At 28.1% G+C, this 72,089-nt stretch overlaps 2 protein-coding genes across 4 annotated transcripts; one reads left to right on the top strand and one right to left on the bottom strand.

Annotated features, from left to right (window-relative positions):
- Positions 1-20,024: 20,024 nt before the first annotated feature.
- Positions 20,025-54,887, top strand: LOC135928087 (erbin-like). The gene is made up of 15 exons (XM_065464420.1): positions 20,025-20,181; positions 37,727-38,200; positions 39,056-39,224; positions 39,681-39,801; positions 40,536-40,610; positions 41,028-41,172; positions 42,418-42,809; positions 45,213-45,341; positions 46,898-46,964; positions 47,137-47,265; positions 47,589-47,752; positions 47,968-48,903; positions 49,484-49,617; positions 49,994-50,046; positions 53,705-54,887. Exons 2-15 carry the CDS (start codon positions 37,891-37,893, stop codon positions 54,619-54,621), a joined length of 3,741 nt encoding a protein of 1,246 aa, XP_065320492.1. The 5' UTR covers positions 20,025-20,181; positions 37,727-37,890; the 3' UTR covers positions 54,622-54,887.
- Positions 54,888-59,514: 4,627 nt separating this feature from the next.
- LOC135928100 (probable serine/threonine-protein kinase DDB_G0282963) lies at positions 59,515-66,914 on the bottom strand. 3 transcript variants are annotated; one of them, XM_065464448.1, is made up of 9 exons: positions 66,839-66,914; positions 66,726-66,797; positions 66,617-66,682; positions 66,216-66,243; positions 65,707-65,799; positions 65,136-65,305; positions 63,866-64,178; positions 61,030-61,332; positions 59,515-60,942 (listed from the first exon to the last, which is right to left on the bottom strand). In XM_065464448.1, exons 1-9 carry the CDS (start codon positions 66,881-66,883, stop codon positions 59,678-59,680), a joined length of 2,355 nt encoding a protein of 784 aa, XP_065320520.1. In that variant the 5' UTR covers positions 66,884-66,914; the 3' UTR covers positions 59,515-59,677. The 3 variants fall into 3 exon arrangements, with proteins under 3 accessions (XP_065320520.1, XP_065320521.1, XP_065320522.1); XM_065464449.1 differs by lacking the exons at positions 66,216-66,243; positions 66,726-66,797; positions 66,839-66,914 and having other exon boundaries at positions 59,516-60,942; positions 66,617-66,661; XM_065464450.1 differs by lacking the exons at positions 66,216-66,243; positions 66,617-66,682; positions 66,726-66,797; positions 66,839-66,914 and having other exon boundaries at positions 59,517-60,942; positions 65,136-65,665; positions 65,707-65,796.
- Positions 66,915-72,089: the final 5,175 nt, after the last annotated feature.

Genomic DNA, 72,089 nt, shown 5'->3' with positions numbered 1-72,089 from the left:
TTTTGAACAATAGACGTGAGCCGCATAAAGAAGAAAAGAAATCGATATTGTATTTTTATTTAAAGAACAGATGTTTTCAAGGATTAATAAACGTAATAAAAAAGTAACATTACAAGAAAACAAGATTTTTGGATAAAAATTTAGAACTAAGATTTTTTTTTTTAGATATTCAAGAGAATTATAGATTTAAATTCAGCTGTAGACATGTTTGTCAAAGGATGTGGATGGATAACTAAAGGACGATTACCTGCAAATGGCTCAAGAAAGATATGGATCTGGACTTCATTGAGGGTAAAGGGGTGATGGAATTTGACATAATGATTATTTTTGGTAGATGTATTAAATGCGATTACCCGAGACCTTAAAATAAAGATCAAATGAGAATAAAGATATTTTAAGACAAAGTCGATATCCTAGAAGTGTAAACTGTCATAGAAGACTCGGAAGTCTAAAAGATATGTACAATAATTAGATGCCTAGAACTAATTAATAATAAGAGAACGTTAAAAACAAGATACTAGATAGAATAAATGATCAAGACGTTCATGCTGCAATCGTTAATGGCTGACCAACATAGCCAAGTGTTTACTGAAATTCAAGTCTAGGATATGAAAGTCGACGATCATAGAGACAAGAATTCGTGGAGACAATAGTTAATAGCAGACGAGTTATCGTCAAACCTTTACAGAGATAAAGAGTCAATCGGTTAATACAAAAGAAGGTTTGAAATAGGCGACTAGCAAGAACAACTGGTCAATACTTTCAAGCTACAATCGTTAACAAAAGTCATCAATCGGTTACAAAAATAAAGCGCTAATCCTTCACTACCAGAGAACGTTAGAAACAATCAAATACTAGACTAGAATAATTTATCTAGAGATTTCAAAACTCTTTAGAAGAAGCAAAGATGGTTAAGAAAGAATAGTATCAATCGATAATCGTTGACTAGCCATCGTGGATCGTTTAAAAGAAAGAGTTAATTTCGTCAATTACTGATATCAAGAACTAGAAGATAGGATCCCAGAATTTCAAGCTGTTATCGGATACAAACAATCCTTAGAAGTGAAGAATACTAGGCAATGGATAACCATCGTTAGAACATTAAAGACTAAGCAAATAGATTTGGTGGAGATACAAGATCAGTAAAGTCAAAATCGAAAGAAGGTGGTCATTCGCTAAGTGGTGTGTCTGACTTAAGTGGAAAGGTGTTGTGATTGTATTATTTTGATTAAAGATCTTGTGTATATAAATTTGAATATTTACGGAAAATAGTTTTTTTCTATAAAGTTGAATATTTAGAGTTCATGTAAAATTTGAATATGTATATTGTTAATAATACGACGTTATGTAAATAATGATACTATATATATTATATGGTTTTATATAGAAAGAGAAGATATTCTTTCTTTTTACTTTTTTTTATATTTTTTTTACATATAATTTTAATTTTTACTTTTATTTTATATTAATTTTATTTTCCTTTTATTTTGATTATGTTTTCAAATTTAATTTAATTATAGTTAATTATTAGTATCTAATAAAGATTTAGTATCAGATTTTAGTATTTAATTATTATTTTATTTTTTTAAGTTACAACTTTTCTCAATATGACAACATTTCATTGGTTGACAATATATATATATCTTTATAATATAAATCGTATAGGTACTATATGGTAAATGCGATTAGATATCTCGGTTAAACTAATATTATCCCAGTATTAAGAATTTTGTGGTCTAGTCTAAAATTGAAAACAATATCATATCTGATGGCATGTCTTTACTACTATAGAGAATAAAACTTTTTACATATAAATACCGTTATTATACAATTTTAATCTGTAAGAATTAATCCCAAAGGTAAATTAACTATAATTCCATAAATATTCGAGTTCCCATCCCAAATACCATGATCACTTAAATGGTTTAATAAAACGTTTAAATGATGTTAAATTTCTAGATTTTTTGAAATTAAACAAATAACCTATCATATAAATTATGAATAAAACATTGATTACCCAATTTATATTATATAAATATACGATTTTATAGATTCAAAAAAAAAGAAATAAAAAATTCCCCCAAAAATATTTTTTTTATATGATTCTTCGTTTTGGTTTCTTCGTTCAAACTAGACTTTAATACAATAAATATAAAATATTAGTATTATGAATTGCATCTCTTGTTACAAGTCAGCTGCTAACTAATTGTGGCGGGAAATCCCTCATATCACAAATTTGCATCTTCTTGTAAATATCAGTTCAAGCCAATAAAACTTTTCCACCCCCCTCCCCCCCCCCCCATAAAAAATTGCCCTAAAAAATCAATTTAAACAAGTTTGCTTGTTTTTGGGAGGCAAATAATTATCGATTTTTTAAATTATTATTTGCTAAAAATTCCAGTCCAAGAAAAGAAAAGAAAAGAAAAGAAAAGAAAAGAAAAGAAAAGAAAAGAAAAGAAAAGAAAAGAAAAGAAAAGAAAAGAAAAGAAAAGAAAAGAAAAGAAAAGAAAAGAAAAGAAAAGAAAAGAAAAGAAAAGAAAAGAAAAGAAAAGAAAAGAAAAGAAAAGAAAAGAAAAGAAAAGAAAAGAAAAGAAAAGAAAAGAAAAGAAAAGAAAAGAAAAGAAAAGAAAAGAAAAGAAAGAAAAGAAAAGAAAAGAAAAGAAAAGAAAAGAAAAGAAAAGAAAAGAAAAGAAAAGAAAAGAAAAGAAAAGAAAGAAAGAAAAGAAAAGAAAAGAAAAGAAAAGAAAAGAAAAGAAAAGAAAAGAAAAGAAAAGAAAAGAAAAGAAAAGAAAAGAAAAGAAAAGAAAAGAAAAGAAAAGAAAAGAAAAGAAAAGAAAAGAAAAGAAAAGAAAAGAAAAGAAAAGAAAAGAAAAGAAAAGAAAAGAAAAGAAAAGAAAAGAAAAGAAAAGAAAAGAAAAGAAAAGAAAAGAAAAGAAAGAAAAGAAAAGAAAAGAAAAGAAAAGAAAAGAAAAGAAAAGAAAAGAAAAGAAAAGAAAAGAAAAGAAAAGAAAAGAAAAGAAAAGAAAAGAAAAGAAAAGAAAAGAAAAGAAAAGAAAAGAAAAGAAAAGAAAAGAAAAGAAAAGAAAAGAAAAGAAAAGAAAAGAAAAGAAAAGAAAAGAAAAGAAAAGAAAAGAAAAGAAAAGAAAAGAAAAGAAGACTGGCGATAGGAAGCGGTTCTAATATATTTCTCTAAGGTTCATCTTAGGTATACACCTGATTCCGAAAATTAAATCTTATATTTTTAATCCCAATTGTATTAACTGGTCTTGAGGTTTTAGTCAAAACTGAATCAACCTTGAGGAAAGCCTAAAATCACCAGCTGATTTTGTTTCTTTTCCGTTGATCAAGTAGATTTTTAAATTTTCAACATTAAGGATAAAATGCAAAAAAGGGTGTTCATTTAAATTTATACTAATTTTGAGCGTTTAGTGTTACATTTGAATATTTATTATTGTAAGATATATTTTAAAAGGTCACGTTATATATTTTACATGTATTATTATATTATCGAGGTTAATCAAATTGCATATTATTAGTAGTTAAATTGGATAATTATATAAATGTATATATAAAAAAGAATTACAAATAAAATTCATAATCGATTTAATATTTGGTGACGAGGTAAAAGGTCGCGCGGTTTTTGGTCTTCGGTCAAGTTAAATATTATATAGAATTATAATTGATTTAGCAATTATGGATAAAAGATGAACGAGATAAATGGGCTACTGACGACTATAGACACATAAAATATCCTCAAAATTTTCTATAGATAGAGGAGCATTGAATTAGATTAAGTCGCGGCCCTACTGAATCCATAATAAAGAACTAAGAATTCGCGATCAATTAATCGCCGGAGAACTATGTTTACTACCCAGATACTAAAGACGAGACCAACCGTTAAAACTTAAACAAAATTAGAGAATTTATGATAAGGGCACTATCAAAAGGATAGCCTATTTAGATTCCTTGGATTATAGAATTTATATAAAAAAGGGCACAATCAAAATGATTGATGCAGCCTATTTAGGTTTCCAATTATAGAATTTATAATGATAAAGGGCACTATCAAAATGATTGATACAGCCTATTTAGATTTCCATGGATTATAGAATTTATAATGATGAAGGGCACTATCAAAATGATTGATTAGATTTCCATGGATTATTGAATTTATGATAATGATAAAGGGCACTATCAAAGGGATAGATGCAGCCTATTTAGATTCCATAGATTATAAAATTTATAATAATGATAAAGGGCACTATCAAAAGGATAGATGCAGCCTATTTAGATTTCCATGGATTATAGAATTTATGATAATGATAAAGGGCACTATCAAAACGATTGATACAGCTGGATTTCCGTGAATTATAAAATTTGACACAGCCTATTTGGATTTCCAGGGATTATAGAATTTGACTTATCCTTACCAACATATGTAGAAATTACATGATCAACAATATAATGATAATGGTAACGTGAATATTGACAAACTATATAGAGTAACCTGGAGTACTCCAATGGTAGTGGTACGTAAAACTTCAGGTGAACTACGATTGAGAATAATTCTACCAACGAATGGCAAAAATCGCTATAGATCTACAGATAAGTGATGATAAAATAACAAGCGAAGAGTGATGGTGGGAACAATTGGTCGAAAAACTAAAATCGCTATCACAATCCTGGAAAAGGGAAGAAGAAAAAGAAGAAGAAAATACACGTACAAAACCGTATTAAAACATCCCGACCAACTACGAATAAGGGAAGAACCAGTCGTAATCAAATCAATAATAACAATTGAAGTCAAAAAGGAAGGCAAACGGGTTATCCAACAAGGGAACTAAAGCCAACAAAAAGATTAATAGATGAACTTGAACTTGGTAAATAAAAAGATTGGTAGACGATCTTAACTTGGTGGGAAAGAAGATATGTTACATTTGAATATTTATTATTGTAAGATTTATTTTAAAAGGTCACGTTATATATTTTATATGTAATAATATTATCGAGGTTAATCAAATTGCATATTATTTGAAGTTAAATTGGATAATTATATAAATGTATATATACAAAAGAATTACAAATTCATTATCGTTTTTTAAACTTTAATCGATTTAATATTTAGGTTTTTTTAAAAGTTAGCTAAATTATCCCTAAAATATATAAATTATTTACTGCATGTTCCTTTACTACAGTATTTGTTACTTGTACAGTTACACCCTATATTATAAAAAATATATATATAATACATTTTTATTTTTGCTGAGTTAAGTTAATAATATATATGGGGAGTAGGAGGGGGTTTAACTAGATTATTCTAAAGGTTTAGAGTCGAGATCTTCAAACTTCAATATATCTCCTGACTAGATCATGCATAATCAAAAAATTAATTAAACCTAGGGTCTGAGACTCTCTCTGGATCTTTAGAGATGAATATACTTTCACCAAAAAATTATAACTCATTCTAGAAGTATGTCCGCAAATAACATGTCATATAAAATACAGTATTTAAAAAATGGGCATAATATATTCAAAAAATTGTTCAAGTTTTATCAAAATATTTATGAGCTTTCGAATAATAAAATATTTAAATATGTTTTTTAAACTGTGTTCGCAATTCGATCCGTAATAATCTAAGCACCAACATTCACCATTACTCTTGCATAGATTGTGCCACAAGGAATTTCTGCAATTCTTACATTCTTTGATAATATTCGAAAAATAAATATTTTTTTAAATTTTTTTCGTATGCGTTATAAAAATCAAATGACACTATCAGAGTTGTTGAAAGATCATTTTTAAAAATGGATATCTAGATACAGATACATCGTTTTAAAAAGTATATAAAAACTGAAACACAATTTAACAAATGTATCTGTGTACTGTGTCTGTAAAGATACAACTTTTCTGTTCTTCTAAACAAGAGACTCTCATTACGAGAGCACAATAAATGTAAACAATATTTATTTTATTTTTTTTCTCATTCAATTCGAACACCATATAAAAGAATAGTAAAAAAAAACATGTAATTATCCCTATTTTTATCGTTCCTTCTTTCTTTCTTTCTTTCTTTCTTCCTTCCTTCCTTCCTTCCTTCCTTCCTTCCTTCCTTCCTTCCTTCCTTCCTTCCTTCCTTCCTTCCTTCCTTCCTTCCTTCCTTCCTTCCTTCCTTCCTTCCTTCCTTCCTTCCTTCCTTCCTTCCTTCTTTATATATTTAAAAATGCATTTATATTTAAAACGTTTTTTTTTACATTAAACTTATGATTTATTCATTAAAAAGTCAGAGGAATATATATATAAATTTTAAAAAAAAATTCTAAATTAATTTATTTGCTTAAAATAATTTTCCGTATCAATTGGTCAGTAAATATTCCTTTATATGATAAAAATATCCTTAACATTCTTGAAACTATCTATAAATTTAAATGGGGAGGGGGAAATATTTTAGTTTAAATATTTTATATAAAAATTTCAATATTTTTTTTTATATAAGTTTTAAATATTTTATTTTTAAATTATATATTCGTTCAAATATTTTTATTTTTAAATATTGAAAATGAGTTAAATAAAATTATATTAAAATGTATCATTATAAGTATCTAAAACAGAAACTGATAGATACAAATAGTTGTTATAAAAGTGTATTTAGATAACAGTTATCATATTTTTGTATCTAGATTACTCTAACAACTCTGGATATTATGGAAAATCAGTTTAAATTTTATGTGGAAATAATTAATTTTTTTCACAATAAATCAAGTGGGATATGTCCTGGCTTGTCTTAGTTCTATAAACCATCTTCTAAACAGTCCTAAAAAGAAAGAGAGGCTAATATTTATTTATAATGTACAAAACTTAATAAAGAAAAAGAAAAGAATAGAATAAAATAGAAAAGAAAAGAAAGAAAAGAAAAGAAAAGAAAAGAAAAGAAAAGAAAAGAAAAGAAAAGAAAAGAAAAGAAAAGAAAAGAAAAGAAAAGAAAAGAGAAAGAAAAGAAAAGAAAAGAAAAGAAAAGAAAAGAAAGAAAAGAAAAGAAAAGAAAAGAAAAGAAAAGAAAAGAAAAGAAAAGAAAAGAAAAGAAAAGAAAAGAAAAGAAAAGAAAAGAAAAGAAAAGAAAAGAAAAGAAAAGAAAAGAAAAGAAAAGAAAAGAAAAGAAAAAGAAAAGAAAAGAAAAGAAAAGAAAAGAAAAGAAAAGAAAAGAAAAGAAAAGAAAAGAAAAGAAAAGAAAAGAAAAGAAAAGAAAAGAAAAGAAAAGAAAAGAAAAGAAAAGAAAAGAAAAGAAAAGAAAAGAAAAGAAAAGAAAAGAAAAGAAAAGAAAAGAAAAGAAAAGAAAAGAAAAGAAAAGAAAAGAAAAGAAAAGAAAAGAAAAGAAAAGAAAAGAAGAGAAAAGAAAAGAAAAGAAGAGAAGAGAAAAGAAGAGAAAAGAAGAAGAAGAAGAAGAAGAAGAGAAAAGAAGAAGAAGAAGAAGAAGAAGAAGAAGAGAAGAGAAGAGAAGAGAAGAGAAGAGAAGAGAAGAGAAGAGAAGAGAAGAGAAGAGAAGAGAAGAGAAGAGAAGAGAAGAGAAGAGAAGAGAAGAGAAGAGAAGAGAAGAGAAGAAATATACCTAACAATTCCTGCCATAATAACCCAATTTACAGTAACAACCTCCTGTGTAATGCGGTGAAATCGTGTTACTTTTGATACAAGTGGGCTCTAAATATAAATGATCAAAAGTTTAAAAGAATTATAAATTAAAAATTATCATAATTTTTTGGGGGGATAAAAAAAAACCTTGGTCACAATCTTCTCCATATTTCCAGCCCTTGCAAACGCATTGTCTATCTTTACAAAACTTATTGTCGGGACAAGAACTTTTATCTATTAAATATTATTTTTGTAGATACACCAATTATATTTTTAAATATTCTATTTATTGTATGGATGGCAGAATTCGTAAAATATTACATACTTACAAAATAAGTTTTTATAAATATATCTAGGATATCTAAAATTAGTGTTATTAAACAGCTACTCCAACATTTTAAAGGTTTGGACATCTATTAAAAAAATTTTTGAGATATATTATAATTTTGGCTAAAATCGAGTCGTTTAGCTACACACTCTCTGAAATAAACTAAATTATCTGGGTTTCGGTTATAAAAATTATATATATATATATTTGTTTTTAACATTAATTGATTTAATTAATAACTTGACGAAATTTCAAGCAAAATTTGTTTTTAAAATCTATTTAATAAACTGATATTTGGATGAGCTCCTAAATTTTTAAAGTTCTATCCGTTCAAAATAACTCCTGAAATGCTAAATTCTATTTATATTATTTATATAAAGTTTAAAAAACCCAACAAATAGAAATGTAACTTTAAACATGTGATTGGACATTGCCAGATAAATTAGAGTTATAAGTTATACATAGATAATATTAAGTTATGATTAATTATTTGAGCTATAGAAGGGTTGAGTAGATGAGGAAAATTATGATTAAGACAACAAAAAATTGATAATATTATAAAAATTTTAGTTCGATCTGTTTCAGAATTGGAAAATATGATAAAGCCAACTCAATCTTTTTTTTAAATAATAAATCATGTAATAAACACTTAAATACTTAGAGTTGTGGTATCCGACTCACTTTTGCAGTAACAGTTACCCAATTCATTATAACCACCATGTATCCTAGGATCACACGTGCAATCTTTTAAATGGTAGGAAAAAAAATATTTGTTTTAATAAATTATAAACGAATATTTCTTGAATTATTTGTTTTGATGGGAGTATTTTTTTTAAAAAAAACAATTAAAGGATTTAAAATCCAGCTGAGATTTAGTAATGCCAATAATAAAGATGGAGGGCAAATAGTATATCCAGAATTTATTTGGCATAGTATCGGAGATATAGATTTGAATGCATTCACTTAATAATATTATATAGATTGATTGCTCTAAAATTCGTGAGATGTAAAAGTATGAACCCTTTCTTATAAACATATTGGCATTCAGCACAATCAGATCTTCAAATTTTTATTTCGTTAGTTCCTAACCAAAAGTTCTATCTGTTTTAAGTTAAATCCCTTTTTTAAAAATTTGATAAGGATATTTTTTCCGGAAATAGGATTCAAAATGGATAAGACCCATCCTCATTAAGTTCGGACATTTTTTTAAATAAGATTATCACGGGCACGTAATCATTAACAACATGTATTTGCCAGTATCATAAAATATGCACAAATTTGTATCTTTGAAATAAAATAATTATTAATTATTTTCTGGCGCTAACCTGGTAATCCGATAATTTAATAATAATTCCTTTTTAATAGAACTCCGATTGGAGTCTTTTTCACGAATCAAATTTTAATTTGAATCTCATCTAAATAATCTTGAAAATTTACAGACGTTTTACGTACCCCTGATGATTTTTTTAGGGATATAGATTAAATTTTTCTTAGAGGTTTTTTTCAGCCTTAATTCTAAATCTAATCAATTCTAATATATCGATAGTGGAATAGTTACAATTTTTAGCATTCACTAGATTAGTACTTACTGACTGTAGATTACTTATTTAGGTGAATCTATTTTTATTAATATCTCAAGCTCATCATCCTTAAGACAAAAAAAAGCACCTTTGTTATATTGATCTTCTTAGCTATTTCAAAGCACCATATCTGCCATAATAGATATTACTTCGTTTTCAACACTGGGTGGTGATGTATATATGAAATATTAATTTCACAATTTTTACAGGATCTTTTTTGGGTGGTGTACAAAACATTGCTATAAATAATCCAGCAGAAGAATAAATTATGATTTACATCATTTCCATGAAATTCGTAGTTTTGTGCTGAACCAATCCACTAGAAAAGATAGCCATCTGTATGCTAATAAATGGCATCAAATCAAATATCGATTTAAGAATTAGTAACTACGGTTAATTTTGTTGGCTTACCAAAATTGTTGTCATCTCAGTATTTTCTTCATAATTCTAAGATATTCACCGCTGTTTTAAATAATTGGTTTATATTATTATAATGATAATATTGTGATTCTACAATAATAAATAAAATAATTATCATTTGAAACAAGTACAATTTTAACGTGGTAAATTAAGCGCCTATATGATGTTATCAGACACAACGCGAAAATGATAAAATACGAATGAACGATGATTTCTTATTGGATAAAAATAAAAAAGGATCGGAAGAAATTTACAAAACTTAAACATGTTTTTTTGAATAAGTATTTAAAAAATTTTATTTTTAAAAAAATTTTTTATTGGAGGGGACCCGAAAAATTTATGGAGGTCATTTGGGAGGTGGGGCGCATCCCCCTTCTATACTAACGAAGAACTAAAGAATGATATATATTTTATAGTTAGTGTTTTCAATTGACTTTTAAGCGTTTGACACAAGTTTTTGCTTATTAAAATATATAGATATCTTTAAATCAATAATCCAGAAATCAAAATAAAGTCAAATAAAATTTTATAAAATAAAATACGAGAAATCTTACAAACATAAGAATACATATCTGTCTTATAAATCAGAGGCGTCGCTAACCTTTACAATCTCATGGGCTCAACTGAAAAAAAATTATGGGAGACTAAGCCCCCATACCCCTCTAATTTGTGGGAATTCGGCAGGGGTTTATATAAATATATTCTTTTTTAAATTTACATACTCTGAACAATTATTCTGAATTTGACATTTTGTCATTTATTATATTATGCATATAAAATAAACTGGCATATAAATACTTAAATCAATACATATAATATATTTTCAATTACTGGTATAAAATTTTAGCATATAGAGGATTACAAGTAATAAAAAGGTTAATTAATTTATACATATGCCTCAATTGATCATGGTTTTTAAAAAATACATAATATAATATAATATAATTCTTAGCAACTAACGAATATAACTCTCTGTTAACATTTTAGACAATGTTTTATAGAAGAGATTGATAAGGAAAAGTTTATAGGCTTAACTAAATCAACAAATCTGAAAGAAAAGAATATAAACGACCAATCCAAATCATAAAACTATATGGTGGATGGAGCTTCCTATTAGATGGCATGATGTAAGCTAGATAAGTAATTGAGTAAATTAGTGTGAGATATTAAATCTATAAAAGATTATCTTCCATTTTTAATGATATATAAACGACAACACAGTTGACTTATTGCTTATCTAATTTGCAATCATATGCTCTAAGCAGTTGTAGTAATAATCTTAAATTACATAACCACACAATTAATAGATGCTGGTTAATTTTCAGTCATAGCCATGACACTCACGATTTAAACCCATGGAATTTATTATGTTAAATAAATTGATAAAACAAAAAACACTAAAAATCTTTAGAAAAAATAATGCAAATATATTGAAGCCTTGAGTTATTTACATGGCAAGGATGCCATATTAGAAATGAAACATTTTATAATTATAAAATAAGAAAAAGTGTGATATGATAAAAGCTCCTATTAAAAATTTAACTCAAAACTGTTTTTCAAATAAGAAAAAATAGCTTTCCTAAACACGTAAAAAATAGAACAAAAGTTATCTAATTTATTACATACATTGTGGGATGAATAATAAGATGTTTACATATTTTTAAATCTATAGATGGCGTTAAAGATTCAACGTAAATTAATATTTATATTTATTATCAAAAGCATTTATTAGTAAAATTTACTAAAATATTAACTGTAATATATTATATAACTAATACCTGTAAAAGTGGCATTTTACCTAATATTTTACAACCAATTATATATAATAGAGGATTATATACTATATGTCTACTTAATTTTTATAAAGAAATCTCTTATACTTATTTGGACCTTGAATAATATTTTTAGGAAGAGGCATGGTAATTAAATTTAAAAATTAATAATTTAGTTGATTAGTGATTTATAACTCATCAATATTAAATATTTGTTAATTTTCATTTAATAAATAATTACATTTATTTAATTAGGGTTATATAATAACAATTATTTAATTAGGGTTATATAATAATTTAAATAATAAAAGTCAATTAAGCTTCAACTCTTAATGCTAAATTAATATTTAGTGAGTGATATTGATATTCTATTTTTAACACAGATTTTGATTGCAAGCTACATAATGAAAATATAATTTTTATATATTACTCTAATCTAAGTATTAAAATAGAATTCATTTAATAAAAATTTAGATAGTCTTATTAAGTTTTAAATAATAAAATTAAACCTATATATTACTTAATTTGTAAAAGAAGTTCAGGGGGCAATCAATGAAATTTATTTTTAGTTTAAGGGGATATTAAGGAGCCATTAAAAAACAAATTTTTTCAGGGGGCTATTCAAAATTTTTAGGAAGCTCGAGCCCCTGCACGCCCCTCCCCCTAGTAACGCCACTGCTATAAAGTGAAAAATACAACAATTATAACCTTTTAAAAATATAAAAAATGCCAAAAGGTAATAAAAAATGAATTAAATTAGAAAATAAAGTTAAAGACGGAATGAACAGTATTGATGTAAACAGAGAAAATAAATCAAGTAAAATAGATTTCGAAAAAAAACCCATAGACGAAATTACATCTGATGAGGATATAGGACCTCGATACCAAAAGGTAATTAATATAATTTTTTTTCATTTCGAAATTAAAACACGGTCCGGCTTGTGTACCCGGGTGGGGCTTAAGACTGGGCCGGCAGATTAAAAACCATCAATTGATGGTTACTATATCAAGGTCATAATATCTATATATTTGTAAATAAAGTTATTTAAAATAAAATTTTGATTACAAATACTCTAAAATTGTCTTAATAAAAATATTTGCTTCATTTAAAAATACATTAGAGTAATATTTTAATATGATATTTTTGGCAATAGTGCCATAAAATTTATTGTGAATTTTTAACTGTAAAGATAAACACAGCTGCAGAATAAATTTGTGATTATTATTAAAAAAGATTCTTCTGATTACAACTGCATATTAAGAACATGTAGTAGATTTCTTACATGTAAATCATTCCTAAATATGCCTTTGTCATTTCATTCTCGAAAAAATTTTCATAATATTATGACAGCTTTTATAATTTTTATTTAAGAAATATTTTTTTAATGGCTAATTTTAAAATTCTATCGATGGCGGGTATTAATGATAACCACATGATTGGGACATGTCGCAGAACCACATCTCCAAGTCAAAACCACTTCACCAACTCTTTTAATTCATTAACTCTTTATTTGATGAATTAAATTCGTTAAAACATTTGATTACAATTATTTTGACATACACAGATAATACATTCATTACCTTCTTGCAAGAATTATTTAGTATATGGCATATACAGCCAATTGGTATTAAGATTATGCTGCCTCAATTCAGTAAATAAGCCAATTGGTATTAAGATTATGCTGCCTCAATTCAGTAAATACCCTCTAGTTTTTTCCAAAATTTACTGAGGCATTATAAGCGCAGATAGCTGACATGCAACTCATTGATAATTCCGAATCCGCTATATTTACCATTATATGGTTAGCTACGTCTTTGAATTTTTCACTATCTGAGGTAAAAAAAAATAATTTTATTAAAACGCCATAATTTTTTGAAATAGAGGAGGATGGAAATGTTTTAATATTTCCCTTATTAGATGCATATGTTAGAATTGCATATGGATGTCCATCTTTAAAATGTCAAGAATTAATCTCCTGGATTCAGGCCTTGTTCATTTTTTTTCTACCACAAGTAAAGTTTTCATTTATCTTGGATTCGTTATGGAGAAAGGATTGCTCTGTGAATGTTGAACTACATGAAAAGTTTAATACCTTTTCCTCAACTGTAGTTGCCTCTGTATTATTTATTATTTTGGAGCATATTTTTGTATTGCAATAGATGTAGATACACTCCCCTGCAATAATTATAAAAATAATCTGATTGAACTATAATAAATTAAATAATTATCATTGAAATAAGTGCAATATTACCTTATGTATTTAAACGTGATATTTGATAATTAAGCGCCTAGCCCTACAATTTTATACACAAACACACATGAAAATGTTAAAATATGAATGAATGATGTTGATTTATTTATTAGATAAAAATAAAACATAAAGAAAAGTACAAACTCGACATGTTTTTAAATAAGTATTCAAAATTCATTTTAAAAATATAAAAATAATCAACTATTTCACAAAATTATTATTTATAAATTAAAAACGTTAAAATGCTATGAAAGTACGGGAGAAATTTAAAAATTGCAGTAGATTTTCAATTAAGGTAGTTTTGCAGGAGTGAGATGTCTGCGTGTACTAAAAAATTGCGGGAGAGACCTGGCAACCCTGGACATATAGCGTTAGGTAACAGAGAAACGCTTGGTTCTCTCATGAAAAGCCTATCAAACTGAGATGAAAGGATGGGAAATAATTAAGAGGACCATCCACGTTATTTGGGCAGACCGCAGTTACTTGTGAGCGCCAAGAGGCAAAGTCTCTTACTTAAGTACTTTTTGGAAATAAGAGGAGATGTAATTATGGAAGGGTGACATTGGGCTATATTAATTTTACAGTAATTAGTGTTATATTCGCTTGTGATCGACGATTGCTAAGTATTAATTTGAATATAAATTATATTTTTATATAATTTGTTAGTTTGTGAATATATGATCGACGATTGTAAAATATTAATTTGAATATGTAGTCTAGGAATATATTTTTTTTATGAACTTGAATAGACTTGTAATTTTAATTATTTTTATGAATACTTGTAATTTTTATTATTTTTATGAATTTTTAATATACTTGTAGTTTTGTTTTGCATATTAAAAAAAATGTATATAAATGGGATAAAATTTCCAAATAAAATAGTTGTCTTGTTTTATGATTTTAAAAAGCTTTAGTACTATTGTGCAAAATTCAGGATAATAATAGCGTGGTCTCTAAGAATTTGTAACATTCGTAAGATTATTAACCGAAATTATTAAATATTTATATATTAATTTTATTTAATACTAGGTTCCTTAATTGTATTAAGTCTCTCCCACTAGCTTCGATAAATAAATTACAATCCTATATAAGGAGTGGTAACAATTAGTATTGCGAAAAAACCTAAAAATGAATATGATTAAATAAAATAAATACCAGTATATACACAATACTATCATTTGTTATTATCTCATTATCTCTCCTTAAAATCTCTCAAGATAAAGAAAACAAAATTAAGTGTACATAAGATAAGACTTATCACTTATTTACTTACACTTATTTATATCTCTACTTAAAATCTCTCTTAAAAGATAGAGATAAAAAAATCAAGTGTGCATAAGACTGGCTACGAGAATATATGGACTCGGCCCATGTAAATGAATAACGTTTGATAAGAATAATAGGAAATTTGTATTCATTAATATATATTCAAAAACTTTAGTAGAGGAATATAAAATTTAATTACCATCTAAACGAGTATAAAAGGTTTGGTTTAGGTGCAAATAGTATATGTTGCAAACTCTGAAAATTGAAAATTGAAATAATAGAAGAGGAGAAATAGAATGATTAAACCACCAAAAGGAAGAAATATTTATGTAAGGAAACCATCCGGACCCAATAATATAATCGGTTTTCATTTTAAATAATTTATTAATGGAGCCTTTCTTATTATTTAAGTGAGTGAACTGAGTTAGGCTTATTTTCATGTTTAGAATGTCTAATATAGTTCTGTTTAGCCAGCAAGTCTTTTAGATATAGCATCTTTTCTTCTTATATATTGGAAGCCAACTAAGGCCTTCATACGCCAGGTTATTTTCCGAATTCCTCAATATATGCGCGAATAACTGAATTCTTCTTTTCTTTAGTTGCACTGATTCTGGAGTATGTTTTGATAATCTCCATAAACCAACTTTTGATATAGGGTATATATGCAGCCGTTTATAAGCCTCAGACATCTATTAACAAAAACCTGAAGTTTTAGTGTGTGTTTTATTAATATCCCAATAACTTCTGTACAGAAGAATGGGGATGATCATTGAATTAAACATCTGATTTCTACTCTTTGCCGATAATTCTCTAGCCGTTCATAGTTTGAGATATTTGTAGAAACAGTCTTTACGTGCTTCAATCTCATTTCTACCTCATTTTTTATGTGACCTTTATTATCAAGATTAACCCCAAGGTATTTGATACCAATCTTATTCCTAACAATTCTATGGAGTAAATTGAACCTATCTCCGCCCATAGAGAAGGCATAATAACAGTCTTACTTAAGTTGAAGCCCAATTTCCACACTATATGATTTCAGTATATCTAAGATTTTTGAGGTTTCTTCCATAGATTTAGTGATAATTACTGTGTCATCAGAATAGAAAATTATGCTATAGGTCATCTTGTCAGGATAAGCTTAATATATTTTAAGCCCCAAGCGTATCTGTAATAATTTTGTTAATAATTATATTAAATACGGCGAAGAATAAGTAAACCAATTTGCAAAAGAAAAAAAACAAAATAACACTCTCCCAAGGTGTCTAGGAAATGTGATAAGTAACACTAATAAAATTAGATTATATTTGTCCTATAAAATATCCTTAAAATAAGCTAAATTTGAAAAATAAAATTTAGGCCCAAGCCCGACCCAAGCCATATTGCAAAAAATTTCCAAAGAACTCAAGCCCGGTTCAGGCCCGCTAGAAAATAAATCATAAGGACCATACCCGGCCTGCCCTATGAAGGTCTCTGGGGCTGGACAAAAATTTACCTGACTTCATAGGGCATACTCGGCAGTCATTAAAAGTGTCTAAATGACTTATGATAAAAAAGTATCGATAATAATAAGGATAATTTGCCAAATATATCGTTTTATAAAGCATCCAACCATAACTAACATTTTTAATTACTCATTTCTTTTTAATATAAAAGTATATCGTTTTGAGAATGAAAAAAATATTTTAGCATGATTGCCAGATTGATAGTCCATCATATTATAATTTTGACAATTTGATTTCTATTTATTTGAATATATAAAATCAAGATTTGAAATATATGACTAAAATAAAACCCTATGCTTAAATATATTCATATGATTCCAATTTAGCCCTAAATTATTAAATATTATCTTATAAAATTCAAATTTTGATTATAATAAAACGTATAGTAGGGAAAACTGGTGCTAGTCAAACCGATTATTGCAAAATCGGCTATAGCCCTATGCTTTTTTAGATATTGTGAAGAACAATATATGAATTGATAATTATTATAAAGGTGTCTTATAAAAAAAATTTAAGAATATAATCATATTCTTGAAATTTAATTTCCTTTTTAATTGAAAGACCATAAAAAAATTTGGCTAGCTTGGATGAGATCATTATCTTCTTCATATGGGAATATTCTCTTTTTATTATTTCGGCCTACACCAGTAAGCAAGTGTGACAATTTCTTGATAACTCTTGTAATATCTCGTAAAATTTAATCTATGAATACCTAAAAATGCCAAATAAAATATGACTTAAATACTAATTCAATAATATTATAATTCATCATAATTTTAATCAATTAAAATATAAAAACATGTAAAATTTTACAAATATTATTTAAAAATAATATAAAAATATTATTAAAATTTCTTTATTCATTACCATTTATATAGATTTTTATTTACAAATCTCTATTATTAAAGGTTGCTAACATTTGATTATATTGTTTAAAAATTACATAGTGATTATATCAGACAGATATACCCATAAGTTGGCTAGTGATCTTTGTTTTATTTGCAAGCCTCATTAGTATACCTAAATAGTCAATTACATTATAATTTTAGTATACATATCATTAATACAAGATGATTGGCCTTTTGTAATATTGGATTTGTATTTGTATTAGCACCATATCGAATTATGTAATAATTACTAAAAACAAAAATTATTCATATGGATTGACTTGTTCAGTTTAGCAAACCCCACTAGCTCTAAATTTACCAAACACGATTTCTAGGGTATAATAAATATTCATAAACATAAACTTTCTCAAATTATGAAAGAGTGTTAGAACTTTTATAAAAATTTAATTTTTTTTTTAGTTTTTTTTCATCATAAAAAACTTTGACAAAAGGATTAAACACAAATTACGAACAATATTGAATTAAAAATTATATTTTAAATAAAAAAAACAAATAAAGATGTAATAAAAATTAAATATATATTCTATAGAGAAAAACATTAAAAAAGAATTTTTTAAAAAAAATAATAATATTAAAAAGAGGTACATATCACCCTAGAAAAGAGTAAATACTTAATAAAAGGTAAAAACCCTTCATTGGTATCCCCTGAGATCTGTCTCATTTTTTTCCCTATGGTTTTAATGAAGTTGAGAAAGTCACTTCCGAACATGCCTAAAGTATTGGTAACGATTGGGATGAACACAGTGTTGGTGAGGCAAGCTTATATTTATTTATTTTTTAAGGATTTCTGCCCTTTTGATTGCAGAAGTTGAGTGGTTGGACTTTGTTGCAAAATCTTCACAAGTATAGTTGCAAGTAGGGAGACCATTAGTCCAGGGAGGGGAGGCCAAGATTGGAATTTAGGATGGCTTCCAGCCACTCATAACCTGAGTTTGCATTTAATATTATCGGGATTGCCTTCAAAGGGCCCGTTCGAAATTAGGTATTTAACAAAACGGGCGATCCTCTTAATGACATGCTAAATTTTCTCCAAGGGACACTACATATTTGACTCCTAATCAATCTTGAGTAGGATTGTAATTACGTTCTTTTTGCCCCAAACTACAATACTGATTTGATTCTTTGTGGCCAATCTGGATTTTGCTTCAAATAAAGGCTTTGCTGGTTAGGCTCTTGATAAGAAATTCAGCTCTAATTAACTCGGCTCAAATTGAGCCCTTTTAAAGATACTACTTCTCTACTTTATTTTTATTCTTGTTAAAGAAGGAAATCTATCGATGGTTAGGTAGAGTCGCCATAAATATATAATAATTTATATATATTAGGGAAAGTAATCTAAAATAAGTTTAAAATTATGAGACGCATCTATAGCAGCCTCTTATACCATAGTTTGTTGCATTCAGCTAGTAATGCATCATCGATAACTCTAACCTCTTCACAACAAAAACCTGCGAAATCTTTCAAGATTTGAAATAGATTCGAAGTATTCTTGAAGATTTTTAAAATGGCGCCTGATTCATCAAGAATCTATCATTCATTCAAGTTATAAAAATTTATCCAAGAGAGATTAAGTAATTTATTATATAGTATTCTTAGATTGGCCCTTTGATTAATATTGGAACGATGGACTTGCCCTGCTGAAAGTCGAGTTAGCAGCCCTATTAAATTCCTATTGATCTGCTTTTGACTCAACAATGACATGTAATTTATGGAATTCGTTATCTACATTTGCCATAATTTACCTAAGTTTCAATATAATGCTTATTGGTGGTGGGAATAAGTAATATATTTTTCTAAAAATATTTGAGACTACATCTGTAATTTTTTTAAACTTTACGGAGAGTTTTTTTCCCCCTCTTCTCCATCCAAGCACCTAAAACAACACACTTGAGGAACTCCCGATAATTTAGACTTTAGGGACTTTTGCTGCTTGGTGGATTAAATGGATAACAGCCAATAACCTCAAAAGTGTCAAACTATTTATTTCGTGATTTATTTTTGATTTAGGACAACACAATATCGTTAGCATCTTAAAAAAAAAATATATTTGTTTATTGTTGATTATTTATTATCATCATTATTTATCTTCACAAGTTGTTGTTGTTTTTTTTAGTAGTAAAAATAAAAACAATTAAATTGGGAAAATAAGTTTTTAAAAATATCTTTTAAATTTTTTTTTGTATCGTAATTATTTTATAAAAAATTTTTTAAAAAATACCAAAAATTAAACAATTTATACGAAATATCCATTTTTTAAAAAATAAATCTTTTTTTAACCAACAATATTGATTTTAAAATAAAATATTTGTCACAAAATTCTTAGAGAATATTTAGAAATTTTCTGATTTTTTTAAAAAAAAATTTCTATTATGATATCAAAAAAAATGTAAATTTTTTTTTCTTTTTCGCTAATTTATTGTAAGATATTAGTGTCAAAATCGTTCAGATTTTTATTCGAAATCAATAATTCTTTGGAGATTCGATTAGAAATTCATGTCGTTCAAACGTCATCTTCGATCAACCATAGGTATACCGATTATTCAATTTTAATTTATTTTTTGATATTATTAAAATGACTTTTTTAAAAATATAACTTTAAATTGAAATTTGCCGTTTTTGCAGAAAATCTTTAAATATATCTTTCTTAAAGTTTTTAAATTTAAAAACTGGCCAATCATAACTATTCAAATTTAATGTTTTCTGATTAGCTCTTTTTTGAAACCAAATTGGAATGCAATTTTCACTTATTAACACTCTTTGCGCTAAATTCAAATTTTTATTTTGAATTTTTAAATAATTTTAATAATTTTTATTCGTTTTATTTAAATAAAGAAATGAGTATTTCATTTTTAAATCTCTCAGTTCTCTCGAAAATTGTTGTTCCTATATGAAAAAATGGGAAACTTAAACATGTTAAAAGAGGGTATTAATTTTAAATTATATATTTATCAATAATAATATGATATAATTTTAAAACAAATTCGAAGATTCATATCACATTTTTTGCATGACTTCCGTGTATTTTTTGTATATAATTTAAATTGATTCGGTTCTCTGAAACTAATAATCCAATGATTCATCCAGTCGTATCTTACATTCTTTGACACTCTATGCTCTAATACATTTGAAGATTTTAGCAACCCCTTGGTACTTTCAATATATCAAGAAGTAAAATATAATTGAGTAGTATATTATACCATATAAGATACATTTATTGTTTCTGAGAGAATTGGCGATATTGTTGGAATTAAACAATCTGTATTAGTAGAGTTTGTATATAGAGGAAACCATGGTAGGATAAAAAGGCAAACGTATATAAATTTTTTATCTATAGGGTTAATTGTTTCAAATTTGGTCGGGAAATGAATTTCTATGCACACTATCTACTACTATCTACCATATGTTTATTTAGTACTTGGAGTTGCGCCTTCAATAAATATTGATTAAAAACAAAATTTTTTTGGCCCTTTTTCACTTTTTTTTTATTTGGTTTTAATTGTTTCGAGATAAAATTAGTCATTTGAACTTTATAAAATTTATATTACCTCAATGTCTGGCTGTAAACTCAATCCGGAGTTTCTAGCCTAAGCTAACTCACTACCACTGGCAGCAAGGGGTAAGACGATAATTATAAAACCAAAATTTTACTCGGCTAACTACTCGGCGAAATATTTTGAGTGAGTAGTTATCTGCCTGGTAAATCTATTCACTGAGCCTTGATATTTTTAGTTATATTTGTAATGATCGTTCTTCGGTTAAAACCATTTAGAAGTAGGTTATTCTAGGTGTAACCCCAAACCCTGATGTATGTTTCTAAACCAGACATGAAGGGGTGAGAATCCCCCCATAGCAAATTTGAATGTTCTTATAAATAACATTTTAAACTAATAATAAAAAAATCCAAGCACACCCTCCACTTCCCTTAGCCCCAAAAATGTATACAATATTTCACTATAGAAAAGAATTTTCGTAAAAATCAGCTATATTACTCCTAAAAAAAACTCTGGATAGGCCTATGCTCAGTACAATCATGAGTCTATAGCCATCTCGCTATCTAATCAAGATAATAGTTGGTTACTTAAAGGATCATCATTTAGATATATCAGGAATAGAGGTAAGATAGGAGGAAATGTGGAGGGAGAAGGTAGGATATGATGGTATCACGGTCTGTGAAAGGCAGATTATATGGATTTGGAATACTTTTGGGTGAAATGAGCAGACTGGATTTATATATTTTTTTTAATTATTTGTTTATTTCATTATATTGCGTATTTTATAATTGTAAAAATATAATACATTATTGAGCAGTGACCTAAATATCAAAAATATAATTAATTAACTTTAACGAAAAAAATTAATAAAATAAGCTGTTTTTAATGTAAAAATAAGATAGTGGTCACTTTATTAATTTTTTTATAATTCTAGAAATTCATAAAATTTATAAAGTTGTGAAATTTTTTACGAATAATAAAGACTAAGTAATGTTGATTTAAATTTTTCAAATTATAGAAAAAAAATGGACAGAAATATTAAAAGGAATTTGGTGATATTTCATAATTTTACGAAAGTTAGGAAATTTTATAAATTTTGAAATTTTTGTAAAAATATACTTAGGTCGCCACCTCGAAATAAATAAATAATTTTTAAACTTTGGGAGGACGGAAGCTAGATTTCCATTTTTTTTCGTGGGGGGGGGGGGGTGTTAAATTATTTTTGGGAGTTAGTATAATAATTCAGTAAAAGCGCGAAGATTCGATATAATGCACTAATTGCCCTGAATGGGTATGTGTTGTTAAAAGGCTCGATCTGAGCCGATTTTTCAAGACGGCCACTGAAGATTTTGGCTCCTGGAAGGCACAAAGGTCTATACATCTAGTAGCGAAATCTCTAGCCTTAGAGCAATATTTTTCTAAGCTAAGATATTGAATTAGCCCTATTTATGGATCTGCTCAAAACGAGTAGTTTAACGAGAATAGGTACATTCCATTTGCGACAGGAATTATCTATGTTATACGTAATCTTTATTCTGAAGACATTGGTAATTTTTTTTAAAATTATTTATTGATATGAATAAATTTGTGTGTTATGTTGGTTAAATTTCGAATTTGCCATCTACCTCGAGAGGTTTTATAGCATACCCATGGCCATTGGCAAATAGTAAAAAGGCGAATTTGTCTTAATCCTAAGTAGCGCTCACAGTGTAGAAAGCTGAAAGCCCCATATTTTATTTTAAAATGTCTAATGATGGCTATCCAATTATATAATTAGTTTAATTTAAAAAAAAATAAAGAGCAAATTATGTTGCAAAAAGGACAAAACACCAGCCATATAACCCCGGTCTCCCCTTGGTGGTTTTATTTTATTTTTAGATTATATTGTCTATTTCATTCTTTCTCTCCGGGGATTCAAGCTCCATGGTTGACTGGTTTTCACTGACTTCCACTAAGTTTATTTATTATACTACCTCGATTTTCATCTCCACTAGCCTTCTCACTAGGATTTCAATGACTAGATATATCGTTTGATAATCTTTATTCTCAAATATTACTAACAATTCTTCAATACTGTAATAGTTAAATAAATGTCGTATTTTAAATATAGAATATATTATTTTTTAAATTAATTATCTGATTAAAATTTAAAAAAAATATTATGAACTTAATAATTTTCTTTTCATTCCTATAGTTACATGATATCCATTATCAGCTCTTTTTGCTAATAACATTTAATTTTTTTTAAAAATAAGTGGCGAAATTCAAGATTTTACCAAGCAATCCAATGAATTTTTATACATTATTCAAAAAATTCGAATCAAAATTTTTCGATATATTTAAGTTCCTTTTTGGGAACATATTATTAAATCTTTAATTAAATATACTTTCTTTTTAGGTGTCTTAATTTATTAGTGTTTTTTTTATATATGTCATTTCATAAATAGTTTTAATTTTAAAAAAAAAGAAATTAAATTTAAAAAGAAAAACTTACATTTAAAATTAGACAATATTGTATATAAGAAATTTTAAAAATAATTAATATCCGCAGAGATTTCCCAGTATACCAACCAACAAGGGAACATAAAATATTAAATCAGTTATTTTGAAGCTCATCTTTTTATATTTCATGATTAAAAAGTACTTTCTTTCTTTCTTTCTTTCTTTCTTTCTTTCTTTCTTTCTTTCTTTCTTTCTTTCTTTCTTTCTTTCTTTCTTTCTTTCTTTCTTTCTTTCTTTCTTTCTTTCTTTCTTTTCTTTCCTTTCTTTCTTTCTTTCTTTCCTTTCTTTCTTTCCTTCCTTCTCTATAAAACGTTTATTTTAATATTAATTTGGCATTATATAAATAATATCTATAATTTATAAATTATAACAAATAAACATCATTTATCAAGTGCAATATTGAACAATATTTAATCTTTAAAAAATGGTAATGAGTAAGTCTGCGTCCGCGTCCGCCTATAGTTTTTCAATTTACCCGCCTGTTCATTTGCCCGAAAATTGTGCCTAACCTGCCCCCACCATTTAAAAATTATTTTATTGGTTTGGTTTGGTTGGCTCTTTATTTTATTTTAATGGTATTTAAAATATTTCCCAATATTTGCTTCAATAATTTACATCTATATATAGAGAAAATTATAAATTTTATTGTTGAAAAATATCTCTTCGCACACTCACTCGAAGTAGCCGACACTGCAATTAGGGAACTAGAGATTATTCTGATTTAATCAATAGTTTAAAAAATATTCGTTTTAATTAACTATAATATGTCCAATATTGACTGAAGTTTCTAATTAGTGGTTAAACTACTCGATTTGAATCGATTTTTAAAAAGGGTTAATCAGAAAAAATATTATGCAAACCTAATTGCTCGTAGATAACACAAAGGTTTTTTAAAGAAAGAAAGAAAGAAAGCGAAAATCTCGAAGAAAATTTCTAAGAAACCATCTTCAGATGAAGATTCTAATGTTATGCCCGTATTTTTATTAGTATCGCATCGCAACAATCTTAAACTTTGCATTTTAAACTATCATTTATACTATATCTATTGTTATTCTCTGAACAAATCATTTCTAAATTTCCTATTTTTATTGTTCATTCATTATTTAATTTGGATTTTTTTAAAAATATTATTAAAAAAAGAGGCATATAAATATTTATTAGCATTAAAAAAAATAGCTCTTCCTTTTATGTATGTATAACCATCTAATTATTATTTTAGTTACACCAGGGATTTAAATATTTTAATATTCATTTTTTATATAACTATTAAAATTAAAATAAAAATAATATAATATGTAACAAATTATGTATATTTTTTTTTAAAAAAAATCTGATATTAAAATGATTTATATATTATAAAATTATATCGTATTAGCTTATTATGCCGATGTTATGTAATATAAAATATTTTTTATAATATCCAATATTTATACAATCAATGAATGCTAGTTGGGGAAGATACGACATTTTTTTCAATATTTGAAAAAAATTTTGTCATATAATTTTTTTTATTGATTAATTTGTCAGGATTTATTTGTGTACACTCTACAAAAATAATACATTGTAATAATTTATATTTTGCTTAAAAACTAACGAGGAAGATATATTTTTTTTAAATCATTTTAATTCGATTTTCCGAAATTCCGGTTTATAATATTGCATTCAGGACTTAGAAACGGCGAGTTTTTTTGGCCACATGTTGGGTTCGGGTTTAACTATATCGAAATCGTATAAACTCAGTTCGGTTTTGGGGTTCAGAAACGTCAATCAAATTTGTCGAATATTTTCATTTTTAATCTTCATCAAAAAAAAAAACATTATTATTCGAGAATAATATTTTATTCCAACTAGAGATCTGTGATTGGCGGATTTTAGCCTGGCCGCTCACGCCTATTTTTAACATTGGACTGGTGGCGGGCATGTAAGCGTGGGCGGATAATTTTTTAATATTTTTCAGGAGAAGTGAGCACAGTTTATTTGAAATATTATTGCATATTATATATGTTTAAATTATAAAAAAAATATACGTTAAAATAAATAAATGAAGAGACAAAACCAGCCATTAAAATAATTTTTAAATATTAGGGAAGGAAGGTGGTTTAAACAAAATTTATAGATAGGATAAAATTTTTAAAAATTATAATTGGGCTTTTAAAATCAACGGGTTGGCGGTCTTTTTGGCTAAAGACAGTCCCATTACTGACCTTTAATTCAAACCATACCAAAAAAAAAATTAGATTTTAATGTCATAAATATCGATTATCTATTTAATATGTATTATATTTTATTTCGATATAATATTTATTATATTATATCGAAATCACTGGCGCCATTAGGAAGCAGCTGGTAACCATGGCTCGGAGAGCTTTAGCCCCACACAACCCCCATTTTTGTAGTTTCCTCCGACCGTCAGGGTTATTTTTTTTAAAATATCTTGTATTCTTTTTTATATTGAGATCGGCAAACCATTAATTCGGATTTTAATATGTCACATTTTGCCTGTCACATTGCGATATCGAACTCATAGTGATTTGAAATCTCTCAACGTCAAATTATTAACTGAAGATGATTTTTTATTAAATTTGAAAATCTGATTCCAGCATGTCCATGCTCTGACTTTTCTAGCACATACGCCGTCTACTCTGTTAATTTATCTTAATTTTTTATATAAAATCTTGAAAATTAGAAAAAAATGAACGATTTCCACCTTGGAAAATGTCCAAGTATTTTAAAAAAAAATAAGAGTACGATCACTCCCAATGCTGGATGGGGAGTGACAACATTTAGGACCAGTAGAGATTATATATTTAAAAAAAAATACCTGAAAGTTCACCATGAAATTGTGTTAAATTTATAGGGTAGGTGTTGTGCTCTACGCCATGATGGATTATAAATCTTGTAAGGAATATGAAGATCCCCTTGAAATATATTTAAATAAAAAAAACATTTTATGCCAGGGTAGTTGTATTATAACACAGAATAACTTATATTCTTTAGGTAATGGAGTGTTAGATATTTTTCTATTGTGGTTCAACAAGGATTTTGAATATATATTTGAAATGGTTATAAAATATTAAATTATTTGACTGGCTGACAAGTTCCCTATGCCTTGTTGGTCATTTTAGCGTCATCTTCTATCGTAAAATAATTAAAATGTTATTTATGATTCTTTTTTTCCAATGCTTCAATAAATAGAGGGCAACAAATCAATTCTGTCCCATTGCTAATCGAACGCATGTTGTTTTAATGCCTAAATCTATCATTCACCCTCTGCACGGATTAAAGTGTATAGCTAATGCAATTTTAAGCATTCGTACATGCTGGAAATATATAAATCGGATACTAATTTTAGAAAATCTATTAATGGCACGCGAGTCGGTTTTGGTTGTAGTGCCTGTAAGTTTAAAATATGAATCCTTAAAATTGCGTATTCTCCCATTCAGAAAGATTATATGTAGGTTTAGTTCCGCCTTCCTGGCAAAATTCTTTTTTTGATTTCTTTTTAATATCCAAAATTGGAGACGAGACCTGACACTTTTAAAAATTTTGAGTTCAGAAACAACGCAATCTATATGGATATGGTCATTCAAGATGGTGGAAGGTAATTTGGTTCTTTTTCGACGATTTTTAATATTATATAATTCATAAAATTTATTTTCTTCGGTAAATAATAATAAAGAAAAAATAAAAATTTCTCAATTCTTCTAACCGAGAAAGGACAGGGATTTATGATATTTCTGAATTGGATTCTTGAAAAGAAATGAAAAATATTTCGACTAATTGATAATAATTTTTGAAAATATAAATTCACGGATTGTATAAATTGCGAAATAATATAGACTTCCCTTATTTGTGAAGCTGTGCGATATTAGATTCCGATGCTGAGAACATTAGTGATTTAAGCCAGCAGATAACGTGGATTCATAATGAATAATTCTTTCGAGGAATTTATTATTGCAGATATCACTATCATCATGCCTTCTAAAAGGAGGCTCTAACTTACCTAATATTATTTATAATTCTGATTAGTTGCTTCATAAATTTTATTGTGGCTATAAAAAAAAATTTTTTTTACTAAATTGTCCCTTTTATCAGAAAATGTGTAAAATGGTTCCAGAGAATTACAAGATGTTAAGAATTTGCGAAAATTTTTGAAAACTGTTAAATTTGGAGTAATATCATTAATTAGTATGAGACGTAGTGAGAACGAGGGTAGTCCTAAGATTTAGAGCGCCGGTTAGGTTTGGATTAGGATTTGAAGAAGTAGCTTTGACCATCGTCAATAGATGGAGGAATCCCTAACAATAGGAACCACTGGCGTAGCTAATTTTCCTTAGAGGGGGTCCATACATATAAAATCCTGGCTTAGGCCTTTTGCCCGGCCTTCGGCTGAGTTTATCTTAAAAATCCTAACCATATCTTCGACAATATATAATAAATATATTTTTTAAATGCATCAATAATATGTTATCATAATTTAATCGTTTATTCTCAATGACTTTATAATAATACTATCCAGAATAATTTCAATAGTAATCAAATATCCTTCCACCCGTAGCTACTCCACTGGTAGGAACACCTAAATACTAGAGGTGACACATGTCAATATAGAATCTTGCCCAAAATATAGCGCGTTACTATGCAATGGTAAACCTGGTTGAAATTAATCAAACATACAAATTTATTGTGAAAGATTAAATATAAAATAATTGTTATTAAATAAAGTTATCATAAATCAGAGACCTGCAGACCCGGTCGCTAAACCCGGCCCGTATTTAAATTTTTTAAATATACGCGGGCCTGGCCAGACCTAAAATATTTTTATTTTTAAACATCGGGCCCGGACCGGTTAGTATATTTTGAAACCAAATATTTTAAATTACCCATATTAATTTTAAGAATTATCCGGACCCGGTTTTGAAAGAAAAAATAATCCTAGCCTGGCCGGGCAGTTGCAAATGATACCCTGCAGGTATCTGCCGTAAATAAAGTGGAAGGAAAGTCTTATCCACAAACAATAACGTCTTTTTTATAAATTTTTTTTATCGATTATGTGTGTTAATATCTTAGCCAATCATAACATTGAGAAAAAAAAAGGTGGATCGTTTTGTATCCTTTTCAGCGCCCAATCCGGTGTCTTAGAAGTGGCGCAGTCCCCTTACCTAACCACAAATATTAATGTGGTAGGGAAATATGGTTATAAAAAATAACAACTTTGGTTCGAAAAAGCTTGTATTATAATCTATTATGAGTAGAAACAAAAAATCAAGTTTTGTTTTACCGATAAATATATAAATAATCTTTTCCTCATTTTTAGCATTTTTTTTTCTTTTATTTATAAAATTGACATTAGAAACTCTAATCTTATATCATAACTCAGAGATCGCATAATCATTTCCTAAATTAAATTCTTATAAAGATCTTAGCATTTATTGGAAAAAAATTTAACTAGCCTCTCCTACCGTGATCCCACTCTTATATTTAAGATAAGTTAAGAAATTATCACATTTATAATTTTTATGTAAGCAGTGAGATATAGACTTGTCGTAATTTATCAAAAATTTATATGTTTTTTTTTCACCAACCAAAATATTATATTTTTCCACTGCTTTCTTTAAAAATTTTTTCTATCATTCCTTCCTTTTTCTTCGTAAATTTTCTATTTATCGATTTTTTGTTTGACTAAAATTTCATATTTAAAAAAAACCAAAGCAAAAAAAAACTTTAAAAAATAATTATTTGAGCGAAAAAAGTAGTTTTTCTTAGTTTTTTTTTTTTTTTTAAAAAATAAAATTTCAGGAAAATTTTTAATATGCATTATTAATATTGGTAAATAATTTAGCGTAACCAAAACTGAATTTTTATATGGCAAAAATTATCTCTAAAATCTTGGCTGAATTCCTCAATTTCCGGTAACAACTGGTCGCTATCAAAAAACTAGGAATCGGAAATGTAAAATTTTTTTTGCCAAATAGTTTGATGGCAGGACTTCCAACCGAGTCCAAACCGAGAGCTCATTCCTTCCTCTCCGATTTCGCGTAATCGGGTTCGCATTCTCATCCCTAAATCCGGAGCTGAACAGCTGAGCTAGAGCCATCAAATATTTTTTCCTATCCGAAACCCTCCTATCTAAGGGTGTTACAATTTTTATTTTTTTTTTAAAATCAATTTTCTTTTCGTATATCCTTCAGAAACCTGCAGAGGTACCATTTGTATGGCCTGGCCCTGCCTGAATTTTTTTAAAATATATTATATTTATTTGTAATTTTTACAGCTAACAATGGCGATTTCGAATATTTGGTTTTAAAATACACGGCCCGGCCCGGATATTTTTTAAGTTATCTTTCTTTCGTTTTAACACCTGTCTACAATTTAACTCGTGTGCCAATCCAATAGAATGTATATTAAAGGGAGATAGAAGTGAAAGTTTTAGCTATTTTTCTCTCCACACAGCCATAAAAAAAATAAATATTTATATAGAAGTTATAAAATGAAAAAGAAACTGTAATAATTATTCACCCCCCCCCCCCCCACACACACACAATTTGCCACGAAAAAAAATAAAAGTATACTTTTAAATGACCAAAACTTTATTATATAACACACAAAATATTAAAAAAATCAATACAAAATTTATCTATAGTAGTATATATTAAATCTTTAGTCTTTTTTCATCTTTTTTTTTGTTGTATAAATTTATAAACTTTTCTTTTCATTTTTATAAACATTTTGTAATTTATAAAATTATGATATTTTTCATTTTTATTTGTATAATTTTTATTTTTTAAAAATTCTATTTTATATTTTCTGATGAAATTTATAATTTTTTTTACAAATATAAATAAAAAATATTACTCTTTTAATTTAATTAAATCCCTATTGGTTGAAATTTTTTTTTTTGCTAAGGGTGAGTTACCGATTTTACCATTTGAAACGAGGGCGTAGCGGATGTTTTAGCGCATTCGAGGTTTTAATGAATATAGAATGAAAGTGAGAAGCTAATTTAATTTTAAACCTAGAAGAGGTTATATCCAATTGGACAGTTATATCTCGATAAATTATCGTTAACAAAGAATAAATATCAGGTTAGTAAAAGTATATTTCATAGATATTTTAGCCAGAAAAAATTTTTGCCTAAGCCTCTGGGCTTCGCTAATAGATGCATAAATCATTGTGCTATCTACGAGAAAAATCTTCAGTCTAGCGTAATAAAAAATATTGAGTTAGCCGTTTTTCAAAATCGCTAATTTATAATCGATAAAACTTGATATCAAATTTTAACACTAATTCCTTCTTTTTTTTTAAATTAATATATTCTAATGCAAATATATCAGAAGACCTGTAGACGCGGCGCAGGGAATCCTACCAGAAAACCGGGCCGGGCTTGAAAATATAAAACCCGGGTCTCGAAAAAAATTGGGCCGGGCCGCACAACTGGTACTTCCGTAGGTCTCTATATTGTAATGACCATTAAATAATTTTCAATGAAATTAGATTTTTTTTTATTATGATTTTTTGAAAAAAAAAATCTTAAATAATCTTTGTTTTAATTTTGAAAATTGAGATTTTTAGCCAAAAATTGATGAAATATGACAAGACGATAGAATAGACAGGGAGAGAAGGCGTGGGTATAATGAATATTATAGGCAAGGTTTTTTATGAAGAAACCGAAAGGATAAAATGATTCTTGGCAAGCTAAATATTCATATTCAATTAAGATATGTAGAACATTTACTAAAACATCATGGAAATCATATCTCATCAACTCAACATTCTATGAAAAATGAGATAATTTTAAGATGCCCTGATTCCATTAAAATATGTTTTGCAACAATTCAGTTTGAATTCTTTGTCATATTAACCATATCGCATTTTTTGTTAGCGTGTAAAATTTATTAAATCTACCTACCAATCTCGTAAGTAATTGTTCTGCAGAACAATTTCTTAGGAAATAACATTTAAATCTTATATATATTTTACATCTAGTAGGAAGCAAACAAGGACTATATTCACTATTCCAGTGAAATCTAGAAACTTTTATTGCCTGGAAGGAAGAGGGGGGTTAAGGGTAGTAGGATAGGGTGCTAACTTTTTTGCTAATTTGTAGGTGTAAGGTTTGGAGGGAGGTGTGGTAATAACATCATTAGTTTGAGGAAGATGTAGAAACAACTCTGATATTTTAGGTCATTAACAGGCATTGCCAGCAGGGGGGAAGTCGCTAAGGTTATATTCTATTTTAAATTTTAGCCAAAAGTTATAATTAATATAAATATTTCTTTTCCTTGTGTAATAATATTTTATCTTACTAAAATTTAAAGTTTATACATTGATGGATTGGATATCATATCTGAAGGCCCTAATAATTTTGGAATTTAAATCTTGGTACGAAAGATTAATCTTAGTTAATCCTACACTCATGTTAAGTTCCTTGAGAGGTGGACGAAGTTGTAGAACCCGAGGGATAAGATGATTCGAAAACGCAATGAAAGCATTGCATACTTTAAAATATTTTTTTGGGAAGGATTTTCTCTAAATATAAAAACAATTATTTGTAAATTTTCCAATATATTTTTTTTAATTTTTCCATCTTCATTTATTTTATCTGAAAATTCGATCAGTGGAAGCACTATCAAAATTATAACATCTTGATTGAAAGGACTTAGTTTTATGAGAAATTATTTCAAAATTGGCGTAATCCCAGAAATGATTTAAAAATTTTTATTTACGAACGATATTTTGATCATTATAAAATCATTATTATGTTTACAATATTTTACCGTGATTTTCATAATAACGGTTATAGCTATTATTTTTGAATTTTTCAAATATTTTATAATTTGTTGTTTGTCATTTTTAATATGACTTTGTTATAATAAATTTTTAACGTTCCAATAAAAAAAATTATATTTATCTATATGTAGAAAATTTCTGACCATGTAGGCACATCCTCCATATAATTTTGCCCATTTTTCCTCGAGGATACCAACAAACCCTAGTAACCTATATATGAAGTTTATGAGGATGGAACTACATCTGAGCCATATACATATGTATGTTTAGTAATGAGTATAAGCAATGAAAGAAGTGTATTAGATAATATAAATTTGTCCTAATGATGATAATTAGATCAAAGGGATCAATATTAATTTATATTAAGATTTATAAATTAAAAGATATTTAAGTTATTCGACAGTTATTGGTTAGAATGGTCATAAATTAGGTTCATAATTTTCTTGAATAGACGTCTATTTGTAGAGGCCTATTTAGTAAATTCCCAAGAAAGATCCATAACTCCTAGGGATTTATTAATTTTGCCAAACCAGCTATTTTTAAATGGAAGATTCTTCAATGAAAACTTTTTCGACTGCTTTGTAGATTAGGTTATTAGGGGCTTGTTCTAAGGATATGTCCCATTAATTCAATTTTTCGGTATTCAATTAAATTGTAAACTGGAAGATTATATCTAGCACAAAGAACTCTGTTAGAAGTGTTTAACGGATAAAAGGTTTTTGGTTATATATCTTAGGCATTTGTTGATAAAAGATTTGTATCTTCATTTTATGTGAAATAGCACAGTAGACCATGTTTCTGCTCCATAGAAAAGTGAGGAAAGTATTAAAATTTTAAATAATTAAATTTTTTAAACGGATTGGATAATTGGTTGGAGTACCAAATTTTCATAAGTGGACGATATTTGAATTTATCATTATTTAGTTTGCCTATTATATCTAATTTTGTTTGACCCTTTATTATCAAGGATTACTCCCTAAATATCTCATGTAAGTTACTTCAGTAATATATAACATTATTAATTAATTTATCACGGGTTAATATACTGGCAGATGTTGGTACTTTTGTAATTTTTCAACATTTGGATATAAGCCGAAAAAAAATTCTAGGTTCGATGATAAAAAATATTGACTAAGTATCGAACTTTGGGCATAGATGTTGCAGCTAAACATATGTGTCGTGTCTGCAAAGGCTAGAATAATTATATATTCAACTATCAATACTTCGGGCAACAAAGAAGAAAAAAACTATTTGTAATCAAATTGATTAGAAGTTTTATTAAATGGGTAGGAGTTACTATCTCCTTTAAAGCTGTCCTCCATAATCTCGAATAAATTTATAGAATCGAGTGCTCTTTTAAAGTCTAAGGGCAACAATAAAAAAGATACCTGCGGGCCCAATCCTAAGCCCGGACCGGAAAAACCGGGCCGGGCCGTGAAAACCGTACCTCTGAAGATCTCTGATTTATATATATATCTTTACTCAGGAAGAAATAATGATATAAACGAAACGAGGAAAATGGAAATAGGCAGGACGATTCGACTCTAACTTATGAAGACTTTACCCGAGTCTCAGAAACTTCCTTCCCCCCCCCCTCCATATCTGATTTAAAAATATTTAATGTTCTGAATATATCATGATGGACGGGTGTGTCACTTCAACACTAAACGATTTGATTGGCGTTCTTTTTACTAAACCCTTAAGCTTATATAATTTATCTTTATATTTAGCGATACGTAGTAAATTAGGATAAAAAAAATAATTACGTATCATTTTTATTTTGAAATTGGAAATAGAATACGCATGCGCTCTATCCCCCTCATTTTTTATTTTTATCCCACATAAAGGTTGACCTAAAAAATCTCAAATTTATCACATTTGATTTAGGCCATCAAACTTCGTTTCACTCGTCGTTCGTCATAAATAATGAAGATATAAACAATTTTAATTGGTGGGGTAAATTATTCCACTCACGGGAATTCAATATTATAAAAAAAAATTTTTTTAAATTAAAGAAAACCTATATGAATTCTAATTGGTGAATATTATTTTTATTTTATTTTGAATAATATTATTTATTATGAAAAAATCAAAATAACTCGTAATACGTGTTACGTATAATAGGCATAAAGGGGGCAGGACCACACACACCCCGCTCCTTAAAAATTTGCTTGTTCTAGTAAATATATATTTTTTAGCTTATGCTAAAGGTTTTACCCGACATCTTCTCCCCCATTATAATTTGAAAGAAAAATAAAGTGAGGGGTATGCTGACTATAACAAAAGACTCACGCTTAAACTATAAGTGGTGCAGGTCTAGTCATAACCCTAACCCTATACTTTAATTAAATCTTCTTCCAGTCCTACCAAGGCTTATTTCCCAAATAAAAAAAACGTATTTTAACATCATAAAATTCTTGATGCCTCAAAGATTAGTGCATCTTTCTGGTGGTTTCAAGCTACCTCCCACTTCATTGAAGGAATTGGAAATTGGTCTCCAATTACCTATTCGATTGCGGATTCATCTCATGCTAGGCAGTACTGCTATCCTCGCCTTTCATTTCTTTTTTCTAGATATTTTACTTGATTGGCTTTGGGCTATCAGTATAAACGTTAATTCAATCACATTATACAAATGTGCCAGATGTCACAAACCCAATAGTGGCGGCGATACTTAATTTTTAAAAAATATATGGACATGTCAAATCAAATCACTATTAATTCGTTCTCATCATGACAATTCTTGCGACTTTTGGTAAGCCATGACCTAATAAAGAGAAAACTGGGCAGCATCATTTTCGTCAGAACAAAGGACCCAAAAGAAGGATTCTATAACTTGTAATCCAAGTTATCAAACCCAATATTTCCCTCTTGACTCTATTTATTTAGATCTCTCCTATTCCCCCCCCCCTTCTTTAAATATAATAAATTTTCTTAATTTTTTTTTATGTATATCACTATTTTACACTTTCTATATTTTGTTTTATTCGTCAATTTACACCTTTAAATTCTTGTTAATTTATACTTTTAATAAAAAACTTATTTAAAAATAGTAATATATCCAAGGGACAGTAATAAGTGAACATAAAGACTCAATAAAATTTATAGGCAACACCCTACCTAATATCCTCCCCCCCCCCCATCTCTTAGCAAAATATATATTATAAATAAAACCCAGATAAAGTATAATAATCTATAAAAGTTAAATATTAATTATTTGAAACTATGTATTAGAAATAAGTTCCCAAAAAGGAACCATTAATTAATATTTCGATTTGCATAAAATTGTACATCGTTTTTTTTAAATAGACCTAAAAGTAGGTATTGTAGATGATGTTCACATAGTCTTCTGCAATTTCTTGCTCCTTATGATCATGATATGAAGAAAAACGAATTTTATTTCAAAGTAAAAGCTTCATAATCAGTTCTAACTCAAAAACCTAGTTTTTTTTCTTTTAACACCCATAATTTGCAGTGTATTAGTATTTATTTTTGCCTATGCTTATCTATTTGCTCTATCCTATATTTCAGATATTGTTGTTAGTAGTGTGTGCTTTAAATTTTAAAATTAGCTTTACCCCAGGAAATTATATCTAATAGAAATAAGTAAGTAAAATCAACTTTTGGGTTAATTAGCCTTACATAATAAAAAATAAATTATACTAAAGGAAAAAATTATGTTTCTTCCATACGATAACTTCTATTTCTTATCTTCTTCTCATGCCTAAATATTTATTTTAACCAATCCTTTATTTTAACCAATCCTGGCTTATTTACACCTTGACATATCCCTTATTATCTACTAAACCTTACTTTTTAATTCTTTTTGGGTCGTAACTCTCCCCTAATTCTTTTCCTTTCCTCTATTCACACCAATTTTGCCAAAACATCTCTTTGAGATAATTTATCATCTCTTCCTATGTGCACGAAATCATTTTTAATTTTATCAAAACTCCTCAAGCAGTATTTTTATAAATATCTAACCTATAAATTTCAGAAATTTTGCGCTGAATATTTGACCTTTTTCTAATTTATACGAAAATTCTATATTATATCAAAAAATTAATTAGTATATATGAGTTAAGAGTAGTTTGAAAGGTCATGGCAAAATATGAATCCAGGGTAGGCATACTCTACACAGGATGGAATACGATTCCATCAAAATCAGATCCATAAATTTTTGAAACTAAGAGCAATGAAGAATAGCTTCCCTATCACCTAAAACCTTGCTACATCTACTCTTATAAAGTATCTGTATCAGTTATATTGCATATAATAAGGATAATATTCTAAAAAAGGAAATTCAGCTTTTTAAAAGGGATCGCTTTGCCTGCGTATTTGTTAGTTGTTTTATTAATGAACAATTGTAAAACTTCTCCAATTCCCATTCATATTTGAATACATTCCAAGTTTTTTGATCACTTTGTATCTTCGAATTTGGAGATTGGAGAGAGAAAAACGAAAATATATAGATAAATAAATACGCGATCACAATCAATAGGCATAATACTTTTGATGGATTTATAATTTTATAAAGTATAGCTATAGATATATATATATACTTTTTACAACTCTTTATTAAAAAAAGAGGCGAATAAAAAATCAATATAATATTCGTTATATCTTAGTTGAATAGTCGAGTTCCCATTGGTCCATAAAAATTATTGGAGGGTTGGAGGATTATGATTGGTCCGATTCGGGTTTCATTTAAGAAATGATGCTTTTTGATAAAAAAAAATACAATATTGTTTTTTTATTCCTAAATATATCTTTCTCCTTCCATCCTTTCTTTCCTGAACCAACGAGAATTTTTCCATTTAATTTTATTAACAAAATCTTGCTTGAATTATTTTAAATATTCTAAAAATTTGTTTCCGGTCATGTAAAGATGAGGCAGATCTTTATATGATTTATATCTTATTAATAGTTATAAAAAATATACTTTAAAAAAAATATCAATAATTTTTTTAATATTTTACAGCGTGGTGTTAATTTGTCACGAAACAAATAAAACCCGATATTTAACCAATCAAAATAAGTCATATATATAAGGAAAAAAATTCAAATAATTAATATATCCATTTGTAAACAAACTTATTTTCCCAAAAAATCAAAGCCCATAACATTTTTCTTACTATAGCAGCGATTTTTAATTCCCAGAGGAAATTGTGGTGAGTATATGAGATTATCATTTTCAATCGCTTTTATTTTAACATAAAATATTTACCTATGTAAATATTATATGACAATTATATTTTTTACTTGTATTTTATATAATTATTTATTAAGACGCCGAAATAATTAAAAACAACTATACATCGGAGAAAAACAACCAAATATTAATTTATCCACGCAAAAAAATGCAATGATAATCTTAATAGACCGAGATAAAAAGTTTTGAAAGAAGCTTCCAAAATTTTCCAGAAAACTTTCATTTTTTTCAAAAAAAAAGAATGTCTGGCTTATTCAAAAGGTGTCAATGCTTAGGCAAAGATGACTTTTCCAACAATCCAAATTGCGAAGACTCCTCTCAATTGGAACTTCAGCATCAGGGATTGGACGACTTACCTTCCTACTATTTGCTTTACGATAAGGTGCTAGAAGGATTACACCTAGAGACAAATAATATCTGCGAAATTCCTAAGCTATTGGCCTACTTCTCCAATCTCAAATACCTCAATTTAAGCGAAAACGAGATTAGTGCCATCAACTCAACTCTATCCGAATTACTCAACTTGAAAGAAATGGACGTCAGCAAAAATAGTAAAACAATTTTCTTTTATTTTTTTTAAAATATAACGATTCTTTGTAAAGTTTTCGTGTAGAAATGATTCATGAAATAGATAAATTAAAATAAAATTTGTTACGAGATACATTTAATTTTGTTCAGAGACTTGAGGGAGTCAGCACCGGAAGATAAAACTTCCAAGCAGGGTCAGCAATCCCTAAATCTGGTAGAGAAACCTTATCGAGCGGGTTCCAACTATAAAAATAAATTTAAATTAGTTAGCCTGTAAAAGTAAAGTAATCACATAATAAATTGTAAAGAAAGAAAGAAAGAAAGAAAGAAAGAAAGAAAGAAAGAAAGAAAGAAAGAAAGAAAGAAAGAAAGAAAGAAAGAAAGAAAGAAAGAAAGAAAGAAAGAAAGAAAGAAAGAAAGAAAGAAAGAAAGAAAGAAAGAAAGAAAGAAATATATTTAATAATAAATTTTTTAAACATCTGGATCAGGTTGTTAATAATATAATCCAAATATAAGTTCCTCGAAAACATGAAAATCATGTGACACTACTTCACATTTGTTGTAGAAATAACGGAGTATCGTTTAAAATATCTCTATTCTACGTTTACCAACATCATTTTTTAAAAAAAAATAATTGAGGAAAATGCATTGATAAACAAAGGGAAAAGGGAAGCCGCGGGAAATTCTCACAAAATTGTGTTATTTGTTAAATGTTTTTAAGGAAAGGGGATCTAAAACTGTCCAATAGAATTTGGGGAGAAAAAAAGCCGCCAAATGCCCACCCACCTCCCATTTGACGAAAATCCGGAATATTCCTAAATCCTTCCAAAAGTCATTTCAAATCTTTAGTTTAAAAAAAAATAATTACCATATTTAAGATATCTCCTCAATACACGACTCATTCCGACGTTGCGAAAATCTGGAGATCATCAACTTGTGCGTCAACCCTTTGAGAACAGTGCCGACATGCCTCACTCAGCTAACCAATCTCACTCAAATTTTCTTAAACGAAACTCAGCTGGAAGAATTGCCAGAGGCTTTTGGAAAGTTTATATTTGATCTCTCTTTTTTTTTTTCATATTCCATTCCTGCTCTTCCTTTTACATTTATTTTAATTTATAAGAGTATCGAAAACTACCGAGAATAAAAAAAAAATCGGCTCAATATTCCGTTATCTCGGAATTGGAGCTCCCAGAACCGCCAAAATCTAAAGAGTCGCCATCTTAAAATTAATCAGAACTTCTTTTAAGACTAAAGCGATTCTAAACAAAATAAAAATGATCTTTTTGCGATTTCATTGGGGAACTGGAAGAGAAATAAATCTTAGAAACCAGAAATTTAAAAAAATTTATGAACCGGAAATGGAACTGCATTTTTAAAAATATAACTGGGTTTCCGAGTTCCAAACTCAAATAAATTGATTATTATCATTTTATTGTAGTATATTATATATTGTATATTATTGCTCATTATAATATCGTATCATTTTTTTTTCTTCCCTAGTTTGTGCAAACTTAAAATACTGGAACTCAGAGAAAACAATTTAACTATTCTTCCAAAATCCTTGTGTTTGATGTCCAATCTGCAGAGGCTCGACATAGGAAACAATAATTTCAAGGAATTGGTATGTTAATTGTTCTGCAACCCATTTTAAAACCTAATTTAGAAATCTCTTAATTTCATACGCCTCGTAAGTAATATTTTAAAATTGAGAAGAGGTGGGGGGATTAACATCTATTCTCTTGTCAATTACCGAGGAACCAGTAACCGAGAAACCGGTAACCGAGAAACCGGTTACAGAGGATGCGTTTACTTATCTTATTAAATAATAATGGTTTTTTTACTCTTTTTTTAAAAAATTGCTTTTAATTTTAAAATTTAGTAAAAAAATTGTCTAATAATTATTTATTAAAATATTTTTTGACATTTTTATTAAAAAAAAATTGATGAAATATTATTTGTATTTAATAAAAATATTAAAATAAATTATTAGTGGGGGGTCACTTACTTGCAGACTCCAATGCCCACTTCATAAATTACTCATTGATGACAATGGATTTTTTAATATAAATTAAAAGTGCTAATAAGTCCACTAGTTTAACTCTTTTTAATAGAAAAAGTATTTTTTATAATGCTTAATGAAAATCTTCATTACTCATTTGAAAGAAAAGAAAGGTAACATAAGATAAAGGATTAATTTTTAATGAGATACTTTATAGATGAAAAGTTTCTTTTATTGTATCAAAAGAATTTTTATAGATACATTAATTAAAAAAAAATTAAGACTCTATGCTATATATTCTATATAACAAGATTTATACTACATTATTATATTCATCAAATTTTAAACAAAAAAAGCCTGATGTAATTGGTACACTTTTTACGCTCAAAGAACTTTGGTGCGATATGAATGAATTGAATATATTGCCTTCGGTAACATGCTTAATAATTTATAAGATCAACAATATAATGTTCTATTCTAATAAAAAAAAACTGTTATAAATAAACTAATAAAATATATTTATTGTTTGAGCTTAATAAATTAATTATTAACCAGCCAGGCCACATAATATTGATTTTAAACATTTTCAGTGATATCATATTTTTGATAATCTTAAAATTTGCCTATAGTTTTTAAGGTGACCATAATTATTATATGATTTATCTTACAAGGAATAGAATTTTTTAAAAATAATATGTATAAAAAGTATTAGAAATTTATTTTTATTATTCTTCTTAAGGTTAAAAACTGCGTCTCAAATCCACCAGATTAGCCTAAAATTAAATATTTTCACACATTTTTTTTAATAAGAAAAACCTATTTTTTATTTTAAAATATATATATTATAGTTTATAGGGTGTTTAAAATCGTTGGACTGTCTCGACGCTTCGCGTAACAAAATTAATCACATTTCAGCTGATATTTCGGGGTGTACATTGCTTAGCGACATACATCTGAGCTTTAATCACTTGAAAGAAATTCCAGATTCACTAGGTAAAAATCCCTTAAAAAACATGAAATCTTAACAAAATTTAGTTTTTAATCTAATTCAATCCAATTCCATCCTGTGTTAAATATTCGTTTGAAATTGATAAATCAGTTATTTTATTATATTTCGACATTATTATTAATGATTTAAGTCAAAACTCAAGTAAATTTAACCACTCTCACTCTATTTTTAATCTAAGGTCTTTCCTGCTTTGTATATTATACATGGAATAATGTATAAGGCGGCTGACACATTATACAATTACATATATTATATATTACGACATAACTAGGGTTAGCATGATTTATTTTGTCACAAACATTTAATCATAAATTTCTAAAAGTTTATTCGTATCCAAGTAGTAACAAAAGTATCGAAATATCGTAAATCTTATATTAAAAATATATACATCTGAATTCACATATAATGTCAATCACTATATCACTGAATCATAAATAATGGGTAACTATCTAATTCAAAAACGTATGCACTTTATATTTATATCTATTTTTGTCAACAATTTAAATATGTTTAAATAAATAAAAATAATCAATCATTTTATAAGTTATGCAAAAAGCGATGTATGTCGTACTACATAAAAAAAATTTCTTCTTTTTCAAGAGGTTAAAAATATTGAACAAAATTATTTAGCGGCCCCTAAAATGGTCTAATTTTGGTAGCCTGGGGCGGCTGCTAGCTGCTCCCCTGTTTGCACGGTCCTGTCTGCCCATCATCTTTCTCTTTTAAAGTCGTAAATTTTTTCTGGTTTACAGAACTATTTCTATTCTCCCATGCTTACATACCTTAATAATATTGTCTATTAAGGAGTCAGATTCAAGATTATTGCAGGAATTACTTACATATACATTAAGGTTATAACTATAGCACCATATTTGCACACTGTTTGGAACTAACATGAGCCTGCAATAGTTTTTAAATTCGCTTCTCATATTTGCAGCCGATGTCAAATGATTTACATTTCTGAATTGCGTGTCATGTTTTTCAGAAAAATCACTAACTAAATCGTACAATCTTTCCTCGGATGAATTACTTTGATCTTTCGGTTATATTTCCAGTATATATATATATGTATACAAATAGGCTTCGAAACAAAATTAAAGTAATTCCTATGTTATGAGAAGTTTTACTTCTATGGCCAGTCCACCCCTACCTAACCCCAACTCTATATTTAATGTTAAATATCGAACATTTGCCAGATCTCAGCATATTATATTTTATTTATCAAACAGGTCTTCTAGCAAATCTTAACCTGTTAAAAATAGATTCCAATCAACTGACAACGTTACCGGAAAAATTTACGGGGAGTGATAGTAACATCAAGGAGATAATTCTCACTAATAATTGCCTTCCCAAAATCCCTTCTTGGCTAGGGAATCTTAGAAACCTTCACACTTTATATCTTGACGATAATCTGATAGAAGAATTGCCCATAGAATTGGGGGATTGCAGTTCATTGGCCATAATTTCCTGCAGGAATAATCGCTTAACTCAAGTGCCGGAAGAGATAGGCAAACTCCAAAATTTGAGGGTCCTCAATCTTTGCGACAACAAACTGACGTGGTTGCCCATGAGTATCTTGAAGTTAACCAATATTACTGCTCTGTGGCTCTCAAAGAATCAAGTAAAAGATTTATTTTTTTTAAAAAATTGTCAATAAATATTTATAGTTTAGCAGTTCTCTAATAAAAGAGTATACGAGCGTTTTAATTTTAATGAAATATACAATTTATTTGCTATTATTGATGTTGTTAAACGACTCGATTTTAGCCGAGTTCATAAAACGGTCAACTCAATAATTTTCTTCCATGTGTCACAACCGGAAGTTCTGACCCATAGATGTGGCACAAAGGTTCTAGCCGAATCTTGATGCCTTGAACAATCGTTTTCTGGTTAGAATATTGATTTAGGGCCTTTTTTAAAAAAATCTGATCTTAACTGCCATGACCCATGAAATAAAAATTTGAAATTTGTGAATACCAATTTTTACCTAATAAAAAAAAATCTATTCGTAGCTACCCAAAATGACAATAAAATAACCCTTACAAATTAACCGAATATTAAGTATTTTTTTTTACAGTTTAAGTACAATGCCCGAAGGGAAAGGCCAATTTAAATAATTAACCTCATCTGAAATTTTATTTTTCTTCAACTTTCTGACTATTACAAATTTTTTGTTTTGCTCATATAGAGAATATTTTATGTGTGCCTTCCCCAAAATAATAACTTCTACCCCCCCCCCTCCCCTCAGGTCACTTCCCCCCCCCCATCGCCTGAATAATAATTTTTTTATCCCTTACACACTACCGAAACTAAAATAATAGTTATCAGCGATAAACGATAGATAGCATAATATAGGCTAATGCTAGATATCGCATAGTCAACATATAGCAATTACTAAAACCGACGTAAGAATATACAATCACGGAGAGTCTGATCCTCTCGCGATTTCCGGTCTCCCCTATAATGATTTATTTTAAAAATTCAAACTTTGAAAACCAAAATAAACCGAAAATAACCGATCCACAAATTTTTAATTAACCGGGATCTGAACTATGCCTAATAGTTTGACACCCCTGGGCAAAATATTAACTTTATAACAATAATTTTAAAATCAAGTAATAAAAATGATAATTAAAAACGTCATATAAATAAGAAGATGAATTTATCACATAACAAGACATATGTTATATTGTAGCAAATAAATTGAGATCGCCAAGTAGATCATTGGCAACTGCGTCATCTGAATATTATAAAATTTATCCCAAGATTTCATTTTAAGAATATTATCCAAAATATATGCATAAGGACGAAGGGGGTCAGTTCGATATCTAAGAAAATGATGTTATCCACTAGAAAATTTAACTGAACGTGGTCTGTCCTGCGTTTTACTCCCCCCCCCACCCTCCTATTTAGATTCTACTGAGAATCCTGGGTCTATCTCACCGCCGCGGCAGAATTCGCGGTCCTAATTTCTTTACATTTAATTTAATATTCTTTCCTGCTTTTCTCCAATGATAAATCTAAATATTACAAACCTTAAAAAAAAATTTTTTTTAAAAAAAAGATATATCGCTGCCTGATTATTATATTGTTCTATGTGCTTTCGAAATTGAGTTAGGGCCGAAACATTATTCTCAGCTAATCCTATTACCTTCAAAAAAAATTATTTATGTTTTTCGTGTATAAAATGAGAGTCCATCATCTCCCTCTTTTTGGAATGTTCCAATTATTTTATACCACTATTTTATCACGTGATAATTAAAAAGAATTTAATTTAAGAATCGTTTGTTAATATAATATGTTAGCGTTAATTTTTTTTCCGGCATTCCAAACATGGCGGCATATACTTCCGGTAAAATCAGGTTTTTAAATTTTTAAGAATGGGCTCAAAAAAATTATTTTAAAGTTGAAAAAATAACACATTGTATTTTTTTTAACATAATATCAAATTTAGTCAATATTCAGGGCAGGGCTGATATAATAAAAAAATTCGAATTTCTAATAGATGTTCCAACCTTTATGCTAATCTTCAGGTTTAGGAGATGTTTTTTTTCAAATCTACTCAAATAAAGCGATTTTGGATCACTGTAGGATGCTACAACACCATACACAACAAACAATATGTTGAAATAATAATCATTTTTCTAGCTATTGCCAATGGAGATAGGAACCTTTAGCAACCCGTTTCCCCACTCTTATTATATTATCATTGACTACAGAGTTCTATCACCGCTTTTCTAAAATAACTTTTTTTGCAGTTCAAGAAAAGTTATAATATTTAATATAAACTCTTTAAGTTTAAATATATCTATAATTGTAAATATATTAGTTTTCGCCAGAAAGCATGGTGTTTTTTTATATGGCTCTCCTAACATAAAATTGGTATCGGGATGAACATAAAAACCATATAATTATTTTTTTTAAAGTCTTTTATCCGTTATTAAGCTTAAGTTATAGAGATTAATTTCCATTTTTATCAAATTAACTATATCCATATAATAAATAAAATAACTTTAAAAAAAAGTCGAATCCATTGATCCCATTGCAAATCGAATTTGATCTCAAGACGAACAAGAAGATGCTGACCTGTATATTGTTGCCTCAAAGGAATGACGAAGAAATTTCTATCGCTACGCCGGAGGAAAAGCGGAAAGTTAATTTAAAAATAAATAAATATTATATAAACTCATTTTTATATTCTTAAATCCATTTAAACTAATTAAAATTAAGCATTTTTTTTTAGGAATTGAAAAAAAAAATATCAAATAAATGTCAACGACACGTCCATTTCATTTTCTCTTTTTATTCTTCTTCGTCGTTTAGAAACCATTTTCCAGGTATACCCAGGTAGGCCATTTGGCCTTCTAATCTACTTTTCCCATTTTACGAGGACCCGGGGTCAAACCTATACTTTTTATGTCATTATCAAGCAATTCCATCCAACTTGACTTTGGTCGCCCCCTGGGATTTGGATCTCTCTATGTGGCATATATTTCACCAATCATCCTTTGTCCATCTCAGTCTACTTATTCTCAAGGCATCATCTATTGCTTATATCCCAATCATTTCTCTTAGTTCTTAGTTCCTGGCTTGTTTTATTTCTATAAAAGATACTCCGCATATACCTCTGATCATTCTCATATCCGTTCTTTCTAACTTGGTTTTGTGGTCGCCTTAATCGCCTATTTTTCATTGCCGTACATCATACAACTTCTTACACAGCTTACATAGAGTTATCCCTTCAAAGTTAGGGAGTTATTATCGATTAAAATTGAAGATATTTCTCTAAATTTCTTCAGGCATATTTTATCATTGCCACCACTGTCAAATCTCCATTATCAAATACATAAGGGTTTAAATCATTAATAAAACTATTCAGAAAGCACTCTATGAAATCTAATATTTCAACATAGCTCGAACAGAGTGATTCTTCAATTATTAACACTAAACCGGATGGGTATGCACTAATCCCATATGATGATAAAGGCAAACATACAAAAAACTCTATTTTGTTCCCTTTTCTTAGCAATTACTATTCACTTGGAATTTCCGAGAAAACGAAAAGGCCTAAAATATTGGCACATTTCTATTAATAATATATTCATCCATCACTTTCTGTTTTTTGGAAATGAAGCCAAATCTCTTTTTAAACTTATAGGTCAAAGAGGCCCCACATCACAATCTCAATATCATTTTAAAATAAACAAAAATTAGGCTCTAAAGTACTCTCAGCTTAATTTAAAATTATTCTAAGATTCATGGCCAGTAACTTATCAACCCTATAACTTTTATAATTACCTTTTTTTCTTTTTTTAAAATATTTTGTAATGTTTTTAAATATGTATTATTTTTTTTTAAATTTGTTTTATTTTAAAATATTTTTTGTATTCTATTTTAATATAGTTTTATATATAAATAAATTTTTTTTGCTAATGTGATTTTGAAGCAGTCTGAAATCAGAGAATAATAAATTCAAATGATATAGTTTAGATTAAACTGATTCTATAGTTGCGTCAAATATCATATTAATAAATCACAAATAAGTTTGTAATTTTATTATTATTTTTAATTTTCACTATCACCTCCATTTAAATAAGGCTGCATAAATCTCAAAACGTATTGTAAATGCTCAATTTGGGAAAATTATAAGAAGAGAATTTTGAGGATATTTCTAATAAAAAAAAATTATTTTATTTTTATCTCAACTAGGAAATAGTCAAATGTCAGAAATCAAGAACAGATGTAATGTCAGAAGTCACCTTTCAAGATAATAAAAGTTTTAGTTGTTTTAAATAAAATATAATAATTATCATTTAGTAATTCAGGGTGGGAGAGGGAGGGGGGGGGGGGGCTCGGGCTCAGAAATCATTCTATAATTCTTTAAAATTATAAATTGTGTCATCTAAATGCACATAAAATCTAGTGCCTTACATGTATATTTTGCTTAGACCACACTTCAATCAAACCCTTTTCCCCATCGGTGAATGGCAGAAATAAGATAGTGCAATCAACACCTCTTAAACCTAAATCCATACTTACGTTTCAAGAAAAATATAAGGACAATAAAATCTGCACTAGTAAATTATATAATCATATGCAACACCGCTTCAAACGAAAACTGTTTTTAATTTAGTATTAAGTGTCAGGATTTGGTTTTGACCCATTCAGAGTCGTTTTTAAAGTAACCCGAACCGGGCTCATAGTCGTAAAAAGTTGACTTAATCGAACCTTAGCATGATTTGCGAGTTTCGGCCTTGGTATATAGAAAGTTAAGATTTATAGAATCAATAGTTTAAACCGGGAAGGAAGACCTGATATCAATCATAAATGATAACATGGAGAAAAGGCAATTTTTGTAGATTCTAATTTGTTGTTTTTTTTTCATTTTCTTTTATTTTAGTGTCAACTCCTCGATTCCCAATCGAAACTAGCTTCGATAATAGTTCAAATTTCCCAGACAACGTTGGCAACATTGCGAACGTCGTTAAAATCCAAGAAAAGTCTAACAACATTGGAAAAACCAAGTGCTCAACCAAAGATCAATATCTTGCATTTGAAACAAAGGTTAGCATTACTGCTAGTTCGTTCCATAATAATTTTTAGGAATGGTTTTTTCCTATTCTTTGGCATATCATCATAGCTATTATCATATATTCTTATATAAATTTTAACCTATTCATATATTCAATTTTTCTAAAACCCGGTGACTTCTGCCTAATAAAATTAACGTTGCCACCAATTATTAATATATACTTTTTATTACGCGTTAAATTTGAAAGGTTCCTATAAATCAGACCAATAACGATTGCTTCGATAGTTCTGTTGCATGTGCCACGACAAATAGTTACAATTCTAATAGAACAACTGTCAATCAACCCATTCACCAAACAAACGGCAATAATCTTGGGCCCCTTTACAATTTGAGCAATTCTTCGGGTTATTCAAGCGACGGTGAAATAACTAGAATCATGAACGGGATGAACAAAAGGGAATGCAACTCCTGCAAATTCAAATGTCAAAGAGATAAGACGTGTGACCTTGATCATGCTAATACTGTTATTAGAAACTCTATAACGACCAACGAGATATCTGGCTATCAAAAGGAATTGCAAAGAAATAATATCAATGTCAACGACAGGATCATATACCCACCAAACAAAATTTATCATATGGATTCTAATAAATCTTTCATAATTCAAAAATTCTTAGACACCAATTTAGACGATTATGACGGGGACGTAATCCAAAATGGAGAACAAGGTGAATATCCAATGAGATACGTAAATGATCAATGCAATAATTCAACCGGTATTATAGATGACAACGATAAAACATTGACTCAAAATATGTACGATGGCCAAAGAGTCAATTATTCTAAAGCCACACGTCTAGGTAGCAAAACCTGCAATTACTATAACAACGTATCCAAACAGTACAGTAAAAATACCCAGTACAGACCCACCATTACCGGTATTTTAAGAGGGTACCATAGTGATTGCGAGCGCATGAGAGAGGACAAACTTAATCTAGCCTACAATAACTCGAAGAGGGATAGAAACAAGATTTCAAGTGAATGTGTCGAGTATCAAGGTTTGAATTGCGGAGACGTGAGGCACGGTTTTTACGATCTACAAACAAGATGCGAGGTCGATCGAGGTAAACGTGACATACCTAACATTCGCGACAGTAACGCCATTCAAACGACTTCGAATCAAGTAAGGGAATCGGATACATTTTATAAATAATTAACACTGATGTGTTAGCATTTCTATAGATTTCTATAAATATATACCAGAGACCTGCAGTGGTTCATTTCAGCCCCGCCCAGCCCAAATTATTTTCAAAAATTTGCGGCCCGGCCCGAGTTTTATATTTTAAGGCCCGGCCCAGTTAAAAAAATATTTCAAGCCCGGTCCGGGTTATTTTTAAATTTCAGCCTGGCCCGACCTGGGTATATTTTAATATAATACGGCCCGGCCCGGCCCAGCCCAGCCCTAAACCTTGGTTGGGCCAGGCTTAGGGTCGGGCCTGCAGGTCTTTGAAATATATTAAAATTTCGATATAAATCTATCCTTTTTTTTTGATGAATGTTTTAGGAGTGTATAAGAAACATCAAATTTATTTTTATAATAAATGAAAATTGCTAACAAAAATAATCTTTTGAAGTTAAGAAATGTTAATTACAGTAGATCCAAATACAGCTAGATTACTCAAGTAATAAAATGGTTAAATAAATAATACATATAAACTCCCTCCCGAGCAATAACGAATGAAACTTTATAAATTTTTATAAAGTTTTGTGATAATCATCCGACATCTGCCAACCAGCAAGAATGCGGTATTCATAGATCCAATTCCTTTAAAGAAGAAAAACTTGCCTTTGTAACGTTTCTAGGCCCGCAAACAAAAAATTACGATATCGCGTGCGGGTAAAAATTAACTTTATATCACAGTTTAGAATTTCCTAGTAACGGGTAAAATAAAATCTATGAATTGGTATCAGAACCTCTTTCTATAATTTTTGTAAACCAGAATCGGTTCTAACAACAAAAGTAGAGAGAGCCATAATTATATTATAGATAATTTGCTCAAAATTTTATATTATCTAATCTATTTTAAATGTTTAATTTTTCGAATATTTTTTTTAATATCGTTTATTAACACTTTTGGAATGGAATTCTCGCCTTAGAAATTTTCCGGGAACATTAGAATTTGTCTTTTGATATATATTCCGAACAGAAAATAATATTTCTTAGCCAGGGTTTTACAATTAGAAACTCTTTTCTTTTTTTTTTAATTTCACAGGATCAATAACTGTAGCTATTATGATGAAGATCGGAGGATCAATTCTCGTTCAGGTTTATAGAAAATGATTTTAATTTTCGGTTCTTTATATTTTATTTTTATAAGTGGCTTAAAAAAAACGCCGCGTTGCGAAATCTTTATATGTAACTCTTAAAACTTAAAACGCGTATATTTTATAAAAATTTAGTATTTTGTTTTAAGAATAATTGAGAAAAGAAAATGCTAATATTTGCCAAAAAATAAGTCAAGGCTCCTTAAAATGCATTCTCCACATAAACAGGCTAGATGGGTTCCCATTGTGATGGACCTGATAATTTACTTCCTGCTATCTACTATAAAATCCACTTAATAACCCCTTAACTAATTTAAATCCCCTCCTGGATTGTCGTGTGTAGAAACAATTAAAAGACTTTGGTTTATAAGATAAGTTACGACTTTTTAGATTTTTCGACAAACTTTAAAGGAAAATCAAAAAAAATTAAATTGTCATTCGATCAGCGGAAGAAGAGATTGTCAGCTGTTGTAGTGGGGAGGGCAAACAATACCCTGAAAATGCGGGAAAAAGCGTACCCTTTCCTGAAATATTTTAAAATTTAAAATTATTATAAAAAAGTTTTTATTTTAGAAAAACAAATAAGAAAATATGAATGAATTATTTATTAGTTGTGAATACGCATGCGTAGGCTATTTCATATTAATTTATAAATATTTAGTGGGGAATACGCATGCGTAGGCTATTTCATATTAATTTATAAATATTTAGTGGGGAATGCGCATGCGTAGGCTATTTCATTTAAGGAGCCAACCTGCTATATATTATCCTAAATCATATTACTATTAGAAAGCCGGACAAAATAAATTCCGAAAATAATTTTTTAAATAAATATTTTGATTTATTTTAAATGGTATAATAACTTATTCAAAAATTTAAGTGTTTTATTTTTTTTTATTGATCCAACCAAACATCATACGAGATATGTCGCATTAAAAATGAATAATTAAATCAAAATAACATCCATTGTGGTTAGAGAAATCAAAATGGTCGTCATAGATCTAATACTTGTAAGTCTTTAAGCTATTGACTGCCTTGATTCCGGCGGTGTTGAAAAAATCTTCCATAAATACTTTTAATCCTATTCATCGAATCGCATTTGTTTTTAGTACTTGAAGATAACCCAGACATTTTATGTTTTGAATAGGGACTTGACGCAGGGCCATTTTAGCGATCTGTATCGGCCTAATTTGTCCAATCCGACCCGATCCCGAACGTATTTTTTTTATTTGTTCAGAAAAGCTCTATCCGAAATAAAATAAAAATTACTTGTCTACCCGGCCCGGACCAAATTTATTTAATTGTAGAAAGAAGGGAGAAAAAAATCTTAGCGCCTTGTTTCTTGCGAGAATTTTAAAATATATCAGTTTATTTTGACGGTAAATGATATCTTATTTTAAAAATTTGAGCCCAAAAAAACATCGGACCCGAACGGGTCGAGTACGGGTGGGGCCCAATGACATATATAATACCTAGACTGACGATTCATTCATTAAAATGCGTTTTTAAGCGTCGTTAAAAGGAAATCAGCTGGACCCGCCATTTTGGTAACACATATAGTACAATTATTCTCATGTTAAAAACTACTATTTAATTGATAACTTGTTGCTTCCTTATTATCTCGATGATCCGTTAATTCTTTAATAAAGTTCGCATCAGATATAGGAATAAATTAGGCACTCGTTTAAAATTTTGATAAAGATTAGTGTAACCAAGATGGCGTCTCCAGCTGATTTGCATTGATGTACACTTTTAATGAATGAATCGTCAGTCTAGGTATTATATATGTCATTGGTCGGGCCATGATTTGCAGATCTCTACTTCCGGTAAAGCCAAACCTTTCTCTGATAAGTACAATTTCGATCGATTTTGATATACATGGCCCATTATCTTGTCGAAAAATAAAATCTTCTTTCGGCGGAAACCATATATTCGTCAAATCATCCAAATAATAAAATATCTTAATATTTAGTTAAATATATATAACTAATCAGGCAAAACACATGATAAAAAAAAACTTATTTTATTCAGACATCCCCCGTAACATAACATTTTCGGGAAGTTGTTTAAAACAGTCGGATAAGAAAATTATTTACAATTGAGTAGAGTAATCAATGGAACCATTTTATTGAAAATTATATGCACCCGTTTGGATTCATCTTAAGATCATATTTACTTAATAAAATGCAACCCATTTTGAGCAATAAATTTCTTGATAGTAATGCCACTGTCATGTGAATATTCTATTTTCCATCAAAATATTTTTTTAAGAAATCTCTAATATCGTTTGGTTGTTGCGACCCTTTTTTCGCCACTCATTAGCTGAGAAATGTTAAATTGAATAATTTTTAAATCTATAATGATTTCGCAAAGAGTTTCATGACCAATTCGTCAATATTTCAGAAATCCTTTGTCATAAGAGAATCCATGTTCATAAAATTAGACTTTAAAAATGTATATTCACACACACAATAGAAGATAATTTTAAACATGAAAACATAGGATGCAACAAACCTTTAACTTCTCTTAAAAATTCGTATATTAAAGTAATTGGCCATCAATTAGTGATTTCACTTTTGGTTTGCATATCTTTTTATACTAATATTTAAGCAATCTTTTGATATGATTTATTGATGTAAGATATGTAAGGCATTTAAAAAATTTAAATTTCATCACATTTTAACCCCGTTATTCTTATTATACAAGATTTTATGTTAATTAAAGTTTAAATTTAAAAATACATTTTAATTGTTTTGTTATAGAATATAATCTTGTAATGGAATTGATATAGATTTCAAATTTCATCTCCAATTCAAATTTTAAGTATTGTGTAAATAATCGTTTGTTTTATTTTTTTGAATATAATAGAAAATAAAAGTACATCCAAACATTTACAATTTTGATAGTATAATTGTTCTTTTGTTTAAATTTAAGTTTTTTTAAACAAAAAAGGTTTTAAATTCAAAAATATGGTTTAAATTTTAATTAAATCAATCAGTTCATTTACCTGTATAAAAATAATGTATAATTTAGCAATCAATAACTAAAAAATTAGATTAGAGGGATAAAAATAAAAGAATTTAAAATGGGACCTATATATTTATTGCATTTTTTGATTTGTTGGAGTAGTTTCAAGAGGTTAGAGTTTCTATTATCGGGAAATGAGGTTAACATTTGACACATCCTGGACAAGTTTTTTTTGCCACCGAGTCAAGTTGTTAATTTTAGGATTCCAGCAATGGCTGGCTCTTACACAAAAGAGGGAAAACCATCTAAGATATCAATCATTAAATTATATTTAAGTATTTCGATTCTCTGATTTGTATCTAATTTAATAAATAATCTTTTGGAATTTTAATGATTTAAGAGAAAAATTTTGAAAAATGGCGAGCGTTCGGGTATAAGTGCAACGCATCGGAGAACCTACCTAGCCCGTTTAAATTGAGCATTAAGTTATTTTGAATTATAAAATATTCCAAAAACACGTTTTTAAAACCATCTGATACGTAAATGTTGTCGTATGGGGATTCGGAATCTTGATTTTAAATCCTTTACCGAGGGCAATTTAAAAAAATTTGAAAATTTCAAAAATAACGTTTCCCCCCCCCCTTCCCCTCCCTCATAAATCTTATTTATGATTCAAATTTTTTAATTTTCAGAACACGATAGCAAAAGAAAATATAAAAATTGTCATTGTCAACCTTTCATCCAACCTATCAACGATGTGGCATATGGCGATAATTCTAATTATCCGACTTACTACCAAAATAAATGTAGAATAACGTCTCCGTCACACCACTGCATGTGCAATAACAACAAATCTTTAAATAACGAAGTGAGTGACAACAACCCCTGTTACGTCGATCACGACGATATTAAAGAATACAACTCCCCGGGAGGACAAAACGTCAGATTAGTGGAGACGTTTAAATCACCTAAGCCAGCCTCCAAAAATGATAAAATCGAGAAAGTTGTCATCGCCAAGAAAAGTACGCTTCGCGACAAGTTTACCCTCTTAAAGCAACGCAAAAAGGATGCGGACCATATGAAGAACAAAGGTTTCAAAAAGTTTTCCAGCCCCAACGATAGCAATAATAATTATAAAAACGGGTTTCTCGATAATTTACCAAAAAGCTCCAATTGCCAACCCCCGCCATCCCTTACCAAGACAGGTGATCAGCGTGATCGCCAGAACAATAACTCCTCGCTGTACGAAGTAGTGCTGGTTAAGCAGAATAACGAGTTGGGGTTCAGCGTTGTAGGTGGCGGGGGCCAATACGGAGAAACAGCACGACCCAATAACGTTACTAATAATGTCTGCAAATATTGCAACGGGCACGTGATCCCTCCCCTAAATTCGGGAATAATCCACGATTCTAAGACGTTAAACGGTGGCGTTTACGTGAACAAAATTTTGAGAGCGGGTCCAGCTTACAGCGTTTTGAAACCGAAAGATATGATAGTGTCGGTAAACGGGATAAACTTTGCCGGCCTCACGCACGAACAAGCTGTCAAGATTTTAAAATCGACGGATAACCTGGTCAAAATGAAAGTCGTCAGAGAGAGCTCACAATAAAAAAAATATTTTTTAAAAAAATGGTAATATTTGAATCATCAATATTACAAAACAAAATTAAAAACAAATTCGGTGATAAGAAAATACTCTTATAATTTATATCGCTATTTACATATGAGATAGCGCAGTCTACCAGATAAAAAAAAAACAATAATTACTCAGTAGATAACTTGAAAATGTCCAATTATCTTCCGAAAAAAAAATGATACTAACCATATATATTTAATATTTATATCTGAATTCTATATTTATCAGCTGTAAATGTATTTTTATTTCAAAATAATTATACATAATTGAACCCTCATTTATTATTTTATTTATAATATTTATTAATTATTTTTTTTTACCTTGTCAAATACAACTTCAATAATAAAAAGAGAAGCCATTTTTTTTATTGCACAAATTCTAAAAATTTCAGCTCGTTCTATAGTATTTTTATTTGTATTTAAATGGGCAATTGAAACTAGACAGCTGGCTACACTAGTTGAAGGGTCATCAATATAGTTAATTTTGATAGATTGCTCGTCATATCAGGGCTAATCCAATGGAATTTTTAAAGATAATTTGTTTCATGTAATATAAGTTTTTAATAATAACTTTAAAATTTAATGAGTGAAGGGAATTTTAAATTTGCAATGCAAAGCATATGTCATAATGGTATAGAGTCACGAGGTCGAAATGGGAGGGTTTTTTTAGCTCGCGATATTAGGTGAGTGAGAGGACGGTTTAAAGATATTTTTAAAATATTGGCCTATTCGAAAAAAAAAATTATTTCATAATTCTATAAGTTTAAGTGGAAAATTACATTATATAAGGAGCAACCAATAAGGAAGCGTTTGAAGGAAAAAACTTGTCCAATTGCAAAACTCTAAGAGATTTTTAAATTTGAAAAATCTCCTTTGAATGGATTTTGATTTCTGACAACTTTCGCGCACTTTTATGCATTGTTTAACTTCTCCGAAATCTATACGTAACAATTGATACAACAGATTAGGTTTTCGATACATGCCGGAATTCAAATAAGGTATATTAATATTTTTCAAATGTTAAAATCGCCCAAGTTGCAAAAATCCGAAACATTATTGGGGAATTAATATTTATTTCAGATAACCTTTATAAAATTTTCCCTTATTAAGTATCTTTTCAATATTGTAAAAGTATCTTTTTAGGCTTAAAGTGTATTATAATTTGTAAGATAAAAAATATATATGATTTTAAAATATTCTATAAGAAATGTGGGATCTTTTCATAATCTGGTCATTGGGCAAATACAAATATTCTTTTCTGAGGTCATATCTAAAACCGATTTATAGTGTTGAAATTCGTATAAAGAATTTAAATTATATATTAAATTATCTTATAAAATATTTAAAATTCAAATATAAACTATTGTTTAAAGATATAAAGAATTTAGACGTATCTTGAACTTCAAATTTGGAAAAATGATTTATTCTGAGACATCACTTAAGAATATATTAGATCTGGCGAAATTTACCTCTTTCAACATGGAAAGAGCTGGAATTTTTTTTTTATATGCTTTCGATTATACTTAGAGAGTGATGTGAAAGCAACTTACGTATTATAGTTTTATTATTAGCATTGTTTTTTGATGTTTATTATTCAAAATACAAATATGTATCCTAAGAAATTTTTGTATTATAATTTCCCTAAAAAATTTGTATTTATAATTTTTAAGAAGTGGATAGAGGAAATATAGATTGTTCCCATTATACTTTTTAATTATTTGAGATTCATAAATATATGATATTTTTATCAGAATCCGGAAAAAATATTTTTTAGAAATCTTCAAATTATTGTTTTTCAATGACATATTGTGATATATCGATTGTTGACAGGCCCGGGGGGATGTTAAAAAAAAATTTCAACACCATAGAACGTTAAGTTAATTGAACACAGAATTGAAATATACGATGATTTTATTTGAAAAGGATGAAAGATGTTAGTATATTTGGTGATACCTGATCCAAACCAGTTGTAAAATATTTGCAATAATGATAACTTAAAAATCTGATCTATCCAATTTTTTAAACAGGCTCATTTTCCTTATTCTGAATCTTGACCATTTTCATTCTTCCACCAAATTAGCTACATTTACATTTTCTCCTTCCTCATCACTATGAGTTTCCTTGGCGCCATTAGGCATTTCAGCAGATATGAAGTTTTTTTAGTTTGAACAACAGTTATTTCTCTCCAATTACATTCTTGCTTTTATTACAATTTATCAAAAAAATATTTAGGAAACAAAGATAAACTTTTAAATAAGGTGGGGATGGTTAAAATGGGGCTGGGGGGGGGAGAACCCCGCCCTCTATCTAAATAGGCTTAGTATCAGGTCTGATGATTGATAGGAAGAATACTTTGCAAGCTATTACTTTGGCACCATGATTTTGTACGAAATACATATGTAAATATGATTCTAAGAAATTCTTTGTTTTAGCCCTGCTTCTCTTCTTTTTTTAGCATCTAATTACATTTAGATTATTAAAAATCTGCTCTCTCTTTCTAACTAATAACCAAAAATCCTTGTGTATTGTCTGTCATTTCTAATAAAAAAATTTGCACATTTATAGCTACACCTCTACAAGTATTACAATATTTTAAAGTTTTGTCTCTAATGCTGTGGCATTACTAGCTTTTACCGTCTCACAGGCTGAAAATTTTTTTTTGTTTAAATTGAAACATTTTCAAAATGATTTTCTTTTTAGGTATTTTTAGAAAAGCCTCTGTGCACCACCTCCCTCTGAGGCTACTGCTCTGCAGCTTTCGTATAATTCTCATTTTATATTAAAATACGGTTAACCAAACTGGCATTATGAATAGTCGTTCCCCACTTATCTGGATTACCTCTTCAATTATCATTTACTAAAATCAGAATACTATTATAGAACAATATAATTACTTATTAATACCATTTTGATTTAAAATATCATACGTATAAATATATAAACAATGTATTATATCTTGCCAGTTTATAGTCATTTTTGGATTCTTTTTCATCTTATAATCACCGTCAATATAGAACATTATAATATAAAATAATAGGAATGGGAAAGAATATTTTTTTAAAATACGCCTTTATATAATCACGACTATATAGAGCACTATAATTCTATACTTGCAAATTAAAACACTAAATATAATAATGTGATTAATTTCTTTAATGTTGATATAGAAGGGATAGAAGAAAAAAAATGCGGAGAAAATATCTAAATTTTTTTGCCAATGAACAACTAAGAGTGAGTTTAGGATATAGACTCGGATGCAGCCTAGTTCTGCAGCCTCCTGGTAAATGTCAAGTGAAGGCATGGCTTCAATTGCATCAACGACACTTTTCAATAAACAAATTATTAAGCCTCCTCTAAAAAAAGATGACGCCTAAAACCTGATCACTGTATCCTGTGCAATAGGCAAATCATTGCAGCATGCTTACCCAGGCAAAGATTAAAAAAATAACCAAGTACAAAATCACTAGCAATTTTATATTCCGGACAATTGCAACTTATACATAAACTGAAAGTTCGCTCATAACACTTTTAGTTTTAAAATTTAGCTGAATTTCTATTCCTTATACAGAACATAATAATAAACATTTTTTTTAATCTAACTAATGTTCCCTTTTAGGAACCTAATTATGTTTTTCTTAAAATTACTTTGGTTTGAAAATTTTTCTATATAGCTTTTTACATTATATTCATTATTGTGAAATCATTTTTAAAGTTTTAAATAATTTTTATAATACGTTCCAATTATTGCACCTTGAAGTACACCTTTATATTTTACAAAATAAATGGAAAATTTTTGAAACTTCGTTAAAATAAGAGATAAATTTATGATTCATAACTCATAAGTTGGCAACTCTCTGATTCATTATCAAATAAACGAGAAATTTCTGTTGGCGATAGTTTTTAATTATATTTATTGATTAAAATGAAGAAATATTTTTTTATTTTAAAATTTTATATAGTTCTTAAATTATTATTTCAAAAATTAGATTAGAAATAAATATAACCGATATTTTCTATCAGATCGTACCGGCACATCTCATTTTAAATATCGGTTATCGGCCGATATTATAAAATTTCGCGATCCGATTCGATAAAATGGCGTAATGGAAATCCGTTTTTCAATAATGTGGATAAATTTAATTAATAAACATTTCCGCCATATTTTTATTTTTTTGAATAGTTATTTTAAAAAATTGGCGATTTTTCTATAAAAATATAACTTTTTAGGTTCGTAGAATACAAATCATAATTGATCATTATAATACACTTAAAATGGCTCTTAATGTTTTGGTGTAGTTAAATTATAGATGCTATACTAATAAAGTTATATGTAGTTGTTAAACACGGTTCGTTTTGAGCCGATGTTTTGATATCCGGGATCGACAATCTGCCGATATCAATTTAATCTCGGAACCGCCTCCAAAAAGCGATATTTAATAGTATATTTGTATTATCTTTTATTTATCTTCATTTGTATACATTTATTATCTTGATAAGCGTTTTTTTAAATTAAATATTTTCGAGGCAAGACAAAGCTAAAAGATGGGGAAAGTTTATCATACGATATTTTTTGAACTGAAATAAAATACTTTTCAACTATTTATCGCTCGCCAATATTGAATAGTGAAGAAATGGGGGTTTAATTTTTTATAAATGATGAGTTTATACCAAACTATGTTAATTTTTTAAAAAAAACGGCAAGTAATAGCAGGCAGGCCATAGCCATAAGAATAATATGGTGCCATCAAGATGAAGCCCAGGTTTTATCGAATATTGTTTCTTCAAACTTAAGAATTTTACTTAATCTTAAAGCATACAAATGAGTTTTCAATTTATATTTGTCATATATTTATAATTACAAATCAAAAAAAATTAGCATATTTATTATATATAAATGTATAAAATAAATTATAAATATGATTGGCTAAACGATATACATAGTTAAACAAATCGCGTTAAAAACGGTAGCCAATTCTATCTTTAATCAATTTAATCTTTAAAACATAATCTAAAAATAGTTTTGATAAAAATCATTGCCTTTTATTAGTTCTTCTGACGTCATTGTATAATTCATCCATAAGGCAATAGGATTCATCATCGATCTGCACAAACCCACCCACTCTGTCACTGTACACGTATTGTGGAGAGTGAATCGAAGGTCCGTCATAGTCGTTGTCGTAGTCGTACCCGAATGGCGAAATATTTTCGTTCTGATCGTCGTACACAAAATCTCTTTCATCAATCTCATACTTTTCGGTGTCTCTCTGCTGTGTGTACCTATTGACATCGTTATTATTAAATTGAGGAGTATCATTTAAAGTATTGGCGTTGTTATAATAATTTCGATTAAAATTATCAAGGTTATTTGTGGTGGGGGTGAAAACGTTGGGTTGGCTGGGAAATCTATTTGTAAGATCATATACATTGCCGAATGCTGCCATCCCACTATTCTGATAGCCGAAATCACTGGGAATAAAATTGTTAGAGTCATTCAAGGAGGGATGATCAAAGAAAGAAGGAGCAACAAACGATGGGTTTTGTGAAACTAACCCGAGCAATAATTTTTGCAGAACAGCGGAGGTAGTGTCTGGATCATTGCCAAGTTGGGACATCATCATCATCCTCATAAGAGCGTTTTGTTGGTCAAACTGTTTAAAATTATTTTGAACCGTTTCATATTTGTTATCTGTCTCGTAATGTTCGTATTTTGGAGAAGCGCCATAATTTATGGAGTTCCTGGAACCTTTCGAAGTAGTTTTGGAAGAGCTTCGGGAGGATTTGTTAGAAGATGTTGATGAAGAGGATGATGAAGAGGGAGATTTGTGAGGAGATTCTGTGGATCTGTGTGGCACAAGATGAGGCGAGTCTTGCCTTCTATCCACTTTAGATAATTCTTTAGAGTCAGTCACGACATTGGCCTGGTTATCTTCAGTAAATTTGGATTCAGAATCGCCGGTACTATTAATCGTATTGTCCTGAATTTCTTTAGGCATCAATTTGGATGATTCTTCTTCGGTGCGTAGTTTCTTGTTTTTCTTGCTGTTAGAACTGCCCTGTCCAATTTTAGCTATATTTCCTTCTTCGAGTGATTTGTTTAGCAAACGTTCTAATTTGTCCTTTTTGGCACGTTTTTTGAGCATCTCGAATTTCATATACCTTTGTAGCAAGGAGGGAGCGTTTGAGGTGATGGACGTTGAAGCAGAGATATTTTCGGGGGCTGATGAAGGCTTAAGGCTTTGCTCAGTGGCCGTTGTCGATGAGGTCGATTTGTTGAGGGCGGAGATCTGCTTATTGTCTAAGTTGATTAAAAAGATTAATTATTCTTATTATTGGGTGCGACTCATAAATATTTATGTTTTAAAAAAAATATAAGTTTTAGGACCCATGGATGCCTGTATCCTTTTCCCAAAAAAAACTTGGAGACTCTTTTCGTTTAGCAAGCTGGTCAATAGCTCCGCTAACTTTTCGTAGTTTCCTTTTAAACGACTCGTTATCCTTGTTTCATTCTTTAAATTTTTGCGCATGGACATTATGCTCTCCCCTAAAACGTGGTTCAAACTATACGCGGATTCGAGGGCGGATCGAGTGCTAGACGCGGAATCAAAAGAAAACATGGAAGAGGGTGTAGGGCGAGAAGGCGTTTCATTGTGTTGCGAAGTAGACTGAGGAACGATTGGAGGTAAAGCTGGGAAAAATATTTTAAAAATGTTAGTTTTTCGTGGTTCGTAATTATAACGGATAAATTTAGCATCTTTAAAAGAAGTGAAAAATAATTCAATTACCTAAAAAATATCTCCATAATTAGATATAGAAAAATGATGTTTTTGTTCGTAAAAATTTCTTAGGTCATGCCATGTCAAATCGATCACTATTTTCCCAATCCCTTCGGGGCTTGGAAGTCATACATAACCTAACGCAATATGGCGTCCTAGCATTTTGAACGTATTAAAAGTCAAAAAATGCGTTTTACGCTTATCTATTACCATTTAATAAAAAAAATATTAAATAGTGATTTTAATATCGCAATACAGAGTTTCTTTGTCTTAAATAATATTTTACACTTTTGTTATTGTAGTGGTCCATTTAACCCCATTCTAAAGTTTAAAAATCCTTCCAAAAAATAATGGGTTTCTCAAATTTTCGTAAAAATTTTATGCGAGTGTCACTAAGACCAATCGTATAAAAAAAAATTGGAATGTCAGATTTTCCTCTTTAATAAGGGAAAATCGTTAAAAACAAACACATGGGAATCTTTAAGCTTATAAGTCAGAGGAGTCCTGATCCAAAATCTCAAGAGAATTTAAAATTAAATAATAAAAAATGAGCCATCAACTTATTCGCTCTTAAATTTCAAATTAATCAATGATTCATGACCACTTCCATATGATCAAGAAAACTTGTATTTATTTTTATAAAAATGCCCTTATTGGCTAATATTTTCAAATATTTTTAAAGTTATAATTATCTTGTATATTTAATAGGGCCGCAGAGATCCACAATTTTTTTTTCTCCCCCATCTGGTATTTGCCGATACTTATTTCAAATGGTAACGATACCAATCCGATACTGAAATTTCCATTCATTTTTTTTGTCATTAAAAATCTGTGAAAGCGATTTAATTAGAATATTCACTTATCCAGTCTTCAAAGCTTTAAAATTCTAAAAAATGTGTCTTATCTTTAAATTTGTAGATAAAGGGTTTGCATTTATAAAATATACAGTAAATAATGTCTTATTTTCTTGAGTTATAGCCCTTAAAGTATGATTATACACATAATCCTATATTATTATATTTTTTTAATGACTATCAGAATTTTCACTCATCTATTTTAGCCTTAATGCAGATAAGTATAAATAAATATGCTTAGCACACTATATATAATATTTCATATTAAATTTTCTGCATAAAAACTATGTATCTTTGTTTGAGTAAAAAGTTAGAACAAATTAAATATCAATTAATAAAATAATATTCAATAATTAAATCATAATATTATATATTTTTCTTAACAAAGATAAAAGCCTCAGGTTTATGTAATAATAAGCCCTAAGAGGGCAATCTAGATATAACCAGCTGTGCTGAAGACTGATTCTGATGGAACACTTGTTGCAGAAGATGCCAAAAGTGCAAGGTTTGCCAAAGTTAAAAACCTTTTGAGCATCAAATCTCAAATAATAATGAGAATCGATCGGAGAATAAAATATTGATATCTTATAATTAATGTAATTAAAATTCACATGATTTTTATTTACTATGAGTTCTTTCTTAATAAAAAAAAAACAATGGAATAAAGAATACACAAATATTTTGGGCAATTTTTTCTGTTCAATAGTTTCTTTATTCGAGTAAATATAACTAATATTTTATATTCAGTTGATTTATACAATTTTCATCTTCTATAGTTAGCCTTCCTTCATAATTTTTTTTAATGGGAGTTATGAAAATTTATCATGAAAGAGGGAATGTTCAAAAATATTTATAAAAATCGGTTAATTAATTTTTATAAAAATTGGAGGAACACAAGGATTCTAAACTTTAGAATGGAATTAAATAGAATCGTCACATTAAAAAAAAAAAAATATTAAAAGATTTTTTAAAAATAAAATGTATAATACACTTCTTTTGATATTAGAATCATTATTTATAATTTTATAGTTTTTAGTAAATTGAACACTATTAATCAGGTTCGGGCCTAATATTTTTAAATAAAATTCGGGCCGGGTCGGGTAGGGCCTTGGAATTTTTTTAAAATGTATAAATTTATCAATTTTATATTGAATTTTTTATGTAAAATAAAAATATTTGATTTTATTTACAGAACTAGACGCCATATAACTTATGTCTTTAATTTGAGTAATTATAAAAAATTAATTTCTATATTTAAATAAGTTCAGGCCGGGCCGGTAAATTTTCTTAAAAATAAATTCGAGTTCGGGCCGGGCCGGAAAAATTTTATAAAAAAAAATGAGGGCCAAGCCCGGCTTGAAAAATTAGGCCCGGTGCCCATCACTAATGTGCACCTTTATCTGTATAAAAAAATTTAAGCCAAATCCCAAGGGGTCCAGAGAAAAAAAAATCATTTCTTGATGGATACCCTGTTTAAATAAATCGCTTTTGAATGGAGTAGATAATCAATCAGGTAGATATTGTTCATAAGAACTTTTAAAAAATATGCTTAAAAAATTGGCGGAATAAATGAAAATTTAAAAAAAAAAACCTCGATACTTTTCCAAGATGTCTGCCACGGTGTCGAGGATTGGCTGATCCTTGAACTTCCTCGGCATTTTGTCCTTCCAATAAGTGATGGAATTCTTGACTCCTTCTCCTTCTTCCCCATCTCCGTTAGTTTCCTGATCGCTATTACCGGATAGGAAAGAGAGTCCCAATTCATGATATTCGCTCGTTAAGTAACTGTCGTAAATACACTTTTTGGCCTTGGCGGGTAATCTCACGATACCGTCTGGTGACGTTTTCGCGTTTTGGACGAGAAACGCTAGAAGGCTTTCGAATAAGTTAGGCCTGGATTCTGACTTATTTTTCAAGCCAAAAAATTTTTAAAAATGAGTTGAATGATATATTTCCATCTAATGTAAATTCGTGCAAGGTGGGAGAGGGGGGGGGGCATATTTAAATAAAATAGATTCTGCTATATAACATATCCTCCATTTCTTATTTTGATTTATTTTTCTTTGATCATATAAAAAACCAGATTTTCACGTATCGCTTTTATCACTTTAATATTATTGTTAGATTTAATGAATTCTCATGTTTTGAATATTCATCCATTCAAATTTCATTGCTACGGTTAGTGTTGTTAAACGGATCGATTTGAGCCGATTTTTAAAAACGGCTAACTCGATATTTCGGTCGGAAAAAAATTGACTATTATCCTCGAGATTTCGCCAACAGATGTCCGAAACCTTGTGCCATCTATGACCAAAAATCTTCAAGCTTGGGTAATATTATTCTGTATAAAATATTGAGTCGGCCGTTTTTTTAAAATAGGCTCGAATCGAGTCGTTTAACAACACAGGGTTCTGGAATGAACTAATGAAGAAACAGGGGTAGGTGCAGCCATGGCTGTTAGCAGCTATGGTAAATAATTAATAAAAAAAATGGATTCTATCAAAGTTAAGAGCATTGGAGACAATAACCAACCTTTAAAACTATTTCTAATATGAAATTAGTAAACAAGGTAACTTATTCTTCGTCATAAATAAAGGCAGTTGAATAATTAAAGGCTTTATTATATTAATTTTATTGAATTATCAGTAAAATAAAGAGTTAAGTTGATAAAACGTATATCATTCGCATTACGTTACGTAATAACCTTCTTTTTGTGATATTATTGAACAAACTATATAATAATTTCAGAAATGAAACTTTATTTGTTAAATTTCTTATTATAATATGATATAAAGTAACATGAATATCAATATTTTTCAGAAATCAATTTTATAATATTATATTTAAACGTTGGTGCATACCAAATAAGCCACATAATGGTCTTTGCAGCTCAGGTGGTCGATCATTTGGTGGGTAGATAGTGAGGTCTTGTTTGAAAACCCAGTGTCACATTTCAAGCATATCCATTTACTGTATTTAAAAGAGGCATCTTCAGTATTGCATTCATCTATGGGAGTTATGTATTCTTGCCCTTGGAATTGATATATTTGTTAAAAACTGGTTATTGTCAAATGAATGTTAGTGTTATATTGTGATTCAACGTGACATTAAAATCATCCATTTTGAACAAAGTATTATAATAAACCATTCCATTTGGTGGATTTGCCTCTGAATTAGAGTAAAAAATATTTAAAACTGGAGGAAGGGGGTGAATCTTGACCTGTCGCCAGTAAATTACTTTGTTTAGTAAGGATGTGGGTAAACACCAAAATTGTTTAAAAAACTCAGCCTTGATGTGGCAAGAAAAAAAATACAAGTCTCAAGGCTTAGATATGTTTTAGCTTGTGGGTCTAATGAGGAGCCAAATTGGCAGATTTTACAACTAATTTGCCTAATTCTAATTGGTAAAAGATATATATAACTATTATAAACCTATCAAAAGAGTTCCAAATAACTCAGGAGGTACATGTTTCATATCCAAAGTTTCATGACTATATTTTTTGTACAGTCCTTCTATTCCATCTTCTGATATCAAGCCATGTTTCAAATAGTTTTATAAATTATATAAGGAATTAATTTTTATTTATTGATTTATGAAATAATTTTTTAATAATTAATGAAAATATTGAAAAGGAGAAAATTTATTTATGGAGTCATTTTAGTCCCAAATATTATAAAATGTATCCTATACCATATATTGCTTGCTTTAATTAGTTGATTTTCATTATAAAAATTATTACAAAAATTTCAAATTTAATGTTAATATTCTTAAGATTTTAAAACAATTATACTTGCTAATATGTATATTTATGTTAATTAATTTTAAATTAAACCTCATAGTGCACTAATTATATATATTTATAAATAAACTCTTTGAACGTGTATCAGGGGGAAAAAAATAATTTTCCCAGGTTTTAACAATTTTATAAATGTTTTATTACCACCAATTATTGTTTTGATAGCAAGAACCTATAAAAATTTATATGAAATAATAATATATAATAAGTATATTATGTAATATTTGAAGAATAAACATTATAGAAAAAAAAAATATGCAAAAGATTAAACAATTAAAAAATCAAAGATGTTTTGTGATAAAGGTAAAAATTTATTAGATCTAATATTCACAAATATACAAAGGCTAGACTATAAATATGTGAAAGATGACACTGGAATATCTATTTTATTTTCCCCCTAGATTATAATAAGAAAATATTTCTTTTTATAAATTAAAAATTTTATTTTAAAAAAGGAATGACAAGAAATATTTTGACTATAAAATATTCTTACAAAAATTTACATGTAGAAATTAACAAAAAATATTTATGTATATATAGATAACCCAGTTGTGTTGAGATTCATTCATGTGGTTATCGTTTGCATTATTTTTGGCAACGTAGTAACATACCTTGTATTAATTTTGCAAAATGTGTATATGATATGGTAATTACTTCACAGACATAGCAATCTAAAATTTTTTGTTGAAGTTTATGATAGTCCATCTTATAATGCATATCACATTCCTATATAAGAGTTTTAGTTAAAGAACAAATATATAACAAACCTTTAAACTTGAAAAATTAATCTTGCATACAAAACATTTAGGCATTGTTTCGACTACCTATGAATTTGTCGATGTAAAATATTCATTCCAAGTTGTCAAATAATATAATCGTCGTTTTATATGACATTGACATATTTAATTTTGAAACTTTCATAATTTATTTAATATATATTCTATTGATTTTTATTAAAATATATATGCAAATATTATAAAATATTATTTAAAAATTAACATGGAAGGTGTAATATAAAGTATACGGTAAAATAAAAAAAAAAGATCAGGTGGCGAGGTCGGGCCAAGATGTTTTAAATATTTGATATTTAGATTTGATTAAAGAGATGGCTATTTTCTACTCGAGTTAATAAAATTGAGAAAGGTATGATTTTTTGATTGACTTGTATATTATTTTAAAGAGATCTAATGCCGCTGGTTCAAAAGAGCAGGTTGATGTAGCTGCTATGGGAACAAAGTGGTTGTCACACATTAGGTGCGAATATTTTTGATTTTTTAGAGATTCCGCTCTATTAAGGGGATTATGCAAATTATTAGATGGGGCCATGAGATCAATGCAGGTAAAATCCCACATTAAAGGCTTTCCCATTAAAAAAGGTACGATTGTTTTGCCGTCAGGGCGTTTTTTATCTAGAAAAGATGTAGGTTCTAAAATACAAGAAGAATTGCTTTTATTTAAAAAAGAAGATATTATTGTATTTATTTTATCATGTCGGCATATTTTTGATATAAATTTACACTTGAGAGCGTGTCTCCCATACGCTGCCGATTGATTGCATTTAATGCAAGTATATTAGTTTAGGAAAGGTACGCACATAAATTGATTGCATAAAAATTTAGATTTTAATTAAAAAAATATGAATTATAGAAGCATAATTCTTTACTTTGGATTAATTTATTTGGTACAAATGGATTTATTCTTTCCATCATTATTTTTTAGTTATGATGTAAATTCTCAGTTTAGTCAATATTTTTTAGATTTTTGGGATTTTAAAAATATTTTATTTTTTAGACTCATTTTGTGTAAACTAACTTATATAAACATAAAATAAGAAAATATTTAAGTTCCCGTCATTATTTTTTGAGTTATGATGTCAATTCTCAGCTTAGTCAATTTTTTTTAGATTTTTGGGATTTTAAAAATATTTTATTTTTTTGACTCATTGTGTAAACTAACTTATATAAACATAAAATAAAAAAAATATTTAAGTTCCCATTAGTATTTTTTGAATTATCATGTCAATTGTAAAACTAGTTTACTTCTATTAAAATTTTGGGACCCTTAAAAGGGCCGTTGGGTATTCGTTGGTGTTGAAAAATTAAAAAAGACCGTTGGGTATTTGTGTATAAATGGTAAATAAAGATTTGATCATAAATAACAATACATTATTTAAACCAATAATATAATTTTATATAGAAAAATTAAGATAAATGGAAACTCATTATAAAGTTTCATATGAAGCTAAGAAGGTTTCTTGTTTGTGCATAATTAATCTTATGATAAGAAGGTTTCTTTCTTGCACATAATTAATCTTACATATATAAATTATTTGTAAAAGCCAAATGGATCGATAATTGTTAAAAATATATAAATTTATTATAAATATAGGTGGATAAAATATTATGTAAATACAATTATTTCGAGTACCGTATTATATAATAATTACTAATTTATCATTAAGTTTAATATAATCTAAATAGTAATTAAATTAGACCCCTTAATTTACTTCATATCTTAATTTACCCAAGATATAAAATAATAAAATAAGGAATTTTTTTAAAAAATAGGATTAGTGAATAAGAAGTTTGGAATATGACATAGGTAAAAGCTGAATCCGATAGCCATAGTCCTTCATGATAAAATTATTAAATTGTGATAGATTGTTGTTAATAAAATTTGCAGAATAATTTAAAGTAATTGGAGTTGATCATTGTTTTTAAAAGTATAATTATATTCAAAGCAGTTAGAGTTGGAGTAAATTAGTTAACAGAATTTATGTGTATTTGTATAATTACTGATTCACGTTGTTAATTTTGTCATATCTATTAACATTGCAAATTATAAAAAATTTTATTTTAAAGGTAATAGTAAATTTTTTGTAAATATGAAGAGTCTTAAATTAATAAAATATTGGGAAATTCAATATAATACTATTGGAGCGTTGTTAGTATTATTTATATGGATTTGTAGTTTAATTCTGGGTAGAATAACTAGACGGAATAGAACGTTGACAATAGAAGGAAATAATGGAGAAGTGTATGTGATGAGGAAAGTAACTTGGTTACCTGTACAAGAATTAATAAAGGGTTAGACTGATAGTGATATATTGGGTTTACAGGAAAATAATTTATTAAATAGACCTTCTGGTGGAGATGTATATAATAAATATGAATACAAAAATCAATTATTGAGACCGTATGGGGCAAAGAAAATTTGTTTAGAAATAGAATGGAGATAAAACCGAGATAATTCTCGAGGGAGGGGAGAGATCACTTGTTATAACTGTGGAGAACAAGGGGATTGTCAGGATGCGAAATGTTTTGAATGCAATAAATATGGTCATATAAAGCAAGAAAAATTGAGATGAGCTGGATGCGGAAGATTTGGTCATAATAAAGAAGATTGTAATGTAGATAAATTTAATACAAGAGGTGGTTTTCCATAGAGAGGAAGAGAGCAACAAAATACTCCCCAGGTGAGAACTTTGGAGAATAAAAGTATTGAAGAAATCATTCTTTCTTTTTTGAAAAAAATTAAATAAAAACGGTATTAAATAATTAGATCGTATAGTCTTTAAGAATAAAAAAATATAATTAAATAAAGGAAAAGGTGTGTAGAAATTAGTTTAATAAAAAATATAATTAAATAAAGGCAAAAGTGTGTAGAAATTTGTTTAATAAAATAAATAATTAAATAAAGGCAAAAGTGTGTAGAAATTAGTTTAATAAAAAAAATAATAAAATAAAGTAAAGTAAAAGTAGTTAGAAATTAGTTTCAAACATAAGAAGAAGTTATATTTAAAGTGAGGAACCACAACAATTGTAATCTGAAAATGGACAAACTAAATAAATTTTCCTATATTTTTAAAAATTGAATTATTACATGTTTAACAATTATAGATACTCCTAGGTTTTAATTCATATATTTAAGATTAATAATATTTTTATGAAAATTTATAGTGAGTTTCATTTTATCTTAATTCTCTAAAATTATTTTTAATAAGATTTGTGGAATATTGCTATTTTTAATTGGTTTAGAGATTGAATTATTATTTATTATCATATCTTTAATTAACATATATGAAGAACTCTTTTTTAAGACAAAAATATTCAACGATCTTTTTTAAGACCAATAAATAGCCCTTAAATTTTAATTAGAGTAAATCAGTTTTCCGATTCAATAACATTTATAAATTGTTGCATTTATTTTAAACGAGTTTAAAAATAAATTTAAAATCCCAAAAAACTTTAAAAAATTGACTAAACCTAGAATTTGACATCATAACTCAAATAATAATGAAGGAAACTTCAAATTTTTTCATTTTAAGATTATATCAGTTTGTACCAACTAAATTAATCAAAAGTAAAGAATTACGCTCCTGTAATCCATATTTTTTTAATTAAAAACTAAATTTTTAGTTTATTACGCCATCTAACAGAAATATATTTATGATTTGTAAAATTTATTAATGGGTGTTATATTTTCTATTCAACATATCTGTTCTAATATTTTAAATTCATGGACTACAATTTCTTCTATATACTATTTTATTTATTTAGATAATTTTAATTATGGATAATTTTGATGTTTAAAATAAAAACATTTTATTTATATTTTTAAAATAACATTTGATAGTCTATAAAAATAAAAATAAATTTTACCTGTCAAATCTCAGTTTCGATTAAGGATCAGCTGAGGGAATAGAGATATTACATTTATAATTAATGCAAATGAATATATTATTTTTTTTATAAAAAAAAATTTATTTCAAATAATAATTTAACATTTTTTATATCTCATAATCGTCTGATCATAGCAAGACATGATTTGTAGTTTTTGAATTATGATATATACAATCTTAAATATTATTCCTGGCTCCTACTATTGTCTATACTACAAACATTTATTTGAGGCAAACCCTCTCAAAAACCTATCCTTGGCCCATAAAAATTTCTTCCAGCGGCAATATTTCAATAGATTAATTACCAGTTTTTAGTTTCTAATTGTAAGGGTTTCATTTATTTAACAAATAATATCTAAAATTATCAATACTCTAAGAAACATTTATATCTATATATTCTGGGCACCATTCTAAGAAATTTAATATGTTTCATTCTTTTACCCTCAAAATGTGAGATGTCAATCTAATAAGAATAAAATAGCGACTATATCTGTTTAGCTTAATTTTTTTTAATTAATTTTGAGTAGACCAATATTTTAAGTCTATAAAACTATTAGTTTTGATGACATGAAAGAAAAACATATTTTTTTTGAATTTAAGGTCAATAAATATTAACTAAACGGTAAAATCTTTTATTTTATTTTGTTTTAATATTATAATTCACAGTCCAATCATATACACTCACTAGACATATAACATTTTCAAAACTTTGAATTTCCTTATTTTACTAATTTATTGGATTTCTTTCTATTTTCCTAATTCTGATTTGGTAGGGGAATATTAATCCATATCTATAGATGGATGGTGGCTTAGTTGTATCCCCTTTTGATTGAGCTATAGGCCTATAAAAAATAACCATGGGTATTAGACTTGGAATATGAATCAGAGGCCACTTATATAAAAATGCCTATAGGGGCTAAAAAAATATATATAAATTGCAGTCATACAAAAACTATTTAAACTAATATTCATAGTCAATCTTAAATAGCTCTGGTTTAAGTTATATATTTTATTTTAAATCAATGAGTCCGTATAATAAATGACTATGAAATAAAGGAAAATGAAAAAAGAAATCAAACAATAATATAATTAATATTTTATACCAATATTATAATTATAATTATCCAGTTATATGACATCATCTCATCGCTACTTCATATCATAGCTACTTTATGTCTATATCATGTCATCGCGAAGTCATGTCAACACTACATTACGTCAATGATGACGTCGTATGATGATACATAAATTTTTTTAAATGTTTAATTTTCATTAAAGTTAACATATGCCCCATTAATTGGATTGTAATTTTAAATATTTTTCAGATAAAGCCGATC

This window comes from Gordionus sp. m RMFG-2023, chromosome 4, assembly GCF_954871325.1.
Source record: "Gordionus sp. m RMFG-2023 chromosome 4, tfGorSpeb1-WG-v2, whole genome shotgun sequence".
In the NCBI taxonomy this organism is placed as follows: Eukaryota; Metazoa; Nematomorpha; class Gordioida; order Chordodea; family Parachordodidae; genus Gordionus; species Gordionus sp. m RMFG-2023.
Note: the sequence above shows the minus strand (reverse complement) of the source record. Positions and strands in the feature narration are given on the sequence as shown.

Coding starts and splice junctions, on each gene's coding strand:
- LOC135928087 (XM_065464420.1), top strand. CDS start 37,891: ATGTCTGGCTTATTCAAAAGGTGTCAATGCTTAGGCAAAGATGACTTT. Junction 40,611..41,027: donor AATTGAATATATTGCCTTCG/GTAACATGCTTA, acceptor TATATATTATAG/TTTATAGGGTGTTTAAAATC. Junction 41,173..42,417: donor AGAAATTCCAGATTCACTAG/GTAAAAATCCCT, acceptor TTTATCAAACAG/GTCTTCTAGCAAATCTTAAC.
- LOC135928100 (XM_065464448.1), bottom strand. CDS start 66,883: ATGCCTAAATGTTTTGTATGCAAGATTAATTTTTCAAGTTTAAAG. Junction 66,798..66,838: donor TTAATTTTTCAAGTTTAAAG/GTTTGTTATATA, acceptor ACTCTTATATAG/GAATGTGATATGCATTATAA. Junction 64,179..65,135: donor ACCATTATGTGGCTTATTTG/GTATGCACCAAC, acceptor TTGAAAAATAAG/TCAGAATCCAGGCCTAACTT.